Genomic DNA, 70366 nt, shown 5'->3' with positions numbered 1-70366 from the left:
CATTTCTCCAAATACTAACAGGTTTTCTAGGCGTTTGCGGCTAACAAACCTGAATTTTACGGCATCGCATAGAAACTTCCTTGATGTTATACCGCAGAGGAAAATTATGTGAGCTGGTTAAGCACGGCAGTCACAAAAAGCCTTGAGAACTTTCATTGTTGATGGTGGCATGGGTTGTGTACGTCCAATTTTACAAGTTGTCTTCTGACACATTTCAGAAGCTGCTCTGCCTCCGAAGGTTGGTATTGTCACAGCCATAGCTATCAGACAGCATGCTCTGCCCATGGTGGAGCATGCATTGTGTTAAGCGCCGTGCCAGGATGGGGTAATTTGCTTGTCCTAAATCTTGCAATGTCAACAGGTGTCGAAGGATCTTCTGGGATCTAGGATCTAAGTATGTTTTAGAATCCTTGTTTTTTCAAATCTGGATGAAAATTATTTTGGGATTTAAAACTTATCTTGAATTTTCTTGAAAGATCTTTAAGAATTCTAGATGTTTTTCACATTTTGTCATAGGATCTTGTGGGATGTGGAATATTTTGTCGGAAGACCTTTTCGATAATTTGTCGAACGATCTTACAGGATCTGGGACCTTTTTTGAAACTCTATCCAGGGATCTCACATGTCTGTATAACAGAGGATAGTTTTGCCAGTCATGGCAGTCATGCCGCTGATCATAGGATAACAAGAAGTGCCTCAACGAAGAATCAAAATACGAGTAAAACGCATGACAAGGCGCAAAAGTATACAAAACAGCACGAGAAAAGCCCAAAACATACTCGCATACCGCGAATAAATTCATCTTATTCTCACAGACACCAACGCCATTTTACAATGCTTAAAGTACCACAAGTGAGTCCGCCGTCTGCTAGTAACCATTCTGACACTGCCGATATGGCGGCGACTTAGACGTCACAAAAACGTCCCATGACATAATCAATCGGTGGCTTATGAGGAACAGATACAACGCATTGAGGGGAAATTCAAAAAATAATGAAATTTCATCATATAGAGCAGACCTTTGCACTTAGAATTACACCAATAGTTACAAGTGGTGATATCTGGTGTTCGTCTCAGTATTTTTAAATGAGTGACGCTTTCTTTAAGTTGCACAGCGCTACTAAAAAACGCACGAGGAGTTACTTTGGCCAACGAGCACAAATATATTTTGAGGCATTTTTTGTAGCTTGGGACTGATCTTGGCTTGTGACGTTAAAATTTTGAAACAGCAATGCACGTACCACAAGATACGTACCCATGGGTTCATCGAATTAGTTCATTGAGATAAAGATGGGCAATAAAGATACACTGGCACCGTAAACAACCTCACATCGCGACACATCTCCAGCATGCCAGCAGTCCAACAAGCATACAAATCAGGAGAGGTATAGCCAGTAACTGATGCTGCATGCAAATCAGTGAGGAAGCAAACAATTTATTGGCTTACCTATGTCCACAACATGCTAATACGTCATTACGCTACCTTCACAGCGATAGTGAGTGGACTAAAATTAGGGTCCATTAAGTGCATCAATATGACCTGAGCTCCAATCAAAGGTCCCAAGACTCTTGATTAATCCAATTTGCGGTGAAAATTACGCTGAGATCACAATTATGCTGCACTGAGGCGTGCCGTCCGACTGTGACGTCACTTTGTCAGGAATTTCCAAGAGATGTTTTCTTATGGCGCTCACGCATATAGTGCATGACATCTGGGCTCCATGAGGGAGATCAAAACCCTGCTGTATTAAAATGTAAGCTGATAAACTTAACATGTCATCCAAATCACGGCAAAAGTTCAGCATTCCACGGGCAATCTAATCAATCGTGGAGAATATCGGAACCTATGTCAGGTATACATTGAACCAGCGGATCCAAAAGTAAAACCGGCCCTTACTGGCTGCCGACGTCCTTCTTGTTCGTATTCCCTTGATGGTCAGTCATAAGCAGGGACGGCAGAATCAGGGAGATTGAGCGACGGGGGCGGCTGCCCTGGTGCTGCAAAAAAATCAACATTAAAATGATAGCGGTTGCAACAATCGGCATCAAACGTAAGCTTGTGCCTTTGAGTGCACGCAAAGGGCAAAGTTACAACTGAGTTAGTCAACTTCCTTTTTTACGGCTGGCTTTTCAGGTACATCAACTTTGCGTTCGGTCTTCTAAGGGCTTGGTGACCGTGATACGAAACGTAAAGCCGCTCAACTTATGTTTTCATCGTGCTGGGTACCCGAAATGTGATGCCAAGTGTTGTTCAGTACCCTTAAAGACGTTTCAGCATTTCCATACCATTTCAAACGTGCCACAAAACTTGTACATCAACGGCATGGACTGAAAAAACATCTTTCAAGTTTTGCTGCTGTTTGGCGCTCACGATGGAGTAAGTTTGAAGACCGCTGGTTGGTTTAAGACCACTCGAAAAGATTGATATTGGGTTGGGCTCGATCGATTTTGTTTGGACGGGTCATGTCGGTTAGGTCAAGATGACTTCGGTTGCGATTGGCTGCGTGGGATAAGTCAGGAGTGGTTTACTTTATATTTGATATCCTTCACTTCACCCCCGGTAGCTGTCCTGCATAAGTCGTAAAATATTAACGGGGTATGTGGCGCATGCAATGACCCATTGGCACTGCTTAAACAGTTGGAGGGATTTAGGTTAGGTTAGATAAGATCAGGTTTTTTTCGGCTTAGCTAAGTCAGTTTCTGTTTATGAGTAAGCCAGTAACGGTCTCCATCCCTGACAATCTCATCTGAAATTATTTCTATTCCATACGATCCTGCACGGACCTTGACAACTCGGCATGAAACCCGGATCCGGACACAAGACCTTACAAATCGGATTGGATCTCCCCACTCAAGGTCCTGGGAGTCGGAATCCGGACCACATGCAGTCAACTGAATCGGTTCATATTTCGAGTCGCATAGGGAAAGCGCACCATATGCGGCTAGTGTTTTGCAGCATGGCTGTGAAAGATTATTGGTGGCCTTATTGCACGGGTCTCGAACTCAGACACTTGCAATGAGGGAGGGTGCGGGTGGAAGCCTGTTCAAGGAAAATAAATATTTACCTCGCCATGCATGCAGCTTACTGTTTTCAAATATTGATTTTAAATGTGGTACCATCATCTGAAAATTAAGCAGCTATTCAGCATCTTGCAATTTAGCCATCTGACGGAAGAAGACCGTTCCTAATGCACTTTTATCGTCAGCCTAGGAACTTGGCGGAAAATTTCCGAATCTACGGACCTGATTTCGCATTTTGCCGCAAGGAACAAGGTGGGAACATTTTGGATTGCAGTTGGAGAACAATCAGAAACATACGCGTTGAAACCATGATTGGATAGTGCGGAGGAAAGCTTGACGTTGGGAATGTGCAAAGATGCATCTCCAGATAAAACGTGGCAAACTCGCTATCATTACAGTACAAGAGTGGTGGCTGCAACACTTGAAATACCGCAATCTTACTCCCGGATGAACCATTAGCGGTCGCCCATGGGTTACGCTACAAATTTTGAACATTTTTCAGTCCTCATCCTTTGGTTACGAATTAGTTACGCTGGACAAGAGCCTTCCCCTGGCCACGTCGCTTAAGTATTTCTTTCAAAGAAGGTGTAAGCCTGATTTGCGACTGCACGCACCACATGCCCCCCCCCCCCCCTCCCTCCCCCGTCCCACACACATACACACCACACCGGACGGTGCGCTGCTCAAGTACCCCTCGCTTCGCGTTATGTTTCGTCCACGCTACATCATACCCCCTCTACCCCTCCACGCGTACTTCATTTTATGAACGCCCTCTCCTCTCCCCACCATGCGTACCATACTTTCTGCATTATTTGTTCTCAATGTAGTTTTGTTCAGAGGAGACACATGCAGAGAGAACAAGGCAGTCACTGAGTCAGAGTGGCCGCGCGGCCGAGCTCCGCACAGGACAGCGAGCCGACGCTGCACGGCGCGGTGCGGACGGAAAACAAGTCCCGCGCGGCTGGGCACGCTGGAGTCTGAACAAATATACCAACAGGCTCCACACGGACCGAACAAATATGCAAGCGGTCGTCTAACTCTGTGTGGCCAGGAGCGGGACACACAGCGGCGCCTCACCCTGCCGGTGGCGCGGCATGAAAGAGGCGGGAACGAGACATACAGTGGCGCCTTGCCCTGCCGGTCGGAAGGCATGAAAGGGGCGAGAGCGGGATACACAACAGCGCCTCTCCCCGCCGGTGGCGCGGCATGAAAGGGGCGGGAGCGAGACATACAGCGGCGCCTTGTCCTGCCGGTCGGACGGCATGGAAGGGGCGTGAGCGAGACACACAGCGGCGCCTTACCCTGCCGGTGGCGCGGCATGAAAGGGGCGGGAGCGAGACAGACAGCGGTGCCTTGCCCTGCAGGTCGGAAGGCATGGAGGGGGCGGGGACGAATCAGCCAATGGTCTGTCTCCCTGGGCGCCAGGAAGCTTTCAGCGTGGATCTGCATGACGTGGACCAACCCGTGCTGACCTTCGGACGCTCGCTATTGCCCATTGTGTGAGCTCCGACTGGAGGGACTAATCGTGATGGTGATCTCGTACCCCCACTGTGTCAGCCCACTACCACTCAAAGAGTCGATCAAGAAAACAGCGCTGGGATGCCCCGATGCAAAATGCTCGTACCTCTGCACCAGCCGCCGGCATCGGATTGGTGCCGGTGTCACTGGATCGACGGTTGGGCCTGCAATGCCGGGACTGCAGATGCCAGGAAATGCTCGCCTGCATTGAACACCATGGGATGCGTGCGCAGAGTCTGATCCCGGAAATGGAAGACGCGTAACGCGCACTGGAGTCCTTCACCCAGAAGTGTAATATAGGCATCACTGCTGGACTGAGAGGCGGTGTGTCTTCACTTATTGACATCACAACGCTGGCTGCATTGGCTGATGACTATATGCGTCCCACATTCAGGCAACCTTCGTAGAGCCCCTCATCCGTGCAAGACACCGGTGGTAGCGCACAATGGAAATAATCTGACAGGGAAAGCGCCCTGTTACAACGTTGAACTGCCATCTAGCTAAAACAAAGCACGGTAAGCTAAACATGCACAACGGCCATTGCGAAACAGGCCATTTTGACTGTAGAACAGACATCTTGGGGCGAATACCTAGGAGTTCAATGTATATATATATATATATATATATATATATATATATATATATTACGGTTAAAAACGTTCGGTCGTGATCTCCGCATGACTCTGTAAGACTTTCATCCACGCTGCTACCAAAACTGGTCGTTGGTGGCGTCCAAGTTACAGTCTCGGTCGACGTGGCCCATGGAATTACAAAACACTGTCAGAATAATGTTGATATGGGGCACGTGGCGCGGAGTTTGTCAGAGACAGGGCGCAGTCTGAATCGTCCTGGCCGAGGTTCGCGTCAAGAAACACCCGCGCTTACAACTATCCATTTCCTGCTGCCATAAATGTGTCGTGTCATGACGTCGTTGAATAGTTTTTAAAAGGTCCTGACTACACTCACAGCTTTGAGTTCCAAAATTTACCATCGAACTGTGTGCGGGTGCTTTTCGATACATTTCCTTTCATGTGGGGAAACGACTATCCTTGCTTCCCGGGGAGGAGCAATCGTCGTTTTTATCTTGAAGGCCGGGAAGGAGGAAAAATATTCCTGGGCTATATTTCGACAACGTTTACATTGTGTGTACGCAAACTGCTCGACAAATGGTAAATACTTTTACGTTGGGCCATCTGCTAAATTCGGGCCGTGCACGTTTGCAAAGCATTTAAGCAGCAACAATTTTTTGTCCTCGAAAAAAGCACTCCCGGAACCCCACATGAAAGAAATGATGTAAGATGGAGTTACACCGGAAGCAATTTCTGGGGGGGGGGGGGGCTTTAAGGAAAGCTGTCCTTCCGCCCTCACATCAAGCAGATTCGCGACCGGTATTTCGGAGCACGGAATATTTTAATGCGTTGGTTTCAACGTCGTACCGGGCTGACCATAAAACTGCTTCACTGCTTTACTCTCACCTTATTTAACCTAAGTGGGTTATGCGCGTATGGTGTCCACGGCCTCGCAGTTCTAAAAAAAGTACTAGACGGCGTAAACCACGGCGGAAAAATAATAAAGACGGAAACTTCCCGTGCCTGCTCGATTGACGTAGCTAATAAGAGGAGGGGACTTTTAGGGCCATGCCCGCTGGAGGACGTGGCTGCTCGGCGCTTCTTGAAAGATTAAGGTGTCCGTAGGCTTATAAAGCAAAACGGGTCCCGAGGCATAATAATACACTCCTGACCCTAAAAGGTCACCCGAATCCCAACATACGCCCATTTGGCGTCGTCATTCTACGTGAATACCATCCTAAATCACTGATCAGCCCATACATAGCATATTAATGGAGACGAGTACAAAAGACTGCTACCCCACGACTTTCTAGCCATGAATTTTACCTACCGTTCGTACGATATGAGGCAAGGATTGCACCATTTTCATTTCTTTTTGGCTTTGGCTGGTCGACTTTTCAGGTCGACCAGCAACAGAAACTGCGTCGCCTTCTGCTATACGTGCCGACTAACTTTTCGAGTATTATGCATCTTAATGGGCTGTATGGCCCCGGTTCAAAGGAAGGCGTCTTCCCCGGCAACTTTCGGCGCCCAAGTGTGAAGAAAGCAAAGTTGTGCTGGTTGCGCTTACACGATACTTCAAGGCGGACTGACTCCCTGTCCGGGAAGCTTGGCCGTCGTCACGCAGATGTGGAGTGCCCTGGTCTGTGGTGCGCGGGCAGATGCGGAGTGCCCTGGTCTGTGGTGCGCGGGCAGATGCGAGTGCCCTGGTCTGTGGTGCGCGGGCAGATGCGAGTGCCCTGGTCTGTGGTGCGCGGGCAGATGCGAGTGCCATGGTCAGTGGTGTGCGGGCAGATGCGGAGTGCCCTGGTCTGTGGTGCGCGGGCAGATGCGGAGTGCCCTGGTCTGTGGTGCGCGGGCAGATGCGAGTGCCCTGGTCTGTGGTGCGCGGGCAGATGCGAGTGCCATGGTCAGTGGTGTGCGGGCAGATGCGGAGTGCCCTGGTCTGTGGTGCGCGGGCAGATGCGAGTGCCCTGGTCTGTGGTGCGCGGGCAGATGCGAGTGCCCTGGTCTGTGGTGCGCGGACAGATGCGAGTGCCCTGGGAGCTTCCAGATAGAGCGTAGCCGGAGTGTCTCAAGTTAGATCAGATTCCCCTGGCCTATCTAATTGGAAAATAGCCGTAGGCTGATCCCCAGCCGTTTTTACTTTTCTGACAGACGTCGAGTCCCAAACTTGTGTAGTCACTGACCTGGACAGGTGGGGATGCATCTGACATGCTTTTATTACATATTTGGTTTTATTTTCACCATCTTGTTGCTGTACGCAGCCGACGACTGTTCTGCCACGTGAAAAACCTAACCATTATCTGTTCATACCCGAATGGTTCGGCTTCGTTTTATTTTTTAATTGATGCCGAACACAAACCATCCTTGCAGTGAGCACGCCCTTAAAATTTCATTACTGTTACAACTGCGGAATGCGTTACCAGTACCGATGCCAGCCAAAATTCTGGCAAGTGCCGGTGGAGCTGGTCTGGCATGGCGCCGATGCTGTGTCACTATAAGTTGTTATTTTTCTAATAGAAGCCATTGCATCTCCAGCAGACTGTCTGTCATGGGATCACGGTTCAGCAGGCCGACCGGAGTCCGGGCACGGCGGGCTGTGCTGGAATGGCAGTCACACACCGGTGCCAGTCATTCTCCAGCGTCGGTCACACACCGGCAACAGACACGCGCCCTGTCGTTCACACGTTGGTGTCGGTTACTGCTCTGTGTCGGTCACACGTTAGTATCGGTTACTGCTCTGTGTGGTCACACGTTGGTGTCGGTTACTGCCCTGTGTCGGTCACACCTTAGTGTCAGCTACTGCTCTGTGGCGGTCACATCTTAGTGTCAGCTACTGCTCTGTGTCGGTCACAAGTTGGTGTTGGTTTCTGCTCTGTGTCGGTCACACGTTAGTGTCGGTTACTGCTCTGTGTTGGTCACACGTTAGTGTCGTTTACTGCTGTGTGTCGGTCACACGTTAGTGTCGTTTACTGCTCTGTGTCGATCACAAGTTAGTGTCGTTTACTGCTCTGTGTCAGTCACACGTGAGTGTCGGTTACTGCTCTGTGTCGGTCACACCTTAGTGTCGGTTACTGATCTATGTCGGTCACACACTGGTGTTGGTTACTGCTCTGTGTCGGTCACACGTTAGTGTCATTTACTGCTCTGTGTCGGTCACACCTTGGCGTTGGTTACTGCTCCGTATCGGTCACACGTTGACATTGGTTACTGCTCTTTGTCGGTCACACGTCGGTGTCGGTTACTGCTCTTGTGGGTCACACGTTGGTGTTGGCTACTGCTCTGTGTAGGTGTTGGTCACGCTGCCCCTTCAGTCACGGGCCGGCTGTCTCTCACCTGTCTATGCCAGTAGCTGCCGGTGTCAGTGACGCGTCTCCGGCGGTCAAGGCTAACTGCCGTCTGTCACGCACCAATGTTGGTCACGCGCAGCGAGAGAGACTGCAATGCTCGGTTGTACGCCGGAGACTGCAGCAGAACACCGCAGGGTAACACCAGACCGGCGGGTGTGAGCGGCACGATAAGGAGCAGGCGGCGACAGCCGTCGGCCTGCCACTACGGACACGTTTTAAAGGGATACACAAGAAACAGAGAACTGTTGGCTCAGACCGAATGCAAATTGAAGTTGAGATGTTTTTGGTGTAGACTCTTCAAGCACAGGACCGCTGCGTCCGTCATGCTGATGCGCTGACTGGATGCATTTAACTGTAGACGGTTTGCCACAGGTCTGTTTAAGACAAGCACTTGCTGGAGGCGGTCATCATGCGAGAACAGGACATGCCTAGAGCAATTAAACTGAACATTAAATCCGCCATAGCGCTAGGAATGTGCTGCAAATCATATTCGTCATGATATATGCATCGATTATTTTCCCTGGTGTTCATTTAGGCTTTACAAGAAGTGATTCATAACTTGCATCTAATAACATCAAGCCGAAGAATGATGAATAACTGCCCAACATTAAACCTTCAACCTATACCTGACCGACATTGAAGTAATGGCAGAGCGCTGTGATCCGCAGTGAACTTTGTACTCACCTTTATACGGTGACAACACCGTCTTGCGTACCCAGGGCAGTCGACCGCACACTTTTTGGTTCGACAACACCTTATTTGATGCTGGACCATTTTTGGTAGAATACTTCCTGGGGACGTGATGTTGAGTATTTTTCTTTGATGTATCGGCAGTTTGTGGATTGATTTATGACTAGTCATGCGTAGGCATATTCACGCTAAGATCATTGGGCTTTTCAGAATACCTGATTTTTAGTTCCCCTCTCCGCATCTGCCTAACTTGTCCAATTAAAGGGGTAAATTTGAGCTCATTTGACTCAACATGCAGTCTTATCGCATATAATTTTTTTTAGGCATGCCGGCTTAAAAGGTCATATGGCATGTTTTGTCAGTGACATGTTTTCATTCGAAGCATAATGAGATAACATTGATCTTTTCAGTATCTTCAGTCCAGGCGCAATGAGTGTCTAAATGTTGACTTCACGCGAGTTTTCTGTAATCTAAAACCTCTTGACTTCCAAAGTAGAAGAAAGGGAAATAGAGGGGAAAGGGAGCAAAAAAGGGGAAAAGAAAAGGAAAGAACCGTCGAGCTGACAGGAAGCTATGCCATGATAACTTGAAATGAAGTTTTTGACCATTTTATAACATCGTAACTTTCCTTTTCAAAATATACACTTCTTGACACCATGATCTTGGATGGTGTAAGTTACACTAACACTAAGCGTGACAATAGAAAGTGCAGTTTTTAAGCCGAGAATAGGCTGCTTGCAATTCATTTGAGGTTGTGGGGAAAAGGCCTTATGTGGCCTTTTCTAAAAAAATCGTTATAAAGCCGCATTGTTAGCTGCTTTTTGTTTTCTTTGGCTTGCTTACATCTATTCATCCAGACACTGGGAGACCGTTACTGCAGAACGATTCTTAAATGCTTCCATCTGCCAGGTTTGGATAGAGTTTCATACACAGGCTGTCTGATGCTCTGGACGTGACTTCTCAGTTGTTACTCGTTCAAAGTAAGGGTGGCCCGATCATCACAATAAGCGCCTTAAAGGGTCACATTTTGATAGCTGTCCTTGTGGTCCCGTGCCTCTTACGAAAACAATATAATGTCGTTACTGTAGGTCGGATATTGTTTTCGAGCATACCCAAATTCAATGTCAAGGGCAAGAATAGACTATGCTTGCGTGATAGGTATGATGCATAGTTGAATTTGGTATATAGCTCTAAAGAAGTTGCTAGACGGGATGCATGAAAAACCTTCCCTGTATTCGTCGTCATTGAGGATTTACGACGCTATCAGCTGCTGAGGTTGTATGGCGTCGCCTGCCTATCACCCTGGGAGGACGGGCAGGCACCGCGGGGAATCCAGCCTCGCACCCCTGGTTTCTTAGACGCGTTAAGTTAAGTTGAATGACTAAATGCTAAGTTAAGTTAAGTCAAATAACTGGGTAAGTGGTTAGACTGGTTAACGCGGACGTGTTAAGCACTACACTATTGGCGCCCTCAGACGGTATCGTCACAACATGGGCGTGAAACATCATTAGATGAGGCATTGTTCAGCCCAAAGGGGGGCGATGAAATCAATTCTGCATCTCAGGTCTATATTTTTTAACATAAACTTTGGCCTTGCGCTACATGCAATGATGTGATCTGCGAGAGAAGTAAAAATGCATTTTCCAGGCTAACTCCTACTGTCATCATTCTGAGCGATTTAATGGTGGGTGGGGTGTTAAACAAACGTCAACTCTCAGGAAAAGGACGTTTTTCATGCTTATAACAATCTCGCCAAGTGTTTTCACGACCTTTCTGTCAGCAAAATTCAATGGCAAAAGAATATTCTCTAAGCAATCTAACGCATTCTAAGTTTATGCTTTAATCCCCACGCGTCTGATCAGATTGCTTACGTTGAAGGACGTCGTGCGAGATCATAACGTCAAATGCAAACCAAAATAGAAAATGCGAAGGCGATTGAAGATTTCTCCGCAATACAATCTTGATATTGTTTATGTTGTCATATTTTGATTATGTTTGAGCAGGTAAAGCACATCAAATAAAATTACCCAACTTTGGACTCTGAAGCTTCCCAACGACATAACTTGATGGCCGTGTCAAATCTGAGAAACGGGGCAGCGGACCACTTTACTATTTCAAGGACAGATTTCAGTTATAAAAGGTTCATAAAAATCCTTTTCCAAAACCGACGTTACAGACACTCTTTTCCCTCACCAAACGTTGCCTAATGGAAGTCGCCCTTGTGTCAAAAAACCTTCATTTTTGCTACTCTCCACGAATGAACTCAAAATAAACCGGAGTATACGTTGGCCGAAAGCCTCTCTAAATATTTCTAAAAAATCTTTTCAGGCCTAAGCATGAATATCCAAGGTGGGTTTTGCATACTATTTCTTTCAAAAATAAATTAACTGCTGTCTATTTCAGAACTTGAAAAGAAATGTACAGAAGATGGTGTTTAACTTTTACGTAAATGTGGCAAGCATTTAACTCGAGTGCTGTCATATCAAGTCGCGATGTCAGGAAAAAGTCTGAAAATGAATGCTAAGCTACCTGGAAATAAATGTCGAGTATCAAAACATTTTTAAGGGGAGTGTTCATTTGTGTGAAGCTTTGAACTGAGATAGCCTCTTGAAAATCATTTGGTGCAATTCACAGCGCAGCCCTTCTTAAGACCTAAGCCCTCTAGTTTTTGAGCTATACGCCCGCGAAACTGCGCAGACTTTTTCGGGGAGAATATTTCAAGGTAACCCCGGCATTCATGACGCCGTAATAACGTCATTCAAACCCTGCCATTCCATTAGCTATGCCACGATCAAGACCAATAAAAGTTAATTGTCGAGTCGGTCATATCTGGCGTTCGTGAGCACGATTTCCAGGCATAACGGCCGTCAATTGACCCTCAATCAATGTTGTGCAAGGTACGATGACGTAATCAAACAATGACGTATTGAGAAACATGTTTCCTAACCAGAGAAACTGCGTTACCTGGAGCGGTCTTTTCCACTTAAAAGTGTACCAATAGTTGTAAGCGAGCTTATTTCATCCTATCTGAAGCTTCCTTCAATATCTTCAAATGTGGAACATTCCTATTAATGAGAACGGAATCGCATAGTTAGCATGTCATTCACACTTTTCACAATCATACCAACGCGTACGCATACTTTTCAGTTTTCATCGAAACGGGGCCGTAACTTAGCAAGGAGCATACATAGTGCGCAGCTCTGCATTGGAACATGCCTTTAAGACCGCTGGGAATGCCGGATTGTTGAGCGGTTCGGTTGGTAGCAGTCGGTCGGGAGCATCCACCTTAACTATGTCCGCGACCAGTTGTCATAAGTTAAGTTTCCAGTCATGCCGGAAATCGGAGCTCATTCTCAATCTTAGAAGCTTAGCCATTCAAAGCTTAGAAGCCGGCATTATTTATTGGTAAGATCGGATTTCAACAGTGTTTCTCCTGACATGTACCATATCATTTCCATAACACACATTGTAAGCAGACTGCAGCTTTGTCCGATTCGTGCGTGAGTTAGGATTTGTGCCACCAATTTAGCCACGCTACGCGACCTGACCAAAGTAATCAAGGCTATATTTGGTCCAATATTGGTTTGGTTATGCTGAAGATCACACATTCAGACTCAACGCACCCGATAACCTCATAAACACCGTGTTACGAATGGCAAGAGTACTCGGACACCTCCACCATGTCCGTGTGTTTACGGCTGCTGGTGACCTTTCGAAGCTCTGGACGTCCCCGCCCCGGCGGGTCTGACCGACAGTCAGGAGCGGTCGCATTTTGATGCAAATCGGTGCCAGAGGCTGGCTGCGTAGCGGTGACGGACTTGTGCGAGAATGATCTCGGCGGAGATTGGCGAGAGTGCCCGTCTGTTACCGTGTAAGAGCATCAGTTTTACCAGAATGCGGCGACGCACTGACTACGAAACTTGCATTCCTTTTACACTTGTCTGGCACCGTCCTTGACACTGTGATTGTAATTTACACTGACAGTTGTCTCTGACGTCAGTAAAATTCGCTCAGACCCAAAACGCAAGTTTGTACCATCATCAATAAAATGTGGGATAACTAGCGTTAGTCTTCGATTTCCCTGGTCGATGTCAGGCAAACTTATGCCCATTACATTTTGTAGATACACAACACCCGTCGCGTTTTAAGAAACGGAAATCAACCAAAAATTGGGTTGAACATGAGAACTGGCCGCATCTGAGGATAGGGCTGTCCAAACTGTGCTCCTCCCCTCGCGTTGGAGCTGTCTTTATTCGCTGCCGTTCCCATGTTTTCTTCTAGGTTGTAAAAACCCAGCTATGTTTGGCATCTGAGGACGGCAACCAAGCTGTCCATGCGGGGGCCGTCTTCACTAGCAGACGGCATCATGCGTCACTACAGAGGCCGGCCTGGAGCTGCACCCCCGCGCAGTGTCGCCCAGCTGACAGGGGCGGGAGTGGCTCGACAGTCGGCCGGACCACCCCGGCCCGAGGCCGGGCGGCACGTCTTCATCCAGCGGCCCCTGATATACGGCCGGCGCGCCGCTGCAATAAACGCACGGCCCGGCCGGTGGGCCGCCGTGTGTTTATTATGGGGCCGGCCGGGCCGGGTTCGCCGCCGCGGCCGCCGCCACCTGTGTGGTCCGCGGCCCGGCGTTGCTAGGGAACGCGCCGCCGCCGACCAATGAGCGCGCAGCGAGGCGCGGAGCAGCCGGCCGCCGGCGCCGCGTCGCCAGTCGCGAGTGAGATGTGCGCGGGTGGGGTGCGCCGCCCGTCGACGTGTGACGACCGCAGTGTGCGCCGCCATGTGCCGCCGGGCCGTGACCTAGGCCGGCGCGGCCTGTGACGTCATGACAGTGAAGGGTAGCGGCGGCTGCGGGCCGCCGGCCGACGCCGAGAAGCAGCGGCCGGAGGAGACGGCGCCCTATAGCAGCGAGTTTCTGCTGCGACCGAGCTGGACCGACGCTCGGCTGGCGCTTCGGCAAGTGAACAAGGTGAGCAACGGCGCCGGTGCCTCGTCTGCCCCTGAACGACATCCCTTGTTCTTCAGCTCAACTGAATGTGAGACGTGATTCCAATATCCGGGCGAGCCACTTACGACAGTCCCATCAGGTGTCTGTATCGGCGCTGCTGCAGCGAGAAAGTCGCGAGCCGGCTGACTGTCCCGAGCGTGCCCGGCGCCACTCGAACTGACCGCCCTACACGGGCCGCGCCTGCGCACCGCCCGCTACTGAGCGCTCACCAAAAACGTACGCCAGCTGTCCGCGCGTTGTTGACTGCGCGAGCTTGGGCATTGTGCCACCGCGCCGCGCCGGCGCGTGTGTAGGACAGGAACGCGCCTCGCTACGACCCCGTGACCCCCGCGGCCCGCTAAAGGTGTCAACACAGGCCACACACCGCTCGGCAGACACTTCAAAGACTGATGAGACGTTCTGCTGCGTACTCCGACTTTCGCTCCCCCTCGTACTACGGGGAGCTATTTTTAGCGCGCCCGCTTCCTGTCATCGGTGAATGAATCGGTCCTTTACGCGTGGGCGCAGAGGAGGGGAGGGGACTCCCGCTGCTGACCGGCTCTCGCCGGGCGGTCGTGGGGGGAGGGAACTGCTGTCCAGACAGAGTCGGCAGTGTGATGTGCTGTGTAGACACCGAAGTGACGGTAGGCAATTTAGATCCTGGTATTTCTCTGCCACTCGCCATCACTGAGTGCGGTTCCCCGGGGGCTGTTTTGACCCTGCCATTTTAGATGATGCATTGATGCATCATGCATTGATGCATTGATGCATCACGCAGTGTGCAGTACTTGAGCCTGTGCAGGAAATCTAGGACTGATGCGCTTGTTATTAGGGCTCAGTGGTTGGGTCATGGGTGTACCAAAGACGACTGTGTGGGAATGTTCCGTGACCGGGCAGAACCCGGCGTCACATTCCGTAATGCACAGTTGCTTCGTATGGAAAACGGTGTACGTGAATATTCTTATTGCAGTTTTCCGCACGTAAAACTTCGTACACAAATCTCCGTGTCACTTACCGTCGTGCGTCAATATTCTTATAAGAAAAACCTTGCAACCGCGAATATTTGCACCCGCCGCGAAACTTCATGTACCTTATTGTTCATATCGATTTTTTACGCACACATCTTTCTTTTTGCTTCCCTTCGTAAGTACACGCACTTCTTCGTATCGCTTCCCTTCGCACACGCATTTCCTCCTATCTCATTTCTTCGTTCACGCATTTTTACATACGTCGTTCTTCGTATCACGCTTTTCTTACGTGCGAGCTTTCGCTCTGCATTTTTGTGCATCGTATTTACCCGACAAAAAATTGATTCACATCGTATTTTGTGTGCTTTCCTTCGCATGACAGGTCATATTTTTAGTCATTTTTGCTAACCATCAGAACCAGAAACGTTGCCAACTGGTGAGCCCTTCCTTTCAGGACAAAACTCATTGATCATATTCGACCCTTATACCTGTTACTTCAACGTGATGTTGTCTCCGATGGATGATTCGTATATTGTATGGGCAAACAAATAAATGGGCCGTTGCCTTGAACCTTTAGTTGGCTTGGGGACTTCACACGATTGAGTGTTAAAAAATCAAAATAGGTGGAAGTCCTGAAAACCGTATCAGTCTGGTCACTTTGGAGTAGGGAGAATATCAAGTTATCATCTCCTAAACAATTGATAGATTAAGCGCTGATACAAAATCATGGACAAGTCTCGCATTTCGACTGTCTTATTGGTTGATGGAAGGAGAAAGCTTGCATCTTGTCGCCAAGCAAAGAAGCTGGAGTATTTTCTCGGCTCCTGGCCATAACAGTGTACAAAGTCCTCCTGGAAGAGCTTCACGGTGACATTAAGAACCATGCTCTTCCTGTTGTTTGAAAAAGTAATTGATGACCTGATACTTGCTTCTCCTTCACGATATTTTGCTCTCGTTATCCCGTTCTCTTCCTTGGTCATAATAACCCCCCTGGTCGACCTGGAAGTCATTTTAGCATACCAACGTGCGCTCTATAATATTCTGCCACGTTCTGTCTCCACACAACGTAACCCTGCCTTGCTGATGCATGGCCTGCCTATTCTGGGATGCTTATTCTCTGTTCCTGCATCTCTCTTAGTAAGATTGGGGTGCTCGGGTCAATTCGTCGTAAGCATCTCATTTTGCATCCCAGAAACTGGACGTCCACAACGTCGGTTACCGCGTTTAGAATAAACTAGAGACAAGTTTCCGATCATATGAAACCATGAACGTTATCTTATCTTACGCAAATTTATATTTGCGGATTCGAGAATCACCATATGCTTCCGCCCTAACTCACCCTCGCTACCTCATTAACCACAGCTGCATCCTTCCAGTCAAGCGCTTTTGAATTCGTATAATTGTAATGGGAATAATTGGGTGTGCAAAAAGGGTTACGAGCAATTGCAAATGCGACCGAACGTCATAACGAGGAATTATGCATCCGAGGAAATCCGTCTCTCTCTCTCTCTCTCTCTCTCTCTCTCTCTCTCTCTCTCTCTCTCTCTCTCTCTCTCTCTCTCTCTCATCTCTCTCTCTCTCTCTCTCTCTCTCTCTCTCTCTCTCTCTCTCTCTCTCTCTCTCTCTCTCTCTCTCTCTCTCTCTCTCTCTCCTCTCCTCTCTCTCTCTATCTCTCTCCCTCTCTCCCTCTCTCTCTCAGGAAATGACGCCTTACTGGTACCACGTCATACTGAGCCATGGTGTCGGCGATTCGAAGGGATTTTCACACCTGAAAAGGGACAGACTGATTCTATCAAAACCCTGACTATGGATACACATTTCTGTACACATTCCACCTGCGCGTACGGGCATGCCATACCACAGACGCTAAGGCCGTTACCAAACTCCTCGCACAAAGTGTGAGGCGCTCTCCAAATCACGATTGCAGTGGCAACAGTTGTTTTCCGCCCCGTTACCTGCTGGTGTCCCACATCAGTCCACCGCTGTCCGAGCGGCGCTCGGCGGCTACCGCGCGCTCCGTGCTGACGCCGACCTCCTGTTGCAGGGTGACGCGGACGGTAACCGGGCGGCGCTCTGGCTGCGCGCGAGGACTCAGTGCTACCTGTTCCACACGGGGAGATTGGTGCAGAGCCACGCGGGCAAGATCCTGTTCGCCGGCGTGTTGTTACTTGCCACATTGTGTATAGGGCTCAAGAGCATTCACCCGCAAACTGACATGGAGGACCTCTGGGTGGAAGGTGAGTTGTGCGGGCGCGTCGCCAAGAGTGAGCAGCGGGTGCGGTGTGACGCGTGCGGGAGCTGGTCCGGCGGAACGGCGCCGGCCTCGGCCGCGGCCACCGGGGTACTTCGGACGCGGCCCGCTGCGCAGCGGCTGCCGCCACTAAGCGTAGCCAGCTCCTGAGCGGCGAGAGCCGGTTTGGCGCCCTGTCGCGTGAGTGTCGCTGCCTTGACGCGGAGTTCTCTGCCGTCATTGACCCGCTGTGGCGTGGCTGGACGCCACCTGACATCAGTGGGTGTGGGGCCTCCGGGGGTGGGCTGGCCGCCGTCACCGCAGGCTGTCAGCTATTGGCCTGGGGGGGGGGGAGGGGGATGGCCGTGACCGCGGCCCTCAAAGCGCCGGTGGGCGCGTCGCAGCCGGCCAGATACCCGTGCCTTCCGCTCTAATGGATGTGTCGGCCGGCGTGATGAATGAATGTAAATTGCCGGCGAGCCGCGCTGTTTTTCGCCGCCTTCCTATCCCTCAATGTCAGACGGAAACGTCGAAAGGAAAAAACAACACATTGTGAGGACTTACTTCGGTAACATTTTGGTTGCAATATGTGGTCCCCGTCCCTGTCCTCTCTGCATATCCTGCGTCATCGCTTGCGACATGATCGACCTCTTGCTCACCGCCCCGCGTGCTGGCCTCCTCGTGTGCCGGCGCCGGTGCGCAGCCCCCACGCCCCAGCCGCTGGTCTCGTTGCCCATCGTTGGATTGTGTCACTGACAGTACCCTCCGTATCGGTAGCAGGTCGCCAAGTGAGCTGCGCCAATCGGCCCCAGCCTCTGGGCGCATTGTTCGCCGTCGGTCCCAGCTGTCGCGCGTGCCCCCATTCGTCAGACCTGCCGGGCTCAGTGCCCGTATGGCCCAACCGCGGGGCCTCGCAACCGGCAGCTGCTCGAGCCCCCGCCATTGTGTTCTCTCCCCAGCCGATGCGCCGTCCCGCCGAATTTGTCGCTGCTGCCGGTCGGAGCCGCCTGGCTTGCAACCCAATGTCGGTCCCAGACTCTGGGCTCGGTGCTATCGGTTCAGGGTGCCGGGCTTGTAGTCCACTATCGGTACAAGCTCCCATACTTGTGGCGCACTATCGGTACAAGCTCCCAGGCTTGTGGCGCACTATCGGTACAAGCTTCCAGGCTTGTTGCCCACCAGCAGGCTCAGCTGCCAGTTTATTTATCCAGCCTGGCTGCTCTGTCTTCACTGGCGGCTAATGGTTGCGAGCGGCGGGTGCCACCCGGGCGCCACGTCCGATTACAGTCGGCGGACGGCACGGCCGCGCCGCGGCCTCCGCGCTCGGAGCTCTCCTCGGAGCTCTCTTCGGAGCTCTCCTCGGAGCTCTCCTCGGAGCTGGCGGCTGCAGCTGCTGACGTCCGGGCCCGCCGCAGCCTCAGCTGGGGGCGACGGTGCCACAGGGCCTGTCACGCTGGGTCCGCCCTGAGCTGGCCTGCTCAGGTTGACTGTCGGTGTCATGCTTGTTTCCACCCGAAACCAGCCTGCTCAGGTTGGCTCTCATGGTGTCACGCTGGTGTCCGCCTCGGGTCAGCCTGCTCAGGTTGGCTCTCATGGTGTCCGCTGGTGTCTGTCTTCGGTCAGCCTGCTCAGCTTGACTCTGGAGATGTCGCACTGATGTCCGCCCGTAGCCAGCCTGCGCTCACACATCCGCGGTCGTCAGCTCTGTTTACTGCGCGCCGACATGCCGCTGGTGACATGACCTGATTAATGAGCCGAGTGCTGTATTGTGCTGGATCGCGAGCATTTATACACGATAAGGTCAACTTAGCACAAGGTTTTTTGCAACGCGTGGCGCTGAGGCAGAGAGTGGCAAAGACTGTTTGCTATACTTACGCTGAGCCATGCGCCCCGGGCCAAAGCGGACGAAGGGAGTGGGGAGGGGGAGGGCTACCTCGCCGCCCGATCAGCTTATAGTTGTACCCGTGGTGTTGCATGAAAACAATGGGCAAGCAATTATTTTCACCAGCGGGCGCCGCTGCCCTCGTGGTGCACATTCGTCGCAGTCGCTTAATCCAACGCGACACCTGTCTCCGCGTCAATGTCGTGCGGACAGCAGATACCCAGCAGTTTTGAATACAACTTCAGCGATTTACAACATGACGCTTGCGTGCTGCACGTCGCCGCCAGATGCGTGCTTTCGAATCCCCGCAGCAGGACGCGTCCGGCCAGGAACCCCATGCAAAAAGACGAGACCGCGGCGTGTCGTTCGTTCCCTCCTTCCGGCCCTCGCGACAGATCTATTCCGGCACATCGTCCGTCAGTCGGCCGTCGACGCCCGCCGTCGCTGCCGATGCCGCCCGGCGCCGATGGGCCGCCGTTTTTGCCGCGGCGCGCCGGCTCTGTCTCGGGTTTCGGTCGCTGTTTTGCGGCGGTCGTTGGCGGCCGCCCGTCGCGTGCCCGGGCGCCCGTTTTTGCCTCCCGCGCCGCCGCCGCCGCCGCCGCCGCCGAAGCCACCACCACCATCGTCGTCGTCGCTTGGGTGGTGGCGGCGGCGGCTGCGCCGCTGTTTGTTGACGTGGCCGGCTGGCGCGGTGGTACGCTTTGTTTGTGCAGACGACGCCGCCGCCGCCGCCGCCGCCGGCGGCGGGGGGCGGCTGCCGAGGATCGGCACGCGGCCCGACGCAGCTGGCGAGCGGTCGGCGTCGTCGGCGGCTGTGAGTCCGGCCCCCGCGCCGGTGGTTGTGTGTCCGGCCCTCGCACCGGCGGCTGTGGGCCCGGTCCTTGCACCGGCGGCTGTGGGTCCGACCCTCGCGCCGGTGGCTGTAGGTCCGGCCCTCGCGCCGGTGGCTGTCGGCCCGGTCCTTGCACCGACGGCTGTGGATCCGACCCTCGTGCTGGTTGCTGTGTGTCTGGCCCTCGGGCCGGTGGTTGTGTGTCTGGCCCTCGGGCCGGTGGCTATAGGCTCAGCCCTCTCGCCGGTGGCTGTGGGTCCGGTCCAAAAGTTAATACAATAGGTTGATTGGAGTCATTGTAGGTCACTGACCTCTTCTGGTCTTTGAGAAGTTAAAAGAAAGAACATTCGTTGACTTGCTTGAGATAATAATTCAAATAAAGCGTGAACAGCCGCCCCACAAAGCAAGCTCTATTGTAAAACACAATTTTGTCGTCCTCGACCTGATCTTTACACCTGACCCAAGGCCAATGGAGTTAGTTGTTATCCTAAATTCCATTGTCAAGTACAACAATCGTCTCAAAGATGCAGCTTCGTCTAGCACTCCGTTGTCCAATCAGATTCAACGATTATCTACGAAGTGTCTTGGCTGACAGCCATGGCCTACCTTTGACCCAGGGGTGTAGCCTCCTTTGTAGTTGGGAGGGTGGGGGGAGAGGCGAAGGCGAAGGGCCGCCAACTTGGGCTTCTGCCCCCCCCCCCCGTAAGTTTGGGAAGAAAGTGGGCAAGATCGGGGAAACACTGTTTTTTATAGATATTTTAGGACAAATTGCGTCATTTTTACTGTTCAGCCCCCAACTTATTTTGTAAAATTACGACCTTACTTTGATCTCCCATAGTTCAGTGACGTTGCAAGCAGGAGCGTCACTTAGAAAAATCGTTTGGGGGAAGGCGGGCTGAGCCAATAAATTTGACCTAACATGCCCCAAATCTGGATTTTTCTTCCGACTTCAGGCACTTTGATTTGAATTCCCGTCGCAAAATTGATATTTAAAAACAGCTTGGTCACCTCCAAAATAGTTTTCAAGCCGAGATATGGCTTGGCGTTTGAACCCGATGTAATAGTGATAATGCTGATGGGTATGGGTGTAGGTATGATGGGTACAGTTATGATGGTTATAGGTATGGATGGTATGATGGGAAAGGTGTTTATAGTGTAGGGATATATGATTGCCAGTGATCTGTTAAGATACCTCGTTTACCAGCGGCTCAGACACTTGCATTTCATTAACCCAGCATTTCCGTTCTTGATCATGTGCATTAGAGAGGGAGGGGGTCACAAGAGCATTACGGGAGCTGAAGTCAGCTTTGAGCAGGGGCTCAGGCCCCTTGACAGTATGAACGTGACACCCCTGATTACAATGTACATAATTTTGATATCATTCCAAAAGATCGGCTGTTCAACTATCTACAGCTTTACAAAGTTCGACGTTGCCATGCCATGATGTTCAGAAGCTATTTTGAAAAATTCTTCGCGACGCGGGAGGGGGGGTGGGGTGGGGGTTTGCAATCCGGCCGTGCGTTAATACGTGGGATGCAGGATAATTGAGTTGTGGTGCTTGAAAGAGTACGCCCAAAGTCACACCGCCCCGTCAACATAGGATTTGAGATTTTCATTTAAAACATTTGCCTACATTATGCAATGAGACAGACATTTCTGAACTACTTGCAGCTGAAGAGAGTGCCAGCAAAAGCTTTTGATCTCATGGGACGCTGTTCGCGTGATTTCTCGTTGCCGAAAATGGTGACGCGATACAAAGGTCACCAGCGTCACTTTCCCTGTCACTAGTACGCGGTATTCTCTATTGTTCTGTCAAATTTCGATTCCGTGCAGTAAGGAACGCTTTGGTCTCAGATGAACGCGGCAGCTTGTCCCGTGAGACTAGCGACCAGTGGCTGCTGGCTTTTTGGTGCATGTTCAGAAACAGTCCCACTGGACCCGGGTGGCGACCTCTCTTCAGACGCCATCTGGTGGCGTCTGTTCGCACTGACTCCGGTCATCGGGATGCGACGCGCAGCAGCCCTCAGCGGAGTCGGTGACACGCTCCCGCCCGACGCGCGCCGCTGAGTGCGGCGCGGCGCGCGCTGTCCGCCACTCTCCGAACACGGCGCGGCGTCTCCCATCCCGGCGCTCAGAGTCTGAGGTCGGTGGTGGCGGCGCGGGGTTCAAAAGCGCCGACCGCGACGGCGGCGACCTCTCCGTCGGCGCCGCCACATCAAAGGCGGCGCGCCGCCGCCCGGCGCCGGGTAATGGCGCGGCGCGCGCGCGCGTAAATCAGGCCCGACAGACGGGCGTCGTCGGTGCAGGTCCCTGCTGTCACCGTCTGTGTACAGATCGGGTCGGAAGATTGGAGTGGCGTGTTCTGTACGCCATCTGTCGGTGTTCTGCGGGCACACAAATAGCTTGGATGCTAAAGAGGGGTTTGCGTGTGACGCACGTAGGCCAGAGAGCTGAATGCCGTCTGTTCGGACCCACCGACTGGCGGTGTCGTTTTAGATCTTTTGGGGATTGAACCTTGCGGGCGAGAACCAGGAATCTTTTCTTATTTTATGGCGCCGCTGGTCTGTCGGGGGCAAGCGTTTCTTGGGCAGCATGAAGCCACTTCTGCTACCGCAGCGGATTGTCGTTGGCATCAGACGGCGGATATTTGGAATGCTATTATGGTTGTTTAGACAAGCGTCGATTCGATTCGATGAATCGATGAGCCTTCCTCCAGAAGAGTTTGATGACATTTTACACATGACCCGGCGAACACAAATACATGCCAGCGATACAGCATCCTTGTTCAGGAGGATAGGGTACATCTGTTCGCTCTTCTGTTTGTCAGTGGACAGCAACTTAATGCTGACGCATCATCAGCTAATCACGCCCTCTGCAGAAACGGAGAGGCCTATTACGTGTAACCCACTCCGGCTTGAAGGATCGGCCTCGTCATTTGCTATGGCCGGTCTGTCATCCCACGTCACCGTTTGACCTGGTCGATCGCAGACCGCCCAAGAGCCGGATCCATCCCCCGTGTTGGTGTTGGTTTGCTCCTGTTCGTGCAGTAGAAGTTCCGCAGCCCTGGAACTCTCCGTTTGGGGCTTCCCGCTATCTGTAATGGCCTCACGTTTTATAACGACAGTTTCAGCTGTCCCTGCTGTCGCCCCTGTTCGCTGTCCGCTGTCCCTGTCCGCTGTCCGCTCTTGTGCGCCCTCCCTGTCCTCTGTCCGCTCCTGTCCGCCGTGCTCGTCCCCTGTCCGCTCCTGTCCGCCGTGCTCGTCCCCTGTCCGCTCCTGTCCGCCGTGCTCGTCCCCTGTCCGCTCCTGTCCGCCGTGCTCGTCCCCTGTCCGCTCCTGTCCGCCGTGCTCGTCCCCTGTCCGCTCCTGTCCGCCGTGCTCGTCCCCTGTCCGCTCCTGTCCGCCGTGCTCGTCCCCTGTCCGCTCCTGTCCGCCGTCCCTGCGTGAGAGTCGGTCCTGCTCTGCTTTCCAGTCCGGCCGGGCTCGGCTGCCGAACCTGGTGACCCGGGCTCAGGCGCTGAGGACTGGGGAGAGTGTCTCGCGGCGAGCGGGCTGGGCCAGGCTGCCGCGGCCGGCCGGAGCAGGGGACAGAGTGCGGGGGACGGGCTGGGCCAGGCTGCCGTGGCCGGCCGGAGCAGGGGACAGAGTGCAGGGGATGGGCTGGATCAGGCTACGTTGCTCGGGAATTCCGCGGGGCTTTGAGCTTGAGAATGGTCAAGTTTAAGAATAAAACTAAACGCATAGCGTGCTCTAAATTTGGGAGACCCCTGTACGGCGTGAGTACCTCAGTGCATCGCGTTGCGGTCCGACTGGGCGGAGGTGAGCGCTTGCGATTAGGCCTTGTAATGTGATAGGGACCTGGGATACGGTAGTAAAGACACTGTTAGGCCCGCGGACGCTCTAAGAATTCAAACGCTTTTAGGTATGCTTTGTTATGTCACTGGTATTGTTTCAGGTGCATTCATTTAGAGAACTTCGTATATATCTGATTCCAGAACTCTGCCGTTAAGCGGTTGTTCCGTGGACGACCATTGCCCACACATTGAAATGCACTGCAGGGCTCATTGCACGGAAATGGTGCGCGTTTCATCGCAAACTCACCGAGTGCCTTCCTAAGTTGTACGCCCCAGCGAATGTGCCCGAATGTAATCCTGGAAAATGGAAGCTCCCGTAGGTTCGTGGCTCTGGTGTTGGGTAACATGCAAACATCCGGGCCGCACGCTGAGCCTTGACTTGTGCGTCGCCTGCTGCTGGCCTACACAGAAGAGTCGGCCTCCGTCCCCGCCGACCGGCCGCCGCGGCGTATTCCGGTGCGTTAGCATATGTGCCTGCTGCTGGCCTACACAGAAGAGCCGGCCTCCGTCCTCGCCGACCGGCCGCCGCGGCGTATTCCGGTGCGTTTGCATATGTGCCTGCTGCTGGCCTACACAGAAGAGTCGGCCTCCGTCCTCGCCGACCGGCCGCCGCGGCGTATTCCGGTGCGTTTGCATATGTGCCTGCTGCTGGCCTACACAGAAGAGCCGGCCTCCGTCCTCGCCGACCGGCCGCCGCGGCGTATTCCGGTGCGTTAGCATATGTGCCCGCTGCTGGCCTACACAGAAGAGTCGGCCTCCGTCCTCACCGACCGGCCGCCGCGGCGTATTCCGGTGCGTTAGCTTATGTGCCTGCTGCTGGCCTACACAGAAGAGACGGCCTCCGTCCCCGCCGACCGGCCGCCGCGGCGTATTCCGGTGCGTTTGCATATGTGCCTGCTGCTGGCCTACACAGAAGAGCCGGCCTCCGTCCTCGCCGACCGGCCGCCGCGGCGTATTCCGGTGCGTTAGCTTATGTGCCTGCTGCTGGCCTACACAGAAGAGTCGGCCTCCGTCCCCGCCGACCGGCCGCCGCGGCGCATTCCGGTGCGTTAGCATATGTGGGCGGCGGCGGCCACCTTCCGATCCAATTACGCCCGCCCATCTCAGTCCCGTAAAAACGGACCAGCTGCATTGTACGGGCCGGCTCGGCTCCGCAGCCGGGTCACGTTCCCATCAGCCGCCGACCGGGTGCCCCCCCCCCCCCCCAGCGGACGTGCAGCACGGTGAGGACGTGCCGCGCCGCACACGGCGCACCATTACCGCCGGCAGACGGAGACGGGGACGGAGACAGAGACAGAGAGGGAGAGGGGCGGCGGTGGGTTCCGGCTGTTGCCGGCCGACGACCGCCGTCCGCCGCCGTCTCACGTGCGCGCCGACCGCGGCCCGCTTCAGCACCCCCCCCCCCCCCTCACCTAGACGGCGGCCGTGTCGGATCGCTATCTGTCAGCCGGCGGCGGGCATAACTCTGGCGCGGCCACTGGCTGGGCGCAGATGCGTGCCGCCCCGCCCCCCACCCCCCGCGCCGCCCGGTCGCTGCACCGGCACGGGCCGATAGGATCACGGCCGCCGGCCCGGCCGCCACAGCGGGCGTCCGTCACAACTGGAGCATTTATCGTTCATTACGTCTCATTAAAGGGTGAACCGCGGGGCCGGCCGTCTCCGGGCCGGCCCATTAAACGAGATTCCGGGTGGGAGCCGTCGCCGCGCGCCGGTCCCGGCGGCGGGCGGGCCGGTAAAAACGGCGCGGCGCGGCGGCCCGGCCGGCCGGCGCCCGGCCCGCTCGGCGGCCGCGCCCGGTGGTCGCCCGTCGGCCGGCCCTCCGTCGGCCGCCGCCGCCGTTTTTGCCGGGTCTCCGCCGTGTGCTCGCCGTGCGGTGGCCGGCCGACGCGGGCCGCGGCCTGCACTCGGGGCGCGCCGGCGTGGCGTGGCGCACCGGCGCCGCCCGCCCGCCCGCCTCCTGGCCTCCTAACGACTGACTGCGATCTGGGCGCCAGATGAGCCCGTCTCCGGAGAGACGGATGCGAGCCATTAGTGGGACCGGCCTCTCCCGGCCGGCCGTTTCTTCATTTGGGGTCTGAGACGGCACCTCCAGGCTCGCCGCTCACCTACCCGTCTCACAACTTTGTGCAACTGGATCTGGGATTTTGCATCTCTCGTCGCCATCCCGGGTGTATGTTTGTTTGTGTGCAGCATGCATACTAAGTAGTCCGCTCCTTGAAGTGTGTGTAGTTCTGAACGTTGACTAGCTCCCACTTGTGTACGCTGTCCGTCAAAATGATGTGTTATGCTGCAGCATAGAGCTTAGATAGAGTCCGTTAGTTATGATTTACCACGCGCTCTGGTTCCATTTCTCCTCGCCACAGAGGCTTTCGCAACCTCCAACAATCAGACCCGTGGTGCCGCGGCGTGGAGCTCGTGGCCGGATGAAGTAGGGGAGTTATGGTTGGTTGAGCACAGAATGCGTGGAGTGCAGGATTGGCCGAACTGATCACCGGATGCTGACCTCAGCGTCGACGCGCGAGAACCTTTAATCACGTGGTCCGTGTTATTCAACGCCAAACAACTGTTCTGATTCCACGTAGCGGGACCCCGCCTGAAGTCCGATCAGATGGCGTCCCAGCGATCAGTACAGATCTTCAATGCTAGCAGCAGTCCACAGCAGCGGAAAGCAATGGTGCTTGCAAAACAATGTGCTTGCTATATATATAGCATGCATGGGACTTGACTCAACAGGATCTAGTCCACTGTCGTCTGCAAATACCGGGAGGCTCCAGAAAAACTTTATTTCACTTGACCTGTCCTGCCTTGACCTGAGCTCACCTGTATGGTGGAGGGCGGTCGGCTGAAGCGGGAGCTAGAGTACTGTCTTGACCCGACCTAACGTGTTGGCAGCCAGCTGGAGGAGACCTTGAGGGCGCACTGCCCTGACCTGACCTGACCTGACCTGACCTGTCCGGCAGAGGGTGGTCGGCTGAAGCGGAAGCTAGAGTCCTGTCTTGACCCGACCTAACGTGTTGGCAGCCGGCTGCAGGAGACCTTGAGGACGCACTGCCCTGACCCGACCTGACCTGACCCGACCTGACCTGTCCGGCAGAGGGCGGTCGGCTGGAGCGGGAGCTGGAGTACGTGCGGAGCAGCCTGGGCGACGGCGCCGGCTCGCTCAACCAGATCGTAGTACAAACGCCGCACGGCCAGGCGGGCTCCGTACTGAGGCCCGACGCCCTGCTCGCCCACCTGCACGCCGTCAAGGCAGCTAGTCAAGTCTCTGTCGACATGTATGATATGTGAGTACGGCTGGCGTCTGGCGCTCTTCTGTTTTTTAGGATTTGTCCCGATGCCCGGCGCCACGCGTCGGCTTGGAGGGCGAGGGCACCCGTGCCCCCCTCCCCCTCTGTTGTGTGCTTGTCTGGTTTCGCCGATTTGTGCCACTCATCGAAAACCACTGGTGAAGAAGCACTGAACTGTGTACCATCCGTGCGCTCACATGGTGCAGCTTACGAACTATGTAAGCCACAGTCCCGCCTGACGAAGCTCAGGCGTAGTGAGACCACGTCCTAATGGCTGCATACAGCACAGCTTGCTAACACGGTCTGAACCTGCTGCGGCGCACGCATCGCCACACGTCACGGCGTCTCTGCCGCGAAGCTGACGCTGTTCACATGACGGCTGTTGGCTGGTCGATGATGGCCTTGTCTCCGGCTGAGTCGCGGCGGGTCTGGGCTGGGACCCGCTGTCGGCCGTGCCGCGACACTGACCAGCGTCGTGTCCGTGCCGGCGGGCCGACGGAAGGCCTGTTTACCGGGGCCGCGTCTGCGCCCTGTCCGCCGGCGGCCGCTGTCGGCCCGCTGTAATGACGGCTGCTCGGTCCGCCGCCGTCCCTGTTAGCCGGGCCCGGCCGGCTGGACCACCCAGGCGGTGCGGGCCCGGCCGGCCGGCGCGCGGCTGCCGGTGCGCCAGCTGATGTGCGCCGCTGACATGGCCGCGCCCGGTCAAGGTCAGCGCCGGGCGGCGACGAGGGGGGGGGGAGGGGTGCTGTCGCCGAGCCGGCCGCCAGCTGACCGGCGACCTTGTCTTTTTCAGAACGTGGAGATTGAAAGATCTATGTTTTGCGCCGAGTTTTCCCATGTATGAAGAGCATCTAGTAGATCAAGTGAGTGGATTGTCACTGGTTTCTGCGGATAAATCCCGCCCGGTAGGCTGAGCGGTTATGGGATTATTGCGCTTCGGAGACCAGGCAGCCGGTTTCAGGCTGGTCTGCTGGATCTAACTGTACTTTGTGTACTAGCCGATCATCGTCATTTTGCCCATTTTTACAAGCATACCGGCCTTCGGCGCTCAGAACAGGACGATTTTGTCCGCGTCTCACCCGCTGTCGGCACGGAATTGTAAATAACTGAGGAGATCACGCCTGTTCCCTGACAGGCCACCATTACTCACTCGGTGGTGTGACACTTGTGTGTTTATAAACGACTCATCCTCTGTTTGTGATTTCAGATAATGGAGAAGCTCATCCCGTGCTCCTTTGTGACTCCATTAGACTGTTTTTGGGAAGGCTCAAAGCTGCTGGGGCCCGAGTTCCCCGTCACCCTACCGTGAGTGCAAGCGCTGCGGGTCATCGGCGGCCTTGCCCTCTGACCAACCGTTGCAAACTGTGATCAGGTCCAGAAAAACGTACAGTAACTGATGCGAGTACGCACTCACGCACCCGTCATGAACCGGATAGCATAGCGGCCGAAGTTCGACGGTGTCGAACGCGGCTGGTGTGGACCGAGCCAAGAGCCAGTTTGGACCGAACCATGAGCCGGTTTGTGGCGGGCCACAATCCTGGCGAGCGGTATCGGAGCCAGCGCTGAAGCTGTCTGGTCCCGCAGGCAGATGCCGGGCAAGCTGCAGTGGACAAACCTGGACCCGGAGAAGGTGTTTGGTCTCATGGACAGCCGATTCGGGCCCGAGTTCCAGTTCGACTCGCTGCAGAAGTACATGAAGGGGGTGAGTGTTATGCGCGCCGCGCGGCGGCGCCGGGCCGGCCGCGCCGACGCGCCGCGCTGCACACGTGACGGACGGCTCCATTCAGCGGGCGAGGCGGCCTGTCAGCGGCTCTTGAGCGCCGGTCAGCGCGCCATAACTCGCGCATGGCGCACCTGCGCCACTCTCGGGCACAACAGGGCGGCGCGCGGATCACTCGCGTCGGCTGGCGCATTGTGGTGCGGCGGAGCGCGGGTCAGCCGACCCGTGACCCGGCCGCGCGATAACAGGCCGACGTCCGGCCGCCGCTGGGAACCGAGCGCCGGCCGGCCGACCACCCAGCGCGCGCGCCCGGCCGCTCGCCAGTAACGGCCGCCGGCCGGCGGCGGCGGCGGCGCGGCTTAATCACACCTGCCGGCCGCCGGGCGAGGGGGGCGGCTTCATTACGCGGCTCCGGCCCGGCGCGGCCCGGCGCGCCGGTGATTACTGGCCGCGTTGGGCAGCTCGGCGGCGGCTGGCGCGCGGCGAGCAGTCCCGCTGGGCGCGGCCGTGTGTCTCAGCGCCGTACGTGGCGGCTTTTGGCCGGCCGGCGGCTTCTGGCTGGTCCGCGGCCTCTAGCTGGCCCGCGGCCTCTGGCTGGCCGGCGCCCTCTGACCGGCCCGCGACCTCTGGCTGGCCGGCGGCCTCTGACCGGCCCGCAGCCTCTGAACGGCTCGCGTCCTGCCGCTCGGTCTCCGAGCCGGCGTTCGGACGTGCGCCAGGCACCCGGCAGGCGGGGCCGCGGAGGGGCCGTCCGGCGGGGGAGCGGTCCCTTAGAACAGGGGCTCCGGGTCGCCACGGTGGGCCCAGGAATGACTCGCCCTTCCGGCGGTAACCCCAGTCCCGTCCGGCCGCGCCGGCTGGTCTGTATGTCTGGGTGGGAGGTCCGGCTCCCTGCTGGCCTGTGAATGGTGAGGTGTTTGCCACGCTGCTTCCGGCCAGGATGCGTATACACAGCCGTGAGATTGGTCGTCTGGCGTCCGGTTCGCCACCCTTTGTATCGCCGTGCGGTTGAATTATCTGATTGAGATGTCGGTTCACCGCCCTGTCTAGCGTCGCGCCCTTGAATCAGCTGATTGATATTTGCCGGTGTTAACAACGCTTCGAGGCTTTTCGTGCGCGCCCAGTGTGGCTCGCTGTCAATACTTATTCAGCGCCACTGCGCCGTCTTCAGCGCGCTACGGCGGCGCTGCGGTCGGACTCCGCGCTCGGCGGGGAGCCGTCGCGTCTTGGCTAAAGCGTCACTGTGATCCAACAGACAACAGATGGCTTACAGGCAGGCCAAATGCTGCCGCCTTGTGGTGCCAGTGGCACGGTCGTGCACGCCGCTGCTGGCCTCGCTGGCCCGGGGCGGTGGCCGCCGCCGCCGGCCCGGTCTGTGGCCGCGCCCTGACCGGGGTCACTGCCGGCAGGCGGGCATCACTAGCGGGTACCAGCGGCGGCCGTGCCTGGACCCGACCGACCCCGAGTGTCCGGCGACGGCGGCCAACAGCGGCTCCGGCCGGCCGCCGGACGTGGGCGCCGAGCTCACCGGCGGCTGCTACGGCTTCGCCACCAAACACATGCACTGGCCGGAACAGCTCATCGTCGGAGGCGTGGAGAAAAACCGCACGGGCCACATCGTCAGGTGAGCAGAGCCGCATGGGCCACATCGTCAGGTGAGCAGAGCCGCACGGGCCACATCGTCAGGTGAGTAGATCCGCACGGGCCACATCGTCAGGTGAGCGGAGCCGCACGGGCCACATCGTCAGATGGGCAGATCCCCACGGGCCACATCGTCAGGTGAGCGGAGCCGCACGGGCCACATCGTCAGATGGGCAGAGCCGCACCGGCCTTATCGTCAGGTGAGCGGAGCCGCACGGGCCACATCGTCAGGTGAGCGGAGCCGCACGGGCCACATCGTCAGGTGAGCGGAGCCGCACCGGCCTCATCGTCAGGTGGGAAAGAGAGAGGCAACGAGGCAAGGGGGAGCCAGGGGGAGGCAACGCTGCGACGGGCGTCGCCAGTCGGCCGCTGAAGATCTGGCCGCTTCGTGAGGCAGGGGCCGGGCTGGATCTGGTCCGGGCCAGATCTTATGCCGCCTGCTCTTGTGAGGCCGGGTCTGGTGCCGCTTGTCCCTGTAGCCGGGTCTGCCCGCTCACCAGCCGGGTTGTCTTTGGACAGGGCTAGCGCGCTCCAGACGGTGATTCAGCTGATGGGGGAGAAGAACCTGTACGAGTACTGGACCGACAACTGGAAGACGCACAACATGGACTGGAGTGTGCCCATGGCCAAGGCTGTGCTGGACGCCTGGCAGCTCAAGTTCTCAGAGGTTAGCACTACACTTCTCTCTGTCTCTGTGCTTGCTCCTCGCAGTCGCCGCCATTCTTTGCAGATGAGGCCAGTGTTGTGCCGTTCGGGTCTTTGGTTATGAATCCCACCGAGAGAATAGTAATGAGACCGACTCCAAAGTGGTGTTGTCATTCTGATGGTCATGTTGTGTTCTCAAATGTTCTTGGTTGTCAGCAGTCTGTGTGAACGATTTCCGAACTGATCTAGTGTTTTGCCCGTACAGGTGCTTATTTATTAACCTATATTATTATGTAGACTATATATATATATATATATATATATATATATATATATATATATATTAATCTAAACTAATTATATTATTAAGATTTTAAAATGTGGGCTGAGTCTGGATCCTGCATCCTCGCCATGCCGCGGACAGGCCACGCGTTTTGGATATCTGACGTTCCAAGATGTAATCGTCTATGGCGTGTTGTGGGAACATCGTAATATTCAACGTTTAGTAAGATGGCTATTCGGATAACTTGGTGGGGTCAGGATTTTCCAAAAGGCTGGTTGACGGAACGGGTAGATATCTTTAGTGCCAGGCTCCAATCGAAACTGCAGCACTTATCGCAAAATTGTATCCGCTCACTAGTCATTTACCGTTGCCGCCTGTTTTAGGCCACGGCCGCGGTGGTGATGGATCGCATGTCAAGGAACGGAGGCCTGCTGTTTAATGAGTCATGTTTTCACCGCATATCGCTGGTCGTGTTTGTGACGCGCCTTGGACCGAATATTGCGTTGATTTAAGCACCCTGTATGGACCCCGCACTTCTGTTGAGAGTCGCCGCGGGCTGCCGGGCCCGATGTATTCACCCCCCCCCCCCTCCCCCGCGGCGGCCTGCTCCAGGCGCTCCGTGCCAGGCCGCCTCTCTGAGAGCCTCCCCGGCGTCACGGCCGGCCGGCCAGCCTCGCGATGAAGCCATCAGCGCGCGGCGCGGCGCCGGCGGCCGTTCCCAGACGGGCTCGGTGCAGGCCGACCGGCCGGCAGCGGCCGCGCCGCCTCGGCCCGGCGCCGGCCGCGCTGCACCACGCGCTGGGTGGTCGCCGACATCGGCCGTACGGCTGAAATACGACCGGCTCCAATTACAAATCATGTTTGTGGGGGCTTAATTAAAAGACGCGGTGTGTGGCGGGGCGGCGTCCGCCGCCGCTGCCGCCTGCGCACCATGTGTTATGGCCGCCCCTGCAGGCGACGGGGACGGGTGGCCGCGGGGCGGGGACACGCCGGCTCCCCTCCCCCAGGGATTCGGGGGCACCCGGGGAAGCTCGACTAGCTGCACCGCCCGCGAGTTTGCAGACGCGTCTCGGACAGATTTATGCCGGTCATGGCCGCATAGTTCGACCCCGTAACCGGAGACTGGAGCACGTGCCGGTGCATACGGGCCCATCCCGCCACCGCCGCTGTCCTACCCATCACATGCTCAGGCAGCTTTGTGTGGCTGCTGGTCATGGGATCCGTTTGTGGACGCCGAGGATGCCACCGGTCACGAGCTCTTTACGTGCCTTGAATTCCGCGTGCACTTTTGGTGGACTAGGTGGCTATTGAATGCGCATTTGGCGAATCAGCGCTATATCCGTGGTATTTGCGTGCTGATTCGGACGCGATCCATGGTTCCCGACGCTCAAATACGCCAACTGCGGCGCTACCACATAAACCTGTGCTCGATAACAGGTAGCATAACTGTCAGCGACAGCTACACAGTTGGTTTGCAGGACGACCAGCGTGCTGGGCCATCGGCGAGTTAGGCCGACGGCAGATGGGATCAGCGGCGTCGCCGGGTCGTGGCTCGCTCGGCAGCTGAGCTGACCCCCGCCTCCTTCCCTCCCTCTGTTGGCAGGAGGTCAAGCGGTACACGGAGCAGCACGCCGGCACCCGGCCGTACAACATCCACTCGTACTCGACCGAGTCGCTGGACCAGATGCTGCGGCAGTTCGCCAGCTTCGACCTGACGCGGCTGGGCATCGGCTACGGTCTCATGGTGCGTGTGCCGCCGCCGTGTGTATACCCCGCCCATCGCCAGGCGACACATCTGCCGCCGTGTGTGTACTCCGCCCATCGCCAGGCGACACACCTGCCGCCGTGTGTGTACTCCGCCCATCGCCAGGCGACACATCTGCCGCCGCGTTTGTGCCCCGCCCGTTGCTAGGCGACGCATTCCCATCATTCCACCTCGCTAGTCACAGTCTTGTTGTCTCAAAGTCGTAGTTAATTTATTTGGCTACGTTTCGGATGTAGAATCCTACTGAGTCTCAAACCATCCCCCGCCCACATCATAAAATCTCCAGCAACTTCGTCAGCTGTCTGACCACCACACGCTGCCCACATGCGGCTGTATGAGGCATGTGTGAGACGCCCGTGGTCTGGCGCCTCCTGACACGCCGGCCGGGTAGTGGCCCGCGTGATGACGCCGCGTCTGTCAGCGCACCAGCTCGGCACGCGGCAGCGCACGGGCGGGTCAGTCGAATGCCCGGCATGGTGCGAAGGCCGGGCCGTCAGCAAGCCGATGGGGACCGTCATCGTGACGGTAGCGTAACGATAGCGGTCCCGCAGCGTGTCCGTCATCATGCCGGCACCCAGTGGCATGTGGGCTCGCCACGACTGCAGCATGTCCGTCAGCGTGTTGGTGGGATGCTCGTCGCCATGTCGATGAGATATCTGTCACCATGTCGATCACATGTCCGTCAACACGTGGGTAAAGTGTCCGATACCGAACCGGCTAGCACTCCGTCAGTGTGCGAGAGCCGGCTGTGCGCCACCGTGTCCATGTTATGTTGAGAGCTTATGGGTGCTGTGTCCATCAGGGCAATGGCCGGGCCGGTATAGGGTGCCGTGTCCGCCGCGGCAGTGTTCGGACCGGTAGCGGGTGCCGTGTCCACCGGGGCAGTATCCGGGACGGGAGCGGGTGCCGTGTCCGCCACGGCAGTGTTGGGACCGGCAGCTGGTGCCGTGTCCACCGGGGCAGTGTCCGGGACGGCAGCGGGTGCCGTTTCTACCGCGGCAGCGTCCGGACCGGCAGCGGATGCCGTGTCCACCGGGGCAGTGTCCGGGACGGCAGCGGGTGCCGTGTCCACCGGGGCAGTGTCCGGACCGGCAGCGGGTGCCGTGTCCGCCGCGGCAGTGTCCGGACCGGCAGCGGATGCCGTGTCCACCGGGGCAGTGTCCGGGACGGCAGCGGGTGCCGTGTCCGCCACGGCAGCGTTGGGACCGGCAGCGGGTGCCGTGTCCGCCACGGCAGTGTCCGGACCGGCAGCGGGTGCCGTGTCCACCGGGGCAGTGTCCGGGACGGCAGCGGGTGCCGTGTCCGCCACGGCAGCGTTGGGACCGGCAGCGGGTGCCGTGTCCGCCGCGGCAGTGTCCGGACCGGCAGCGGGTGCCGTGTCCACCAGGGCAGTGTCCGGACCGGCAGCGGGTGCCGTGTCCGCCACGGCAGTGTTGGGACCGGCAGCGGGTGCCGTGTCCACCGCGGCAGTGTCCGGACCGGCAGCGGGTGCCGTGCCGCCGCGGCTCGTGCTGCCTGGCCCGGCCCCGTCAGTTAGCTGCACGCTCCTCCCTGGCCGCCGTCATTAAGATGCGGCCGACTGATACGCTGCAGCTGTTTCGCGCTTTGTAACGGCCGCTCGGCAACCTCTGACCCGCGGCCGTGCCGCTGGCGGGCGCGGGGCCGGCGTCGGCGCCCGGCGCCGGGCGGCCGCAGGTGTCGGCTGCCCCGCACGCGGCCGGCGTGAGCGCGAGCGGCCGCGCCGGCCTGGTGACGCGCCAGCCGGCGAGCGCGCCGTCCTCCCCTGCAGCGGAGTCCTGAGGTGGTGCAGCGCTCCCCGCCGACCGCGGCCCGCTCTCTGTGTCTGTGTGGTCCCTCCGTGTGTGGCAGCTGACAAGCAGCTGGCGTCGTTTCTCACCGCTCGGTGCTGGCGGGTCCTGTCTCACCGTCCGGCTCTGATTCGCTGTTTCTCACCGCCTGGTGCTGGCGCGCCTTCTCACCGCCGGGCGCCGACTCATACTCTCTCGCCGCTGGGCGTTGACTCATAGTCTCGCGCTGCCGGACGCTAACTCGTTTCCTCTCATCGGTGGGCGTTGACTCATCCTTTCTCACCGCCGGGCGTGAATTCTTCCTCTCTCACCGCCGGGCGCTCTCTCGTCTTCTCTCACCGCCGGGCGTTGACTCCTGCTCCCTCGCTGCCGCGTGTTGACTCTTGCTCTCGCGCTGCCGCGTGTTGACTCGTCCTCTCTCACCTCCGGCAGCTGATGTACGGCTTCCTGTCGCTGGTGCGCTGGTCGGAGCCGGTGCGATCGCAGGGCGGGCTGGGCGCCGCCGGCGTCCTGCTGGTCACCCTGTCGGTGATGGCCGGCCTCGGCCTCTGCGGCCTGGCCGGCATCCCCTCCAACGCCTCCACTACGCAGGTGAGACCGCGCTCCGGCACGGACCGGCCGGGAAGGTGGCCACCCTGCTCGCGGCCCGCCACGTCCGCTGGGTGTGGCTGCCCGCGCTGACGTGCTCTGTTGACCGTCGCGGGATTATCGTGCTCGCGTGTGTCAGGACTTAGAATAGCTCGGCAGCGCACCGCTGTCCCTCGAGGTGGGTGGTGCCTGGGAGGAGGACGCTGCAGCACGAGATTCTCCAGCCAGGCGGCCGCCACGGCTGCTGGGACCGGCCGCCCAGCCCGGCGTGGCCCGCGGCGCGCCGCCGCCTGCTTACGACGCTAATGACGGCGGCTGTTACATGAATCGTAAAGTAACCAAATCACCATCATCGCCAGCTCCATCAAGCCAGAAACCATTCAGGGCATCTGCCACATACACGAAGGCGCCACGTTGCGGTTGAGTGCGGCCGGAACAGACCGCCCGGGTGGCGATGTAGTTGAAGCAGAGAGCTGCATGGTCTATGTCACAGGCAGCCCACGCGAACGCTGTGGGCGCAGTGCGGCCTCGGTGCCACCGGTCCGACAAGCGGCGCTGACCGTTGCGTCGAGAGGCGTGCCCTCCGCTCCCTCCGTCCGTCCTCCGACACATGACGAGCCCGCATCTAGACCGAATCCCATCTGCTGCCGGCGGGATCAGCCGGGCACTAATGCTCAGTGCCTCATAACGTATCCGCTTCGGATCGCCAGTGCATCAGCGGCGCCACTGACGGCGCGCTGGCCGTGTGGGGCGGTGTAATGGCAGTGCCGCCGCCGCGGCGGTGGCAGCGGCGGCCGGACCGGGCCGCGCCGGGCCGCGCCGGGCCGCACCGCACCGCACCGCACCGCTCCGGTGTGAGGCCGGCCGGCCGCCGTGTCTGCCGGCAGTTGGCGGCGGTAATGTCCGACCAGCTTGGTGGCTGGTCGGAGCGCCGCCGCCGGCCGGCAGCGGGCTGGTTGGAGCGAGCGAGCCCCAGACGGCCGGCCGGCGGGCGGCGGCCGCGATGTCCCGCGCTCCGAGCCCAGCCCGTCCGTGTGGCCAGTGCTGGGACCTCGGCTCCCCTAAACGTTGGGCATCTGTCACTCCACGCCTGTCGTCTTTTGATCGTTAGCATTGGTGCCACGGCTTTTCGTGTGTCGCCAGCACACGCAGCGATTACGCGGACACGTGGTGACTTCCGACCGCCGACCTTCATAGTAGCGTGATTCCGAGCGGTATTCGCCGCGGACAGCGCATCTGGCTTCCCATCAGGGCATCGGGCGCCCACTGAAGCGCCGTTTCCAGTAGGGCCATGTCCGTCTTGCTCGACTCAGCCTTATCTTCGCCGAACTGTCCATGCGCTGACGAGAGAGCGCTGGCTAATTGGCTGTAATTGGCTCACCGGCGGCTAACGAGCTCGTGTCACCACATTTAACAGGGAGATGAGACAAAGAGAAACGGCCTACATAAAACATCCAGGCAGAAAGACGCAAAGTCCACCCACATAAACAACACTACAGAGACATCGGAGTAAGATGAACGTCCACCGAACGGCGTCATCGTTCTCAGGCGCATCATTAACAAAAGTCTGGGGATGTTGAATTAGGACCATGAAACCTGATACGTAAAGCATGGCCTTCTTGAGAAGTACACTTCGTGGAACACTCCGCAGTAGTGAGACCCGGACGGCTGGCTCTGCGCCTGCCATTGGCCCTGCGTGGTGGGGGTCTTCTTAATGCGGCCCGGTCACGAACAGGTGACTGATGTAACCAGCCCGAAACAAGCCATCACGGTCTGAGACGGCGCCATCCCTCGAGCGCTACCCAACCTTGAGGGTGCTTTGAGGAAGGGGGGGGGGGGGCGGCCCCATTCCCGCCCGTCCGGCGCTGGTTCAACTGGCTTGACCTGACCTGACCTGACCTGACTTGCCCGACGCTCAGCCCGGCCTCACCTATCGTCCGCCCTGCGCTGGTTCAACTAGCACAGTCTGACCTGATCTGGTCAGACCCCGTCTTCACTCACCGCCGACCCCAGCTCACGCTGCGTCACTGCCCCAGCCTGACCTGACGACGCCTGCCGCGCCAGCCCGCGCACAGCAGCGTCCGTAACACGGCACCGGTGACCCGGCACGCGGAGCTGTGGCGCGCGCCGGCAGTGACCGCAGCGAGCTGACCCGACCCTCGCTGACCGGCAGATCATACCGTTCCTGGCGCTCGGTCTGGGCGTGGATGACATGTTCCTGATGGCGCTGACCTACTCCGAGTCGGACTTCAGCAACACGCCGCCGCAGGTGAGTTCCCTGCCCGCCCATCCGCCGCCCCCCGCCCTTCCGGCGACTACCCTTCCCTCTCCCTCGGCTGAAGGTTAAGGCGTATTGCGGAGATGCCGCGGCCTAAGTGCGCATATCCCGTATATGTCGAATGATCGGTGCCTTGCGTCGTCCAGCCGCCGGTACTGAGGCAGCGCCGAGTCCAGCTCTGCCACCGGCACTGCGGCAGTGCCGAGCCCAGCCCCATTGGTCCGGTACTGCGGCAGCGCCGAGCCCAGCCCCGCCGCCGGTACCGCGGCCTCGCCGGGCTCGATGTGCCCGCCGGACAGCCGCGGCGCGTCCCAGATGCAATCAGGTGTCGCTGGAATCTGGCCGCCGCGCCGATCCGCCCGATCTGTCGCGCCGGCCGCTAGGGGGGCGAGGGGGGGGGGGGGCACGCGCCCGGCCGGCGGACCGGCAGGCCGGCAGGCTGTTTATTGGCCCGGCCGGGCGGCGGCGGGGAGGGGTCAGCCGCCTGGGTGGTCTCCGCGCCGGCTGTCGTGCCGCTGACGATCCGCTGGCTGCTGGCGCGGCGTGTCAGGCTGGTGGGCCGGTCTCGCCAGCGCAGGCCGTTCGCCGGCTCGGTGCGCGCTCAGCGGGCCGTCCTCTGTTATACGCTGAGAGGAAACCTGGCATGGTGGCTGACCATCTGCATTGTCAGGTGCACTGGTCTTTATAACGTCGACGTTAGTTTAAAGCGATTGTAAAGACATATCTGAAATGTGTCTTGGAAGCGTGTGTATGAAGTTCTTGTTAGGTTAGCACACGAAGAAAACCATGCACTTTATGCACATCAACTGATGGTCGACTTCATCGTTGGACTGCTAAACACTCAAAACAGTACCGGAATGAGTATATGCCATTTTATAAGGATTGAAACAACACCGGTTAAAAGAAACACCGTGACATTGGAAAACGGTCTTGTAAACGTGGCATCTCTGATAGTTCTGTGGGCATCGATCATGTGAAAGTGGTAAGGGACCAGAATGTTTGAACAGTCCTGTTGTTTGCTGTTTTGTCGGTTGGCGCCTCCCCTTGCGGCGACTCCTTGCCTCCGAGCCGGGCGCGCATATTTCGCACACCGCCGGCGGCTGCCGGGGCACCCCTTGTCCGCTGCGAGCGCCCGACTCCGTTAACGTCTTGATTAGCACATTCCGTGGGACGGAGGGACGGCGCGGCGGCGGCGGCGGCGGCGCAAACGGGCCGGCGGCCGCGCCTGTTTGTCGGCCGTGACTGGCGGCGTCCCAGGGCTGGGTCAACACATGGCTCGACTGCCCCGACGCCGCCCGGGCCGTCCTCCGCGCCGCGCCGGCAGGGGGCGCCCTTCTGGCCTTCCAAGCCGCGCCGTCCGGGGACGGCGGGGGGGGGGGGGGGGGGCGCCGCGCGCCGCGAAAAATGCTCGCCGTCTGGGCGACGTCAGTGTAATTCACTGCGGGTGTCAATATCGGCCGGCGGTGGGTGGTCGGCCCGGCCCGCCGCCGGTGACCGGCCCGCCCCTCGCCGCCGCACACAATGGCGCGCTGACGACGCCGAGCGGCGGTAACGCGCCGTCGGACGGCCGACCGGGCCGCCAGTGGCTTCATCACAACCGCGCCGCTACTGTTGGCCGGTTTTTGTGCCTCTTCGGAGGCGAACAATGGCGGCGTTTTTCTGTTTTGTGTCTGGTTATGCGCTGCAGCGGATGAGACGTGACGTCAGAGGCTGACTCCGATGACGCTGTTGCAGGAGCACGTCGGGGAGGTGCTGAAGCGGGCCGGCGTCAGCGTGCTGCTGACGTCCCTCTGCAACGTCATGGCCTTCATGTCGGCCGCCATCTTGCCCATCCCAGCGCTGCGGTACTTTTCGCTTCAGGTAATCGGTCGGGCCTCGGCTAGCGGAGGGAGATAAAAAAACAACGTGAAGGACGCGGCGTCCTGCCACCTCGATCAGCAAAAAAGATAGCCAGATTACATGCGCTCGGGGGTGAGACACGGTCCGCCGGTGTAATTACCATGTCATCGCCACTTCTGATGGGCGTGTCAGACAGCGAACACATCGCAGGAGAACTGCCAGACCCCCTTGAACTGATCTTGTTTGGTGAGCGTGTCTGCCGGCGTTCAGACCTCTTTATAACGCTGAACACAGTGAAGTGATAGGAGCTGTGCACAAATCCAAAGTTGTGGATCTCGAGAACAAAAGTCTTCCTTAAATCGATCCATATATATATATATATATATATATATATATATATATATATATATATATATATATATATGTATATTCATATATGCATACATATACATATATACACACAGATCCATATATATATATATATATATATATATATATGTATATTCATATATGCATACATATACATATATGCACACAGATCCATATATATATATATATATGTATATATATATATATATATATATATATATATATATATATGGATCTGTGTGTATATATGTATATGTATGCATATATGAATATACATATATATATAGTAGGTAACCACTTGTGCTTACCTACTCCCTCTGCTTAACGGACACGGAGCATGTTCACTGCACCTAGTGTAACATAAGTTAAACATGTTGGTGTAGCATGCGATTCTGCACACCGTGGACAGATGCTGCGTTTTTAGCCAGACTTTTCGAGACGAATGGTCAGCTAACCATCGGCGAATGACATCAACGTGTGCCGTTGGCAGGCGGGCGTCCTGATCGCCTTCAACGTGCTCTCCATCCTGCTGATCTTCCCGGCCATGATGAGTCTGGACCTGCGGCGGCGGCGGGGGCGCGTGTATGACGTCATCTGCTGCTGGTCCGAGGCGCCGCCTCAGGAGGGGCCGACCGTCGAGCCGTCCCCGCCGCCACCGCCGCCACCGCCGCCTGTTCCGCCGGCCGCCTCGCCGGCCGCTCGCCCCGCCCCGGCCCCGCCGCGCGACTCCAGCGAGCTGGCGACGTGCCCGAGTCAGAGTGCGTCGGCGGCGAGCCGGCTGGCGTCGGCCGAGTCGCTGGACTCGGTGGGCTCGCGCGGTCCGCTGGTGGCGACGCGGGGCCGGCCGCCGCTGGCCGGCGCGCTGTTCTGCGCGGAGGGGCGCGGCCAGTGCGGCCGGCTCGGCCTGCGCCGGCTGGTGCGCCGCCACTACGCCGGCTGGCTGGTGCGCCGGCCGGTGCGGCTGGCCGTGCTGGCCGCCTCGCTGGCGGCAGCCGGCGCCGCCGTCTGGGGTGTCTGTCAGCTGCGTGACGGCCTCGACCTCACCGACGTCGTGCCGCGCCGCTCCGACGAGTTCGCCTTCCTCGACGCACAGCGGCGCTACTTCGGCTTCTTTGAGATGGTGGCTGTGACGCAGGGCAACCTCGAGTACCCGACCAACCAGCGCCTGCTCCACGAGTACCACCAGGCCTTCACGCGAGGTGCCGAACATCGTGAAGAACGATGACGGCGGCCTGCCCGACTTCTGGCTAGGCATGTTTAGGGACTGGCTGCTCGGTGAGTGTGTTCTTCTGATGGGGGCTGGGCTGCTCGGAGTGTCAGACCGCCGTCTGCCCGTCCGCTGGGGCAGTTCCCGAAGGCCTGTGCTGCCTTCTGATGGTCGATGCATACGCAGATTGTGGATCAGATCAGATCAGATCAGATCAGCTCGGATCAGAGTTTAGGCACCGTGACACAGTCCGGGCCATTAACTAACAGTCTGCCCGAACCCCTGCAAATGTATACTTGCTGCCGAGCCTGACATTTCTTCCTGCATTGTCCCTCGTCCAACACCAGAAGAATGATGATGACGTGACGCCGGGGACGTGGTACGGTGGGAGCCGCCCTGGTCACCGCCGCCCTGGCACAGCGCCTCCGAGATGTGGCACCGGTCAGCCACTAACCCGTCCCGCTCTGGCGGCAGGCCTGCAACGGGCGTTCGACCGCGACTGGGCGCTGGGCCTGATCGACCGCGAGCGCTGGTCCCGCAACGCGTCCGACGAGGCCGTGCTGGCCTTCAAGCTGCTCGTGCAGACCGGCCGCGTCGACTACCCGATCGACAAGTCGCTGCTGCCGCACGTGCGCCTCGTCGAGGACGGCATCATCAACCCCAAGGCCTTCTACAACTACCTGACGGCGTGGGCGTCCAACGACGCGCTGGCGTACAGCGCCAGCCGCGCCCAGCTGCGCCCCGAGCCCCGGCAGTGGCTGCACGTGGCCTCCGACGTCGAGCTGAAGATCCCCAAGTCGCAGTCGCTGGTGTACGCGCAGCTGCCGTTCGCGCTCAGCGGCCTCTCCAGCACGGAGAGCATCGTGGAGACGATCGAGCAGGTGCGCCGCATCTGCCGCCGGTTCGAGGCGCGCGGCCTGCCGAACTTTCCCAGCGGCGTGCCGTTCACGTACTGGGAGCAGTACGTGAGCCTGCGCTTCTTCCTGGCGCTGGCGCTGCTCTGCGTGTTCGTGGCCGTGTTCGTGGTCATCTCGGTGGTGCTGATGAACGTGTGGGCGGCCGGCGTGGTGGTGTTCGTCATCGGGCTGACGGTGCTGCAGCTACTGGGCGTCATGGGCTTCCTTGGCCTACGGCTGAGTGCCGTGCCTGCCGTCATCGTCGTCATGGCGGCCGGACTCGGCGTCCAGTTCACCGTCCACATACTGCTGGTGAGTCCCCAGTTCACCGTCCACATACTGCTGGTGAGTCCCCAGTCAACCGTCCACGTGCCGCTACAGCGGCCCCGGTCCGCTGGAGACGTGGCCTGTCTGACTCCGAGATACTACCGCCGACGGGCGGCGCTGGAGGCTTGGTGGCATGCCAGACATGCTGGCAATGGTACGCGACACGCTAGACTGCGCTGTGTATGTGACCAATTCACCTGTTTGCGAATGCCAGCCCCCCGATGGTCGTTCGAATTACAGCTGTCGTCCGTCGGTAACTATACCGTGTTTTGCGCGTGTTAACGCCAATTGCACAGCTTAGTTTCTCTAAAAGCTTCGTCCGCGCCGCCTTGAGGGTGCTCCTCCTTTCATTGGTCACTCCCGTCAGTTCTAAAGTGCGTAGATCTGTTGGATCTGCCGGCCGTGATGCCGGCTCTTCTGGCGGCCGGGTCCCTGACGTCGTCCCCCGCCGCCGAGACCTGCGGCGCGCCCCGCCCGCTCCCCGGAGCAAGCGATCGGCCCGCCCGCTCCCCGGCTCAAGCGATCGGCCCGCCCGCTCCCCGGAGCAAGCGATCGCCCCGCCCGCTCCCCGGCGCAGCGATCGGCCCGCCCGCTCCCCGGCGCAGCGATCGGCCCGCCCGCTCCCCGGCGCAGCGATCGGCCCACCCGCTCCCCGGCGCAAGCGATCGGCCCACCCGCTCCCCGGTGCAAGCGATCGGCCCACCCGCTCCCCGGCGCAGCGATCGGCCCGCCCGCTCCCCGGCGCAAGCGATCGGCCCACCCGCTCCCCGGCGCAGCGATCGGCCCGCCCGCTCCCCGGCGCAAGCGATCGGCCCACCCGCGGCGGCGCCCAGATACCATCTCCTGCCCGGCCCGACACTTTGTCGCCGACAAAAACGAGCTGAGCGCGGCCGGCCGGCGATTTGACGGCGGCGACCCCTGCGACACGCGGCCCGGCCGCCCTGAAAGGCTTTTCGTGTATGGGGGTCCGGTCCGTGACGGGTCGTGACGGAGCTGATGGCCGCTAGGGTGGAGCGGAGCACGGACCAGGCCCGAGGCGGCGCCCTTCGTGCGACGGCGCGGCGCATGTCGCTGCCGTGTGACATCGCTTGTCTCGTTCGTCTCGGCCCGGTGCTGGCGCGACGGCCGGGCGCGGGCCGGCGTGCAGGAGTGTCTGACCCGGGCCGTTTGCAGGGGTTCCTGACCAGCCTGGGCGACCGGGTGGCGCGGGTGCAGCGCAGTCTGGAGCTGATGTTCCAGCCGGTGTTCCATGGCGGTGTCTCCACGTTGCTGGGGGTGCTCATGCTGGCCTTCTCCGACTTCGACTTCATAATCAGGTGAGCGGCGGCGCGCTGACGGCGGCGTCGGCCCGGCCGCGGCCTGCCGTTGTTCGGTCGGCACGGGACGCGGGCCAATATCAAACGCGCCGACCTTTTTGCCGCGGAAACCAAGCCGTCCGCGCAATTAACCGGGCCATGAATCACTGAAAGCGGATTATTGTATCGCGGGCCGGTGTTTTTTGCTCAGCTCGGAGCGCTGCTCGACGATTAAGCTCGCCGTGTACGTGTACGCCCCCTCCCCCTTCTCTCTGTTCGCATCGCGGTAGGGGGTGTCAAGGGCGCGAGCGGCGCTCATCGGCGCGGCTCCGGCCGCTCACCCCCATCTCCACCGGCACACGCGGCGTCTCGGACGGCAGCGCGCGGTCTTGCCAGGCCAGGCTGCGTTTGACGCGGGCAGCACCTGGAGGACTTCTCGGGTCGGTCGTCAGGTCCAAGACGCCGTAACCGTGCACTTCCGCTAGAAGGCCGGATCTCTGGCGGGACGGCTGCCTCTGGATCCTGTCTCCAGCAGCGTCTCGCCCTGCGCTGCGGGCGTTGCTGGGCTCGGACGCGGCGGTCGGCCGGCGCTGCGCGAGCTCCGCGCAGCTGCTGACGGCGCCCGACCGAACACGGCGGACGTACCGGTCTCGGCACCGTGGGCTGCCAGATGTTCAGTCGTGACCACTTGCGCGCCGGGCTCCTGGTTTTTGCGACCCCTTTTGCTAAGTGGTGGACTTTGGTCACTGAAGCAGCGCGCTTCTGGTATTCGGACGGCATCGAGCAAAAACGGCCGGTGTCCCGGCGCTCGCGGTGCTTCTTCGACCACTTCGCTGTTCAGCGGAACGTTCCGTTCGTTTCCGCGGTGGTCCCATGGATGTGCGTTGTCCGGTCACGAACTGAGCCTGGGGCCGCTGTGCAGGCCTCCGGCACAGCCCTCTGACCTCGCCTGACCTGGGGGACGTGCGCCAGGGTGACCTCTGTAGGTACACGGTGACGGCTCCGGTCATAAGCTACTGACTCTCAGCACCGCCGTGCCGCTCTCGGAGGCGTGTTTCCTTCCCCGGGGTCCCTGGCTCGGCGGGGGCCACATGAGCCGGGTGCCGGCTGCCAGGCCGCAGTCCTGTCTGAACGGCCGGGCCGCCGGCGTCCGGTCCGCGCCCTGACAGGATGGGGCGTGGGGTACGGCGACGTTTTTGTGGTCGTGTAGCTGAGTGGTGTAAGGGTCGCCACGGGTCAGCAAGAGAGGTCCGCGCTGCCATTTTGGACGTTGCATGTTAAGTGCCTTGTCTGGGCTCTCCCCTTTACGTCGTCTCTGGTGTCTCCCCGTCTGGTCTCGTTCCATCCCCACAAATGCATCTGATCTCGAGACACTGGGTCTAGCCTTTCCGTTGGCGGGACGAGCCTGTGCTGGCCGCTGACCGGTCGCACTCCTCGGCCGGTGCCGCCGTCCGTGTCCCCGGGCAGCCCGCTCCTCCATTCAAAACGCGGCGCCCGAGCTAATGTAAATCCGGCCGGGAGGCTGCAGCCGCCACCGACCACCCACCGCGCCGGGCACGCCCCAATAACGGCCGCGCGGAGCACGCACCAATAACGCCAGCGGCGTACGGACGCGGCGCCGCTGCCGTCACTGGAGGCGGCTGCTGAGAGCCGGCCGGCCGGCGCGGTGCCGGCGGCGGCGGACGATCCGGCGGCGGCGGCGGCGGCCATTGTGTCGGCCGGTCATCAATACCGGCCCTGTCGCGCGGCACGCACCCACCGCGCCGTAAATTAGCGTTGCGCGGACGCAGCCGGCGGGCGACAGCGGGCGGCCCTGTCTGTCGACCGCCAGCCGGGTCGGCTCTGCGACGTTCCCATCAGCGTCCGCGTCTGTCCGCTGCCTCCGCGTGTGTCCCTGTCACGGCCCTGCTGCTCGTCGCGTCGCCCCCCCCCCCCCATCTGTATCTTGTGAGCGGCCTGCCGCCGGGTGTGGACGCCCGACAGCTCCCCTGACCGCCACCCCGTCCGTTGCAGGTATTTTTTCTGCGTGCTGGCGTCACTGGTGCTGCTGGGCCTGGTGAACGGGCTGGTGCTGCTGCCGGTGCTGCTGTGCTGGCTGGGGCCGCCGGCCGAGGTGCGGCCGGCCGGTGGCGGGGACGTGCTGGCGGCGCCCAGCCCGCAGCCGTCGCCGCCGCGCGTGCGCGGGCCGCGCGTCTACCGCTCCTCCTCGCTGGCCAAGCCGGCGGCCAAGCGTCTGAAGCCGGCGCCGAGCCGCCTCAGCCTGAGCACCATCTCGGAGGAGTCGTCCGGCTCGCAGGCGTCGGCGGGTCGCGCCGGCCGGCACACGCACGACATCGTGGTCGAGCCACAGGTGGTGGTGGAGACGTGCTGCCCGGCCGGCGGCCTCACCGCCACCGTCACCGCCACCACCCACGTCAAGGTGGAGGTGCACGCGCCGCCGGCCAGCACCGTCGCCGCCGCGGTGCCCAGGCCGGCCCGCTGTCGGCCGCCGGACGCCACTGCGCAGTGTTCAAAGTAGGGCGCCGCGTCCGCCGCCGCCCGCCAGCCGAACAGTATTGGCCGCGCCCGCCGGGCCGGCCCCAGCTCAGACACCGCTCCTCTGGAATCGTACCTCCCCGGCTTGTTATTTATTAGTGTTCCGGTTATTTATTCTGTGCCCCGGTGCGTGACCTCTGCTGCGCCCGGTCTGGGACGACCAGCAGTCGGGGCCTGTGTTGTGCTAGGTCTGGGACGACCAGCAGTCGCCCGCCCACTCAATCCTTTTGTTGTTGCGTGTATATACATATGCGAATTGTTGTATTAGTGCCGATGTGACTTTGTATAAAAATGCGATGCAAGAGCACAACTTCTTTCGATGGATGTACGCGCACGGTTGTTTTGCGCGCAACGCTTCTGATCAGACGCAGTGGAGCTGATCTTCCTGTCTGGCCTTGTGCAATCCCCTGCAAGAACACTTCATCTCGTGGCATTCAGTGAACTCCGGTCGTTGGCGGGCACGGCGTGCGCCGGGCGGCTGATGGTCGTCCGATGTGGCCGCTCGTGTCCCCCGGCCCGCTCGCACCTCCATTAAGGTGCCCACGGCGTCTGCACAGAACGCTAACGTCGATTGATCAAAGCAGCGTCATTGGAAACGCTCCCTGGTGCGCTCGTGCTATTGGGGTTCGACGGCGCACTCGAGGGCTTGGGTCGTTGAGCGTCAAAATTTCCCGCAACGGGTTCAGCGAGGACATGAAGCTCCTGGCCAGCAGCCACGCTCAGTTCCCACGCCAAACCGCGGTGGGGTCGACGCTTTCCCTGCTGAGCTGCGTTGTCCCTCAGGTAGTACACTGGGATCTTCATAAACACCATGTGCCAAGAGCTATCTCGAGTTTCTGACACTAGCAGTTACAAAACTGTTCGAAGCGAGGTCAACCTTCCCACCAGGGCCCGTTGAAAACAGACCCCACTCGAGCGGTGGTTCGCCACCGTCGTCTCGCACGATGAGGCGACCCAAGAAGTTGCGATGCATTTTCGTCGTCTGACGTTTGTTTGCCGTCGTCTGGCGTTTTATCTGTCGATTTCCGTTCTGAGCACGGCCACTGAGGGTTTAGGCCACTTCCGTCCAGAACCGAAGTGATACGGCGGATAGCGCAGTACTACTGTGGGGTTATTGCAAGAGGCAGGCAATAGTATGCATGCCATGATACGGTGCAAGCACGCCACTTCTGCACATGAATGGCATTTATGTTGAAAGCTGCAGCCGAAACATTCCTCCGTTTTTCGAATCTTGGGAGGCGCTGCTGCCCGTTAAGCAGAGCGTTGTGTCCAGTACAGTCCGGTACAGCGACACCAACGATGGTGTGCAAGCAATCAAGCGCGCCGCGTACACCTGGTGGCAGAATGATGTACTTGAACATAGGTGGCGCTACCATCCGCTGTCAAACGGTTTAGTTCCCCGGGCGTCCGGGAGAGCGGCCCGACTCTGTTGGAACGCCTCAGCTGACGGCGTCTCCGCACTGCGCACACGAAAGCTGATATGGTGCCCGGTACCAGCTAACCCGTGGGAATCGGCGAGCAGGTGCATGACGAGTATTTGTCAGCGGCTGGATGTAGCTCGGACCTGAGTGGTGGCTGGAAGAATGGGTCAAACAGATGCCATCAGTGGATGCCTGCGGGCCTGGCACAGTGTCAGCTGGAGGCGGGATCGCCGCCGACACTGCCGACAGTTCGCCGCGGGACGGCCAGAGCGACCCCTCCCCCTCCGTGCTGGCACGCCCTCGCGTCGGCCGCTGGCCTGCACAGCGGCCCCGCAGTCCGCCGCCCACAGCGGATATCAGGCGTCGTGCTCACCGAACTGAAGTAGCCGTCGGTGTTCTGCCCGCGTAAACGGCACACGTTCAGAGAAACAGATACGGATGAAACAAAACTGTGCCTGTGGCCAGACCTCACCAGCGCCACAGGAGTGTCGGCAGTACCTTCCCAAGGATAGCTATGTGGCGTTTCAGAACCTTATACAACAATGTTGACGGCCGTAGATTTGATTACTACAGGAAGTTCGTCGGGTTGTGCGTTCTCAAGGACCAAGTGTTCAAGCTCATTGGCAGCAGTAGTTCACTGCTGTATTGTACACAGCTGCAAACATCTTTGTGCGAATTGCTTTCGGTCACTCCCCTACAGGTTTCATCTGCCTTACCGACCGCGGTACAGTGCACGCTCTATCCCCCGCGCACCTACATCACACACATGCACACAAGCATGCGCGGCTAGAACGCACGCCTCCAGTCCCGTCTGGCACGGCAGCAGCGGCAGCGGCGGCGGCGGCGACGGCGGGGGCGGTGACGCGATGCCGGCCGCAGCGACCCGTGACGTCAGCCGACGCCGCGCTGGGGCGGCCGGTCGCCGGCTCTGGGCGGCGGTCCGCTCCAAATGCTCAGCTGCGGGACCGGACCCTGTAACAGCACGATCACCGGGCGGCAGATGACGGCCGACATACTGAGGCGGACGCAACGCAACGCGTCACTGCTGCGCTAACCACCAGGTGGCAGCACGCGGGCGGCGCGCGCTGAAATGGCGCTGGCGAGCCATGCACGGAAATCTCACTCGAAATGAACCTTAAGCAAGGCAAATATATATATATATATATATATATATATATATATATATATATATATATATATATATATATATATTGCCTTGCTTAAGGTTCATTTCGAGTGAGATTTCCGTACATGGCTAGCCAGCGCCATTTATATATATATATATATATATATATATATTATATATATATATATATATATATATATATATATATATATATATATATATATATATATATATATATATATATATATATAGTCCCTTGTCCATGAGAAGCAGGGTCGTTGGAGGGCTTTACCATCTCCTCAGCGTAATGTCAGAAACGTGCCGTACAGTGGTATCAGGGTTCACACTACTCCCGCCCTGCTATGCTGACCTGCCATGATGCCTCCAGCGTCCTCTGTCAGGATCTGACTACCCCAGCTCGATGGGAGGTGGACCGGCCGTCAGCCCAGGTACGCTCCATGCAAGCCCGAGCCCGGCTGGCAGGGATAGTTCACACACGCCACCAGCGCAGGCCGGCAGGGTGAGCGGAGGGAGCGGGTCACAGAGGGACACCAAGCCAACCACGCAAGCGCGTCTAGCGCGAGCGTCGTCACGGCTCGGGCACAATGGGCATGCAGCCACACCCCACCAGGCCCGCATGCAGAGAAGACGGTCAACGTCTGGGACGCGGCGCGCCACGGAGGCACACAGACAACATGCAGGTAAGCATGGCATGCCACTGGAGCAAGAGTCCGCGCGTTCTCGGGAAGGGCGGCACGGGTTGCAGCGCACCCCCGGCGGCCATGACCAGAGCCTATGCATGGGAGCAAATAGAGCGAGTACGCCCGCCTCGGTTCAAGAGTTGATTCAGCTTAGTGTAAAACCAATGAATAAACACGTGCCAGGTCGCGAGGCCTCCTGATGAATGTTTCCTCTCGCCAGGCGCGGCAGAGCTATCGGCGGGTGGAGGGGCGCATTCGCCGAGCGGTTTCTGCTTCCGATATTCTTAGAAAAGCCTGCAATGACCGGGCCCCATCCTCAATTCTTAAGGCAAGGAACTTGCTACAAAAATGACTGTCCTTATAAAGTGTCCCGAAAGCATGCACTGATGTTAGAATGCATGCACAACACGCATCTCGCGGATTCTACCTCCATTCAAAACCACAGAACTCCACCAAGCTGCCGGTGCAACCTCTCGTTGACAAAAAGTGCAAAACTGCTGCCATCGAGCAAAAAAGTCGAGCTAATAACTGGTGGAGAGAGTTCGCCTACCTGAGGGTCGCGTGGTGACACTGGCTTCGGGACGGGCTTCTCAGTCAGTATGGCGCAGCACAGGTCTTCACCGGCAGCAACCACACGGCCGGCTTCGTGGGTGGAGACAAGAACAAACACGACACAGGAACAAGGAATACAGCGGTCTCCATCAGGTTCCAGCGCAGTGATTTTGCAGCTTAACCCTCGCCCTGATTTGCTGCTTTTCTTATCGCGGGCTGATAGCGGGGATAGTTGATGTACCCCCCCTCCCCAGCGTTTCCAAAGTAATGAAGATGGAGCTTAGCGGAAAACATCACTCGAATGGTTTTAACAAGATCGTGCAATCTGTACCCGTTTGTTTGTTGTCAAGTTGATAATTGACCTCATGGCACATTAAACGTAGTTTTCCAGAAAGCCGTGCTTTTCCACTTCATGCTATACTTATGAGACTACACCTTGTGACGACACGCAACTTGAGCAGGCATGTTCAGGCATGTTAAACAGGCCTGCATGTTTTGGATACACATTTATGATAAATAGCTCCGTTAATGTAACAATGTTGGCCCGCCGCGCGCTTTCCGCAGCATCTTCGGTTGCCACCAGCCCGCCCGCTAAGACCCTGGACCAACGTGCAGTCTAAAACCGCCGCTGCTCCGAAACCAGTAAAGCTGGAAACACGTTTGTGGTCTTGAAGTACGCGCAACGAATGTCGGACAGGCTCCTGAAAATTTCGGCGCGACTGAAAAATATGCCGGAGAGGTATTCTTAAAAAAACCTTAGGGTGGGGTTGCATCTATCCACCCCCCCCCCCCCCCCCCTACCTTATCAGGCCGAGGGTTAACAGGGGGACAGGGTGGACAGGACAGGACAGGGGACGCCTTTAAGCTGTCGAGAACACGAGGCGACATCCGGATTGAAACGAAACAACTTCCGCCTGGACACGAACACGGGCAGCGACACGCGCGGCTAGACAACCCAGTATCCTCGACTGGCGATATATTTCAGTCTGGCAGAGCTACGCTCCTCTACACGTGGTCGGCACCACAACCGTTACCCGACGACGCGTCAACGCAGCACGGTCTCATCGAGTTTGTGAGTGTTTGTATTGCTTTACCTCTACCGTTCAGAGCCAGAACTCAGTACCAGGTATGCTCTTATTGTAAGATACTACTAATATATCCACACGCATATAGGACCCACTCGTAACCTTTGTCCCGCAACAACACGCATTTGAGCTATCCAACCAGAGTAACAGGTTCTAAATAAACTTCAGAATAATCCACGCCGCATGGCTGAAGGGCATCATGTGCAGACGTGCGATGTAAGGCAGCTACTTCGACAATCCCACCTCAATGCTCCAACATGAATTGGTAAAAATTCGAATCCAACGACAAAAGGCTTCTAAAAAAGCGACCAACATCCGCTGCAGATGGAAGCAACCAGCCTGCCTTGAACAACCCGGCCGTGACGACCGTACACGTCAACAATTTGCAGTCAAACGACCTCTGAGCATTAAAAATAAGTAGTCGTTAGACCGAGCCAATACAAGGCCACAACAGCGCGCCAACCGCACACATGCGGCTGGGCTGTACCTCATATTATGCCTCCGCGCCAGTCAGCTGGATGGGTTAGTCAGATCAGGCCTCCCGAACAGCCATCGGCGACGCACGCTCACACGGGATATAAGCTCACAACTTGAGACCCCGCTTAGCCTGCTCAACGGCTGAACAGTCGCAGCCCCCACGAATGACGAACACATCCGTACAAAGCACGCGACAAGAAAGCATGCTCGCTCGCACGCACGCACGCACGCGTGGAGGCGCAGTGAGACCCGCCGCCTATCCAAACCGACCTTTCCATGCGCCGTCAACAGAAGCCACCGAAGCACGCCGCGACCTCGCGTCCCGGCCGTCGTGGGGGCCAGAGCGGTGGCGACGGTGTTGGCGGCGCGGGTCGGGACCGGCGTCGCTAGGGCCGGACTTGCGGGGACGGACAAGGGCGGAGCGGCAGATGCAGACGGAGACACAGACCCAGACGGACGCAGGCAGACACGCGACATCACAAGGCACGGTCCTGGACACACGAGGCCCGGCGGACCGCCCACCCGCGCCAGCCTCGGCCGGCTGGTCACGCTCCGAGCGGCGGCCAAGGCAGGCAGTGGTTCGGCGGCCGGCCACCAGGCAGCGGCAGGACGCCCTAGCGCGCCCCGCGGACGCCACAGACTACGGGCCGGGAGCGAGCGCCGGGTTACAGGTACGTGTCGCGCGTCTTGCGCGAGTACCTTTTCTCGTCTTTGATCTTCTGGCGGGCGGCGTCGATGAGTGAGGCGGTGGGCACACCGGAAGGCGGCTCCACCAGCTCGGGCTCCGACTGCAGGATGCTCTCCGCCTCGGCTGCGGAGAGGGCGGGACATCAGGGCTGCCGGCGCGCGGCAGGCCGAGAGGACGGACCAGGCATCAGGGTCAGCAGTACGCCACATGGACGCGCTGGATCAGAGGCAGGCATCCCACGGGCAGCAACATGACGGGTGTACACGATGGAGGAGGAACGGAGACATAGCAGGGGAAATTAAATCAGCTACAGTTACTCAGTGATACATCAACCCAAGACAGAGGTGGTAGTGGAATCTCAGGTTATTGCGACATACTGCATACATCATATCCCAAAAAGCTACACACTGCGAAATAGAGTCGACAGCCCCAAGACAATGAAACCTCCTTCGCGGCTTTCATGCGTGCATGGCTGCTTCAGCACTGCCTGCTGCAATCCCCGATGACGACCGATGCGGGAATGGTGAAACACAGCAGAAAGCGTATGTCGCTGCGAGTCATCAACTATGGTCATCAGTAAACCATCAGAACAATCAGAAATCTGCCTCTACAGCTGGCACTTAGAGCTCCTTCAGCAGGCTGCAAGGGCGGTACAGCATACTGTTTATAAATCAAGCTTAACAGACACTGACCACTATTTTATTCGTTCCGCATGCATAAAAATCTAAAGCAGAAAAGTAAAATGCTCTGTGCTTGGGTCATATCTAAGAATCATAGGGTGATATATCAGAGGGTGCACATCACCTTCTGGGCCTTGAATCTCGTGCACACACAAACAAAGCACGTTAAATTTCTTTTGATATCTACATCTTCCAAGTTAATGACGGTTTTGTCCATCTGTCCGGCCGGTAAGACCCTAAAGATGCCAAGGCCAAAATCGATTGCAATGGAGGAGAGAAGTGAATGCAAAAGAGGACAGATGAGATCACAGCCGCGGAATCGGCAAAGTCTATACCAGATGACTCCAGTCTATTCCCGGGGTTCAGATATATGCGTTTCAACAGGACAACGACAAAGTGCTTGGAAAACGCCTTCAAAACCATCTTTCACTTTCGCAAGACTACCTCACGCCATACCGGCGCCATGCGGCAACACAGAAGTGTGGTATGGCAGCGTGCCATGTGGCGAAGCGGCTCTTTTAGTCGTGTTGAGTCACAGCTACATCCGCAGCTCTGCCGGATATTGAGCTACACCGCCCTCCGCACGAGCTGCTGGCTGGAGCCGGAGCTGCTGGCGACAGTTTCCGAGCGGCAGGGCAGACGCCGGCGGCCAGGCGAGGACCCGCCCAAACGGGGAGGTCTGCTGAGAGGGCAGCACCAGCGACCCGAGCTACCTCACCAGCAGACGCAGTGACTCACCTCTGATGCGGGTCAGCTTGGTGCCGTACGCCAAGTCGGCCTGGTACCCCACGATGAACGCCAGCGGGAAGAACGGGAACAGCGCCGTCCGGTTCTTGGTGCGTCGGGCCCTGCACCACACGCAGTCGTTACGTTCTCGCTGACATCACTGGGTACGGCAGTCGCGTCGAGCGCGCATCACACAGGACAGTGGCGTCGAGCGCGCGCATCACACTGGACGGCAGCACTGAGCGCGTGCAGCACACAGGACAGTAGCGTTGAGCACGTGCAGCACGCAGGACAGCAGCGCTGAGCGCATGCAGCACAGGACAGCAGTGCTGAGCGCGCGCATCACGCTGGACGGCAGCGCTGAGCGCGTGCAGCACAGGACAGCTGTGCCGAGCGCGCGCATCACATTGCACAGCAGTGCTGAGCACGTGCAGCACACAAGACAGCAGTGCTGAGCGCGTGCAGCACGCAGGACAGCAGCGTTGAGCACGTGCATCACGCAGGACAGCAGCGTTGAGCGCGTGCAGCACACGGGGCGGCAGCGTCGAGCGGTCTTGCTGCACGCAAGCAGCATAACCGTCTGCTGATGGCGCAGAAGTGCGCTAACACGGAAAACTCGCGACACAACACTCTGGCTATGATGGGAATAACATGCAGTTCTTACGCTGCCACAGCTCCGACAAAGCCGACCACGTAGAATGTCGCCCACCAGTAGAACATCTCTCGTGCCCGGGCCAGTTCCATTGCCTGCATCCTCCGCCGCATCTGATCCTGCATGTGGATCTGCCGCTCCAGCTACCATGGTAAAAGGATCAAAGTTTGGATTAATGGTTTGTAGTCTGTCTGCATTTGCTATACTACATCAGCATTGTTGGCAACACAAATTGTAGTGAGGAGTGCACTGATAACAATTCCATGAGCATAATGAAAACTTGGAGCTCCCTTGGAGAACAATGGCATGCCACTGTAAATAGTATACAAAGGTTTGCAGTAATTTTCAACACATTCATTTCTCTATATCACATTATGTCTGTCAAGCCATTGCTCTAACATCCATTTCAACCCACAAATGCTTACCTGAACACCTTGCATCTCAATCATGAACTTCTTGTGTTTATTGAAGTTCTCCTCCATTGCTTTGCCCATTATGTTACCCATGGCTGGCAGCTATATGAAAACTGAAAAAATGTAATGTCATGAAGATGTCAACAACCTTATCACCTCAGTAACTTGGACTCAATCATTGGTTTGCTTCCTCTAGGCATTCAATGCCAATAGCATGGTCTGCTGTTCTGTTCATTTACCTCAATCAGTAAAATGTTCTTAGATATCCTACTGATAACATTTTGCCAAAACATCAGCATGCAGCTATCTCCAATTTATTACCAATTCTGGCTCAGACTGTGGAAACTTGGAAAGACTGATTCTCCTCTACAAGAGCCAAAACAAATTATTTGGACTTACTCTACAGTTCTAGATGAATCAGTTCAGTGCATGTAAGTGCATCAATGACAACCACAAACAGGCATGAGAAATTTGGAGCCAAATGTACAATGTGCTTTTGTTCATTAAACATATCTTAAGCAATACCTGTGTTGAGAAATGCATGCAAGATCTAAGAACACCTTACTTTTGCAGCACTAAATTTCCTCTTCTTTTCAGTTTGCCCACATCCATCCTGAATACAACACTTTTGCATGCAAAGGTATTATCATTTGAATAGTAATGGTGTGCCTGCCACACACAAAATAATGCTTACCCATTATCTTCTAGATTTTAAAAAGACACAGGGCTCAGAATGTGGTTTATTTCTTTAAATTCATTTGATAAATCATTCAAAAGCTTAAGAAACTACAGCAGGGTATCTAGATCAGATTATCTTGAACAGGTACCTGCATGCCATGCCATCAAGAAGTAGTAAATGTTGAATATTTGGTTTCCATTAAAGGCATAAAGTCAACTCATTGGGCACACAGGTACATCTTGAAACACATCATTAAATAGAACAAAAAAAAAACAACAAATGCATGGTTAAGCCTCAGTCTGCCAAAATCTTGGCAAATTTAAATGACCCTACAAATGAAAGTCATCAAAATACATATTGGGGCAGACTTCCACAATTTGGGGTAAAAATTGCCACATAGGAGACTCTTACACTATCTTAGAGCAACTCATGTTGCCCTAGGATTCAAATGGTTAGAATATGCTGAGAAAAGGTCAAGGTTCAGGCTCCCCAAACATTTTCACATCCAGTCATGGTTTGCAGATCGGGTTGAACCAAGACACCCAAGAGACAAATTGCTTCTATAACCACCAAACTGCGGTTACACTGCAGATTCATCTCAACCACACTTAAAATTGTCCCTATTTCGTCTCTACCCTCCCAATCACCTGAACAAGAGGTACAAACCACACGCCCCCACAGCTGGCTTGTTCCCGTCAGTATTGGGGGCCACAGGGAAGTGTAGCTTTTGCATTTGCTAGTAGTGGCCTCATCTTGACGTCATTGGAAGGCTGTCGCGGGGCATTGTAACTTTAATATAACTCAGTGCCCATTTGCAACCATTGTCAAGTGAGGGATTGACCCGGGGATGAGGTCTCACAAAATGAGCTGGGGGGAGGGGGGAGGGGCTGAGCAGTGAAGAATTACCCATTCTAGCCCCAAAATATGCCAACAAGCAGGTTTTCCACTAGATTTGGCCTACTTTCTTCCCTAACTTGGATGGGCTGGAAGGCCACGCCGCTGGGTTGACCGCTTTAGCCGGGTTGGCCGCGACTACCGTGTCCTTTACATGTTAGAAGCCTACGAATCCTGACAATGTATTACTGCCAATAGTAAAACTATTTTGTAGACAGCGGATGGACTTCTGATCCAGCTGAGATGCAGTGTCCTGGTCTGCCCTTCCTGGTGCGTGTGGGGGGGGGGGGGGGGCAGACCATACCCAAGTTAGCCGCTTCCGGAGTGAAACGTTCAGGCCTACCGTTTGTTAGAGGGGAGAGTGCAGAGCCCGCGTCTGCCGCTGCGGGTAAGTAAATTGCGGCGCCTGGGTCTGCAACTGCTGGAGGAAGTGGGTGAAGATCTCGGTTCTGCCGCTGCTGGATGAGAATGTGTCACTCGGATCTGCTTCTATGTACTTCCTAAATCCGTCTCTGATGGGAAAGGAGAGTACGGCACCCAGGTCCCCTAAGACCTGACCACTCGATCACAGAACCTGTCATGCCGTTATGAAAAGTCCTGTGTTGCCATACCGCTACCGTTCGTGCTGCTGAGAGATCAGCGCCTGTGGCGTGGCCGCGCCCGCGCTGGGTCCGGGCGCCGGCGGCCCGCGGCCTGCGCGGCCGACCCAGTGACCCTATCTAACCTGGGCGGGGGATGGGCCAGCTTGTCTGACTTGGCGCATGGTCTCCTGGAGCTGCGCGCCATTTGCGTGTCCGCTCGGCCACCCCAGACCATCGTCTGGATCGGCCCAGCTGGTACGCCGCCTGGAGTTTACTAGCGTATGGCATCTGACAGCGAATGCGTGCGACGGCAGCAGCGTGCCGGTCCGGTCACAGTCCAGCGCTACGACGCCAGCACTGGCCTGCTCAAGGCCCTCGTACCGGACAGCATGTCCTTGTGCAGGACCTCAACCAGTGGCGTGAGCAGAGTGGGGGGGGGGGGGGGGGGGGGGGGAAGGCACAAGGAGTACATTCCCCTTAGGTTCTGAGGGATCTTCAAGTCCCCCGAGGTCGACGATCGAACGTCCGATTCGAGGGCCCTAATGGCTGCCCAGAGGTCGTACTCAGCGGCAAAAGCCACGAGGTCCTAACGCCGGTCACGCTGCGGTCCACGGGCCCCGCCCGGAGGGCCGGATGCTCAAATGCTGCTCGGAGGGCCCTTTGCACTGATCGGGCCTCCCTGGGTCGACGAGGGCCTCTACGTCGGTCAGGCACCACCATTACCAAACAGTCGGCTCCGTATCGGCCTAGGCCTAAGGGTCCATTTCGCAAGCAGGGACAAGGACATGGCCAGCTGTTTGCATTGGTCGAGGCTCCTGAGCCAATAAGCTGTCATTGTGGTGATCAGGGGTTCACAGTGCCTAACGCGAGTCCTGTGCTGGCAAGGAGTCCCGAGCTGACCAGGGCAATGTTCGAGGGGACCTAAACAGACGCCCGTAAGGCCTCTCGAGACGTACAACACAAAATAGGGATTCTACCTTCACTTCTACAACTCTTCAACCAGATTCCGACACCGTATTGCGTTTCTGTCATTGTTTATCCGTTCCTGTTAACAGTCTTGCAACTGCCTAGATAAAACATACGCCCGGACTGTCAAATGCACGAATTAATGTCCTAAAGCGTAAAAGTCACTTCTTTCGGAAACGCCATTATTTTCGTCAATCCGTTGGCCGCTGCGTAATGCTAGCCGTGACGTAAACTCCGCCGGGCCTATGGAGACTGACGCCGGGGGCGGAGTTCCATGCGAACGTGCATAGTCAAACTATGCTATATCGCCCATTTTTTCACAACTGAATTTGCAGCGAGAGTCAGATATTCAAGACGGGCATGATTTGTCATATCAACGGAAATGTATGGCCCCCATTTTGCTCGACGATTTACGCTCATGGGCTCCGCAATATTTTTATATGCAACCCAGTGAAATTTCGGTAGAGCCCCTGAGTGACGTCTGATTTAAAAAAGTTCTACTTAATTATTATGAAATGTTTAAAGCCAGCGGTTTATTCCTGATGAAGTGGGACTTACCCAGCGGTTTTTGTTTGTTTTCGAAGGCGTTTCAACAGCAAGAGACCTTAGTCAATCGTAAGCTTTTCCCTACAGAGACTGGCTGTGCCCCTGACCCCAACACAGGCCTGTGCTGCCGATCAGGGGGGGGGGGGGGGAGGGGGAAAGTCGGCAAGCAGTGAGACTACCTGGTTGGCCTTCTCAGCGGTGCATTTGGTGGTGCAACTGCTGGTATCTCCGGCCCCTGTGATCACTCGAGATGGTCTCGCAAAGTGGTGGCTGCTGTCGAGACAACGGCGACAGGGGCTGCCTCGCCTCCGGTGGCGACAGTGACATCAGTGGCGGTGGAAGGCGTGACGGCGGCTGTGATGGCGCTGGATTTACATTTTGTGTGCATGCAGCGTGATATTATCTCATGGCGTCCTGCGCCCAAAACCTCAGCCGCCTATTCGGTGCCCGTTGGTGTCCAACAGCGACTCCCAATGACGTAGAGCAATGGATTGTGCAGCGTAGGCAAATCGCCTGTTGACTTAACCCGCATCTCGGGCCTTGGCCGCAGGTTCTTGGCGCATCCTGGCACAGTCGGCGCGGAGCAGGTGTGTGAGCCAAAAATGATAGAACCGAACACTTTAACGACCAAGGTTGGCAATCGAAAGTCCATTAGTCACGTGGTGTGATCAAACATTAAGATCGAGCTCAGATTGCTTCAATCCAAACATCTGGCTCGTTCAGCGGCACAGGCAGAGGGGGGAAGGGGGGAGCAGAATTCGTGTTCCCTCCTCAAAGGTTTCAAAGGACCAAAGTAACCCTCGGGACTAACGATTAAATGCCCGAGAAGCCCGAAGGACCGACCGGAGATTGTATTGAGGGTCACCAGCTCGCAGTGCCGGACACTTTAAAACCAGCGAGGGAGACCTTTGCGCCGATCAGGGTCCCTGAGTCGACAAGGGTCTTTACGTCGGTCGGACACACCAGTGCCGCCAGTCGGCTCCGTGCTGACATAGGCCTGAGAGCCCAATTTCCAAGCAGGGACACAGCCGGTACCAGCAAATTGCATTGGTTGGGACCCCAAGGGCTGTCAGGGGCCTAAAGTGCCCAACAGGTGACCTTGTGTTGGCATGGAACCTCAAGTCGGCCAGAGGCAGTGCTCTAGGAGGTCCGAAGAGAGCCTGAAGGCTCCAACGGTACCGACGATCAGGGGCCCGATTGAATGGCCTAAGGATACGAGGGATTGGTCGGAGTCTTGTTCAGGGTCCCCCGCCTGCAGGAACGGGCCCACGGATGCCAGTCAGAGGGCCTTTTGCGCCGATCGGAAACCCACTGAGTCGATAAGATCCAGGTCGGTCTGGTCAGGTCAGGTCAGGTCAGGTCATTTTCAGTCAGGCACCACTAGTACCACACAGTCGGCTCCGTGTCAGTAAGGGCTGAGGGCCCACTTTCCAAGCAGCGACAAAGCCGGGACCAGCGATTTACACTGATTGGGGCCCTAGTGTTTGTCAAGGATCTACAGTGCCTAACAGCGGTCCTGTGTCGGCAAGGATCCCGAGCCACCAGGAGCCCTGTTTGAGGGGCTGCAAGAGGGTCCCGAAGAGTCCCTCGGGACCAAAGATCAAGGGCCCGATTGAAACGCTGTACGGCCGGAAGGTCTGGCTGTAGGTCACGTTATGGACATCCACTTTTAGGGCCGTGATCTCAAATGTTAACAAGAGAGCTTCTTGCACCGATTCCAGATTCTAAGACAGTGTGTTCCTCTATTTCAGCTAGAGATCACCGGCACCGAACAGTCGCCTCCGTGTCGGTCAACGTGTGATTTTAATATAAAAACTTAGGCCGGCCAATAAGTGATTTTTATTTCCCAGCGACAGTCTTCCCACAATGACATCGTTGGCGCATGGTTGTATCCACGCGCCAGTAAATGTCTTGAGTAAGTATTTCTGCCGTGCCGCCGTATTCTGGCCATCACGTTGCGTGCAGGCCGGCTGCATTTAAGAATGCGCCGTCAAGCGGTGAATTGAACCACAAATGTCTTTTTACAAACGATCGATTAACATCGTCGGTGGAAAGTGTTCCCACAATGACATCTTGTGCGCATGGTTGCACCCTCTGCGACCATCCCACAAGCATTGTGTGCTTTGCTTTCGTGGGTTTGACGGCATGAAATTGACGTTATTAAATTGATTCCTTAGCAGAGAAGTGTGTTATATACACAGTCACACTCTTCACGCTAAATCACGCGTTTTTTCCGGATCGCCGTCCCAAAAACTGTCACGGCATTTTACCGTACATATGATGTGTTTCCGGTTGCTGAGCACGCTGGATACGTTTTCATGCTTCTTTGCTGTGAGAGCCAAGCAATGATAGCTATCTTCGTGAGAAAGCCAAGCGGTTCCTTTACCTAATTTAAATGGCATTGCTATCATCGCCATTTCTGCGAGCTTCACACCTGTCTAGGCGGTATCTTACCTGAGGGAAGTGTCCATATTTGTATGAAGTTTTAAACTGAAAAGGCCATTTTGAAGATTATTCATTGCAGGCCACAGACCTGCCCTTAAGACTTAAAGCCCTCTGGTTTCTGAGGTACATGCATGTCAACCCGCCGTATTCTTGGGCCATTCAATCGGGCCCTTGATCGTCGGTACCGCTGGAGCCTTCAGGCTTTCTTCGGGCCTCCTAGAGCTCTGCCTCTGGCCGACTTGAGGTTCCTTGCCAACACAAGGTCACCTGTTAGGCACTGTAGGCCCCTGACAGCCCCTGGGGTCCCAACCAATGCAATTTGCTGGTACCGGCTGTGTCCCTGCTTGGAAATTGGGCTTTCAGGCCTATGTCAGCACGGAGCCGACTGGCGGCACTGGTGTGTCCGACCGACGTATAGACCCCTGTCGACTTAGGGGCCCTGATCGGCGCAGGAGTCCCCCTCGCTGACATTAAGCAAGATATATTAAGCAAGTATATGTCATATTATATAGCATCAAGTATATATCATGTACATAAGTATATATCGCTGACATATTAAGCAAGTATCAGTTATGATGAAAAGAGCTCACTAATAACTAATGGTATACTTTTAAGTGGAAAACTGTTCTAGACAACAAAATTTCTCTGTTTAGTAAATATCCTTCTCCATGCCTTATTATTTGATTACATCATCGTACCTTGCACAACATTGACTGAAAGCCAATTCACGGCGTTACATCTGTAACTCGTGTTCACGAAGACCAGATAGTACAAAAATACAACTCGACAATGATTCATTTTTTGGCCTTGATTGCCGCCTGACAATGGGTTGACGGGATTTGAATAAAGTTATCAAGGAGTCATGGATACCTGGGTAACTTTCAAATAGTCTGCTAACTGGCCATGCTTTAACAGCAACGGAACAATATGCATCCGTTCCATGCCCATAGGCAACGCCTGAAATATCGCAACATCCGGTAAGATTCGTAGTCCGTCCTGGGATTGCTCTGCCCTGTCCGACTACACAAGCCTGTGGCACCTGTTCACATGCTACAGGCTGCCACAGTGTCCCGTGTTACGACTCCGCACGGGGGGGGGGGGGGGGGAGGACACCTGTCAGGATCTCTACGGCGGGTGCATACCAAGCCGAGCCCGCACGTTTGTGCTTAGTCTGGCTGTGCTGCGTGATGCTGCAGAGTCCTGCTCGGACCCGCAGGTCAGAATACGGCAGAGTTTGGAGAACATGTCCGAAGTCGGCGCGCGAGGGGTCGGACGTCTCCTCACTCTGAGTTCTCCACGGGCTGCTGCCGAGCGCTCACTCACGCGTGATCGGTACAGATTATCCCGTTTCCGGGGTTCGCCGATCCATGGTCCGGCTTTAGGGTGGCTCGCCGGACCGCATTGAGGCGGGCCGCTGGAGTATGCGCGCCCCGGGAGCCGGCGACCGGCCCGGTATTCAGCGCCGCCCAGCCGGCCGCCGCCTCCGGCGGTCATCAAAACTGTCATACGCGGCTCCCACGACCCGCGCCCGGTGGGAGCGGGCCACCTGTGGCTGTGACGGGACGGGGCGGCTCTGTCGTAGCCGAGGTGGTCTGCTTTCTTCTGCGTCGGACATTCGTGTAGCCATGTATCGGGTCTGTGGCCTCACGCCTGTTAAGAGAAGTTTGTTGAGAACCGATATTGTTTTCTACAAAATTTGACGTAAATTCTGTGGATTTGCCGAACAATGATTCGGCCGTGATATTTTTATACTATTAACAGCAATATGTCTGCTTGTGTTCTAGATTTGTCCACGACGAATTCTCGTAACCGTCAGGTGTCCGATGCACAGCTGCAAGCTTGTAACTTAGTAAGAAATTACCGCTGTGCTCGAGAACTATCAGCTGCTGATTAGCTCACATTCCAATATAACCATAATGTCTTGAAGAAAAATTTAAATGCAGGTATCATTATGTATAAACGAAGTTTAGTTGGTAAACGTAAAAGTCGCGAGATGTCGCGCACTGGTAGTCAGCTGATCATCGTCGAAATGACGCCGTTGGTGACACTCCGGCCCGCGCGCGTTAACTCCGTTGATTGTGTGTTGGTAACGCGTTGTTGGTCGTGCTCGAAGGCTCTCCATCATGGGAAGGATAAATTTCCGAAGAAGCGCCTCATCTTTCAGAGGCACCATAAGAAGTGATGTGTCCGGGGTCGCTGACCTAAAGGGTGGGGAGCCCAGCAATGCGCCAGGCCGCGATTAGCTTTGTTCGTCAAAATCTGCTATACCTTTATGATCTTAACCTGGCGGACGGAAGGAATTCGCTCGTGCAACGGAAGGGATGACGTCACAAGTTGTAGTTTAACGTCAGCTTTGCAAAAAATTGATTTAGCACCCCAAGTCACCACCGCTGACGTCATCTGATCTTTGGCGCGGCCGCTGCCGCCGACCGCAGGCCATCCCAATCAAGGGCAGACAGCGAGCGCTTAAAGCGACCCGAACTCCTCCGCCGCTACGGGTGGATGGATCGGAAGGAAGATACCCTCGCCAACTGAGATGTCGGTACGGACTCAGGACATAGGGACTCTGACATCACTGAGAGTTCACTGTTCTAACGCTGACAGTTATCAACCTTCAACTCCAAGGGGACTGGTTAAAGGACGTTATCAAGCAACCAGTGGTGATATTGGCAATCATCAACTTCTACCTTATGCTCACAGATGAAATGCAAAATACACACTGTGCAGGACACGTGACAACCATGTGTATCCGGTGTCTTTGCGGGCATATCGGCACTTGCAGCGAAATTCGACGCTGCATGCATGTTGATCCTAGTTCATTAGTCGATCGCGCATGTACTGCATACTGCATAAACGTACCGCATGGTGTATAAGCCATACGGCGACCAAGGCCCCGAAATACATAGTTGTCGAGCCGGTCATATCTGGCGTTGGTGAGTACGACTTCCAGATATAACGGCCGTCAAGCGGCTCCCAGTCAGTGTGGTGCAAGGTGTGATGACCTAATCAAACAATAACACATCGAGGATCATATTTACTAAACAGAGATATTGTCTTGTCTACAGCAGCATTTTGCACATAAAAGTATACCAAGAGTTATGACTGAGTTTGTTTCATCACATCATTGTCATTTCGGCTTTACGACGCATCCAGCTGTTTAGCCTATAAGGCGTCGCCTGTTTCTCACCCTGGCACGAAGGGCGATTACTGCGGGGAATCGACCCCCGCGCCTCTGGCTTCCCAGATGCGCAGTGATCAACGCATACTTCAACATATCTGATGTTTGTTTCCATATCTTCAAACGTGAAACATCCCCTTAAACCTACGCCCTGATTCACCGTTTTTCATAACGCTGGCTGATAGGGGAGTCAACATGAACCCTCTGCCGTTTGCAAGAACACAAAAAACAGTGAATCACTTTTTACCAGATCTCGCGATTAATGATGCGTTTTATGTTACTGTGTTCATAGATACCCTCTTTATGCCAGGTCAAAGATTAAATATCCAAACAATCGCACTTCTTCATATTTACATCCTCATGCATACGAGATCGTTGTAGCGACACAAAATCGATGCAGTCGTGTTCCTTGTTTGATTCTTATTACATTGGTGTAAAGGTGTACGCGTTCTGAGCATACATTTATGACATATGACTTCGTTAATGCAACAACATCCGCCCACCGCTCGCGCTCTGCGGAGACGTTGGTTGTAACCCACCGCCCGCGCCCGCCGTACATCGCCGTGCAGTGTTCCCGAAAAACCGGTGCTGCTCCGAAACTAGGACAGCTGGGAATACGGTGATGATCTTACCACACGCGCAATGGCGCTCCCAGGGGTACAGGGGTTCACGCGCATAGGGTACTGAATATTTGAGCGCCATTGCACAATATTCCGGAGAGGTGTCCTGAAAAACCTGCGGGAAGGGGAAGCACCAACACCTTATCAGGGCGAGGGCGAACACGCGTCCGGGTGGCCGGCTGAATGTCCTTCGCTCCGGTGGGGGTCGATTTAACCCCTCCCCCGAGATATCAGAAACTAAGAAAGGTAGAGACACCAAATTTACAGGGTGTGTTGGCCTGTGCGGGAGCTAATTTGCGTCGTCTGGGAAACCAGAGGTACGGGGTTCGATTCCCCGCGGTGCCCGCCCTTCCTGCCAGGGTGGGAGGCAGGCGACGCCATATAGCCTCAGCAGCTGAGTGTGTCGTAAAGCCCCAATGACGTGAGCTAATTTGCGGCAAAATTTGAGGTTCCTTTGCCATGAACTTCGAGTCAAAGGAGGTAAGAGCAAGGCCAGACTCCGGATTGGTGTCCAGAGTACCCGCAAACTTTCTCATGCGACCACCGTGAACTTAGATATCTGTTGTAAGCAAACGACCTCTGGTGCTTTTACGTGCTGATTATTTCTGGAAATCGTGCTCACGAACACCAGGTATGAACGACCCGACAGCTATGTTTCATCGGCCTTGATTGCCGTATGGCTCAAGGGATGGCAAGATTTGAGTGACGTTATTTTGGCGTCGTGAATGCGGAGGTGACTTTGAAGCGGTCTCCCGAATCGCGGATGTGTGGCTTAGAAACTAGGGAGGTTAAGCAGGGTCGTGAAATTAGCCGAAAGGTCTTCAAGATGGCTTCTTCAGTTAAAACTCCATATAAATGTGGAACCCTCCCTCTAAGGGACAAATGGGTCTGGGAGGCGAATGCGACAAGGAGAATGCAACTGCCAAGCCGCGCTCGTAGTATCATCATAAATGCGCCAGATTTCTAATGTTTTTAGCTATTACACGGCATAATCAGTAGCTGCCAGCGTTCAAATTTACGATGTAAGGCGTAAGCGTCTGGTCAAACTCAAGGTCATTTGCATTCCTAACTAAAGAGGATGCGGACCCGCGTCTTTAATGACACCTAAGCAAAGCCACGAGTAAAGCTCTGCAAACGCATGAGTTTAGGCAATGAATCCCCGCCCGGCTCCAGCACATCGTGACGGCAATATCTTCATCACTTCGGTCTCGATGTCAGCCGTCATAAGATCAACAAAATGCATGACGAGTGACACAGGCGTATATTGAGGGCTGTAACATGACCAGGCTACGGTGTAACCTACCTTAAACGGATCATCGGGCACGACAGCGTTACCCACTGACTAGAGGGAGCCACGTGGAACAGAAATCATGCCCTGACCAACAACATCTCATGTCATATGACGAGCCGGTATGGCCGAAGCAAATGTTGCCTTCGCCCTGTATCATCTATCTGGGCCTATCAGAGGGACACGGGTTACACCACAGGGACAATTGTTCGCGTAACAGCCGCGGCACGCAGCGGCCGTCAACACCCAGAACAAGTGCTGACCGTGCACAGCGCTGTAGTCGGCGCTGATCCACAACTCAAATCGAGGAGAAGAAGGTCGCAAAAGGCCTCAAAGCTCAAGGTTTCAGAACCCAGCCTCAGCGATGGGATTCTTTTGATATTGAGACCTCAGCTTGGCAACCTTTGACACGTGATCTTTGACATCAGGACCCCTGTCCCATTTATTTCTGATCTGGCAACATCTGGCCTGATGATCTTTGGCCTGAGAGCCCCTGACTCAGTGACCTCTGACCCCTGAACGCCTGACCTGGCAACGCTCTACATGATTGCCCTTTATGACCCAGAATCTCCGACCTGGTGGCTTATCACCCCCGGACCTTGATCTTTGACCTTGTGCCCCATGGCCCTGGGATCTCTGACCTGGTAACATCTGACCTCGGGGCTGTTTCCATGCTCACAGATAACCTGTGACAACATTGCGTGCCGTCGTGCCATTCGGGAACACCGTGTTACTGACCGGATCAGGCCAGGCATATATTCAATTCACTCGGTGAAGTGAAATAGATATCTCACCCCCTCGATCAAGGGTAGTCAGGAGATTAATGACCTGACCTGGGCCAGTCGGTGATCCACTGACTGGACCAGAAATTATTCACTGGCCTGATCAGGAGAGGCCCATGTCCCGCTGACTAGTGCTGCCCTCACTTGGGCGGCGAAGGCGGAGACCTGGAGGGCTCGGCCCTACCATCGCCGAGGCCACCGCTAGATGGCAGGCCGGGCGGCGAGGCCAGCCCGTAGCCGGGGTAGGGCGGGAACAGGTCACCGCTCCACGGCACCGGGAAGTAGGGTCGCGGGTACGGGTAGCGGAAGCTCGGGAAGCCCATCATGGCTGGCGGCACGTGCAGCGCGGAGAAGGCTGACGGCGCGCCGGCGCCGGCGCTGTCCGGCAGCTCGGCAGGCGGCCGCGGCCGCAGTAGGCTGTCGATGGCCTCCAGCGTATTACCTGTCCGCACAGCGGCACACGCCGTCACCGCCCGGCCGACGCCAGCGCGTTACCTGTCCGCACAGCGGCACACGCCGTCACCGCCCGGCCGACGCCAGCGCGTCGCCTGTCCGCACAGCGGCACGCGCCGTCACCGCCCGGCCGACGCCAGCGCGTTGCCTGTGTACAAAGTGGCTCAATATTCGATACACGACCAACGCACGTGTTGTTCAGACACAATCTGCAGCATATATATATATATATATATATATATATATATATATATATATATATATATATGCATATGCCGTGGAGGGGTGGACGTGTGATAATGTTAGTGCCACACATGCGAAGCACAATGAAATATCTGGAAAGAAAGGTTGTGGCGGATAGAAAGTAAGAAAACTATTATTCCTTTATTTCAGCAAAATTTTACTTTGGCTCAATTCTTCAGATAGCATGCGTGCTAAATTGAAGGGCGGATCCAGAATACTCCTCACGGGGGGGGGGGGGGGGGGGGGGAGCAGTCCCGGCTTGGGAGGTAACTCTTGGCAATCAAACTGTTAAGATTGTCTTCAAAGTCAACAAATGCATCATTTTTATCCAAATTGTGTTATCTTGGGTGGGGAGAGGGGGAGGGGGCATGGTCCGGTTGGCATCTTTGGATCCGCCGTTGGTCCAGTTATAAATGTGCAGTTTTTGGCCTGATTGCTGCTTCGTATTTTCGTTTGCGTATTTTGTTTATAAGTATTTCAATTAGGTCATGTTCAAATTGAATTATATCGCATTACAATGGTCACTATATGTAGCTTTTGCAGTCACGAATGTTAAATGCGCAAGCTACCAAGAGTCAGTCAATAGCCTATCTCACATTTCTTAAGTCGAAATCCGCGAAAGCAGACGTCTTACAGGAAGGGCTCCCAAACGGGCATCGCTGCGCAGAACCCACCTCCATGTCCTTTGAGAGTGTGGAAGAGTTCTGAGCGGGATATCGACGGAAACAACCTGGCCATCAGGTCCAGCGACCTGTCCGAGTCGTACATCGGAGGCGGCGCGCGGGGCGATGACGATCTCTCAGACACCTGCGCGCAGCGGTGACATTAGACAATTGTCACGCGGAGAATACGCACAAAATGTCACGCCTAACTGATCCGATTGCCAGTTACAGAACTTTGATCTGGCAACTTTGATCTGGCGACTTTGATCTGGCAAATTTGATCTGACAATGCGAGCTTCCATTCCCACCCCTCTGGTCCGGGCCACAAAATCACTCACGATTTATCCAGGTCACCGTTGGGCAATGCAGAACTACATTGGAACCAGCGGCGTAGTTTCGCAAAATGTGTTGGAAGGGGGGACTGAGCATGAAAAATGGTAAAGTCTTCCCATAAGTAATGCCACCAAACGATCTCTCCACGGATTTCACTTGCATTTTTCTCCAAACTGCGAACGAAAGGCTGCAGTTCCTCAACTGAGCAGAAAATTATATCCCTGGCTCAAATTATGTTTCGTCGTCTGGCCAAACTTACACTATTAACGTATTGAACGATTGGTAGCCAGTTGTTTTATTTTGCCAAATAATCTTTCATTTGAATGCTGTTCCTGCCGCTGGTCCCCAAAGCACAAACAATTACGGTCAGGGTTAATACACAAACTCAGTGTGGACTCACACATCATCGCTAGACGAGCGATCACTGTCATGCTAAGACACACGCAGACAAAAGGACCCAGACCGAAGCCGATCAGCTGACCTCATCGTCGGAGCTCAGGGGCCGGCCGGGCTGGACGGTCGCCGAGAGGGTGGCCGCTGACCTCAGGTCAAGGCTGACCGCGCTGCTCTGCTCCAGGTACGGCGCATCAGACTCCTCAGGTCGGCACCTCTTCTGGGGCGGACCTGAAACGCAGCCCCGCCATCGAGATCCCATGGTTGCCGCCGTCCAAAAGCACACCGTCTGCCGCTGGCAACGTGTCGACCACGCCAAGAGCGTCGAGCCAAGTGGGGTGAGTGATATCTAGAAGATATCGAAATGCGCTAACTTCTTGCAGGTTGATGTTACTGTTAACGATGTCCGGCTCCATGGCTCTGTCCGTTAAAGCGCCTGCCTTCCCACCCGCTCACCCGTGGCGAGGTGGTTTCGAGTCGCTTTAGGCTTTCGCTATTTGGCCTTGACGGATATGGCCTGCGGCCGGTGCCAGCGGTCACGCTGAAGGTTAGCTGACGTCAGAGGGCAGCACGGACCGTGCTCAGTATTGCGACACGTTAAGCTTTCACCACTAAGTCCTGCCGTTGCCTGGAATAGCGCGATCGGATGGTGAGGGTCAGGGCCCACACAAGCACTGCTCAGCGTGAGCTCTAATCTCAGAGATCCATCCATTCAAAGGCTTCGGATCAAATTTTTAAAAAAGGTTGCGTGCCTCATAAGCTCATAATCCAACGCAAACAGCCATCGTGCTCTAAGCATGGGTTAAATGTCATCCTAAGCTGGTGCAGAGAGACGCTCTCCAACGGGGCATAATTTCGCAAAATGAGTTAGGGGGAGCTGAACAGTAAACAACTTTCCCCCAAAATATGCCGACAAATGGGTTGACAAACTGATTTGGTCCACTTTCTTCTCAGAGTTTGAGGGCTGCCCCCTCCCCTGCTCCCCCAACCGAGTAGGAAACTGCACCTGTGCTCTCGAATCTAGTTGAGTGGCGTCCAAAACCATGCAAATGTGGCGACGGTTGGCGGGGATTTTACGACATGCATTGATATAATCAACAATTTCCCTGACAAGTTGATGATGGCCGGTGAGATGCTCCAGACCAGGTCAAGCTGTGTCCCGAAGCTGACGGGGAGGGTCAGAATAGAATACAGGGGTCAGAAGAGCAGAGGAGTAAAGCAGAATATGGTGGGCAAGTTCAGAGGGCAATGAGAATGAATAGAGCAGAGAAGAGAAGCAGCAGAAGCGTAAATTAATCATTCTTCTCTCGTAAACAAAATACCAAACCTATGTAAAGGGCCGAGCAAGAGTCAATAAAGGAGCACCTTTCTGCTTGCAAGCTGTAATGGATGC

The 70366-nt window shown here is 56.5% G+C and overlaps 3 protein-coding genes across 6 annotated transcripts in view; 1 reads left to right on the top strand and 2 right to left on the bottom strand.

Moving 5' to 3' along the window:
* The first annotated feature begins 13877 nt into the window (after positions 1-13877).
* On the top strand, positions 13878-48196 carry LOC119089899 (protein patched homolog 1-like). The gene is given in 20 exon segments (XM_037212704.1): positions 13878-14123; positions 17154-17346; positions 27001-27190; positions 27987-28056; positions 28401-28498; positions 28778-28895; positions 30323-30537; positions 31074-31221; positions 33086-33226; positions 35488-35646; positions 37817-37912; positions 39656-39781; positions 40620-40732; positions 40883-41327; positions 41329-41404; positions 41811-42544; positions 43733-43875; positions 45868-46018; positions 46073-46228; positions 48161-48196. Coding segments are annotated over 20 exon segments (3552 nt in total). The 5' UTR covers positions 13878-13979.
* Positions 48197-48690: 494 nt separating this feature from the next.
* On the bottom strand, positions 48691-56314 carry LOC119090570 (plasminogen receptor (KT)). Of its 4 annotated transcripts, XM_037213399.1 has the most exons (6): positions 56237-56314; positions 54923-55023; positions 54510-54640; positions 53858-53967; positions 52451-52562; positions 48691-48782 (listed from the first exon to the last, which is right to left on the bottom strand). In XM_037213399.1, the coding sequence occupies exons 2-6, from the start codon at positions 55001-55003 to the stop codon at positions 48764-48766; spliced, it is 453 nt and encodes a 150-aa protein (XP_037069294.1). In that variant the 5' UTR covers positions 55004-55023; positions 56237-56314; the 3' UTR covers positions 48691-48763. The 4 variants fall into 4 exon arrangements, with proteins under 4 accessions (XP_037069294.1, XP_037069291.1, XP_037069292.1 ...); XM_037213396.1 differs by lacking the exon at positions 48691-48782 and having other exon boundaries at positions 51149-52562; XM_037213397.1 differs by lacking the exon at positions 48691-48782 and having other exon boundaries at positions 51149-52562; positions 56256-56304.
* A 10715-nt stretch (positions 56315-67029) lies between these two features.
* Positions 67030-70366, bottom strand: part of LOC119089898 (doublesex- and mab-3-related transcription factor A2-like) — a 17136-nt gene continuing 13799 nt past the window's right edge. The window contains exons 3-4 of the mRNA XM_037212703.1: positions 68260-68392; positions 67030-67217 (exon numbers count right to left, since the gene is read on the bottom strand). Of these exons, the coding sequence (XP_037068598.1) occupies positions 67030-67217; positions 68260-68392 (321 nt within the window). The remainder of the gene's footprint in view (positions 67218-68259; positions 68393-70366) is intronic.

This window comes from Pollicipes pollicipes, unplaced genomic scaffold, assembly GCF_011947565.3.
Source record: "Pollicipes pollicipes isolate AB1234 unplaced genomic scaffold, Ppol_2.1 Scaffold_3087;HRSCAF=3621_pilon_pilon_pilon, whole genome shotgun sequence".
NCBI lineage: Eukaryota > Metazoa > Arthropoda > Thecostraca > Pollicipedomorpha > Pollicipedidae > Pollicipes > Pollicipes pollicipes.
This window is presented reverse-complemented; position numbering and strand designations above follow the sequence as displayed.

What these genes read in the sequence shown, in the direction of transcription:
- LOC119090570 (XM_037213396.1), bottom strand. Translation starts at nt 55,003, where the DNA reads ATGGGTAACATAATGGGCAAAGCAATGGAGGAGAACTTCAATAAACAC. An exon ending in TTGAGATGCAAGGTGTTCAG is followed by an intron (nt 54,641 to 54,922) that starts GTAAGCATTTGT and finishes TTACCATGGTAG; the next exon opens with CTGGAGCGGCAGATCCACAT. An exon ending in TTTGTCGGAGCTGTGGCAGC is followed by an intron (nt 53,968 to 54,509) that starts GTAAGAACTGCA and finishes CGTGTGGTGCAG; the next exon opens with GGCCCGACGCACCAAGAACC.